This window comes from Eleutherodactylus coqui, chromosome 4 (genome assembly GCF_035609145.1).
Source record: "Eleutherodactylus coqui strain aEleCoq1 chromosome 4, aEleCoq1.hap1, whole genome shotgun sequence".
NCBI lineage: Eukaryota > Metazoa > Chordata > Amphibia > Anura > Eleutherodactylidae > Eleutherodactylus > Eleutherodactylus coqui.
In genome coordinates this window covers 20,611,189-20,672,136 of record NC_089840.1, presented here as the reverse complement: position 1 = coordinate 20,672,136, position 60,948 = coordinate 20,611,189, and the positions used below count along the sequence as shown (strand labels likewise).

Genomic DNA, 60,948 nt, shown 5'->3' with positions numbered 1-60,948 from the left:
AAACGTAGCGTGCTCTACTCTTGTGCACTTTTACGCACAAAAGGTTTCCATAGATGTCTATGGGGAAGCACAATACACTGCGCAATTCCGCGCACGAAAAACCTTGCCCTGCGAGCGCAAAAAGTATAGTAAAATACTCCGATATGTGCACAAAAAAGCCTTGTTCACAGTGCGAAAAAATTGCGCTGAGTTGCACGCAAAAACATAACACTTTTGATGTCATGATCTATAGTTCTAAAAACAAAATCCTGAAACCCTGCAGTTCTCACTCTGACCACTAGGCCTAACAATAGTCTAACACGTCCTGCTCTGTTAGAAAACTTCCCAGGAGTCATCTCATCATCATCACAGGCAGGATTACAATGTAAGGTGACACCTATATATAGCTAACACAGGATTCACCATTCACAATAGGTAATGTCACAGCTCACCTCCTTCCCTCCCTGCACAGAGCATGCCCACAATAATCTTCCTTAGAAGTCAATGAGTACCCTAATGTACAAAATGTTTATGGAGCTGCTGTATAGCATATCTCTAAATTCTATTAATTGCAGTTCAGGCAAGATGGCCGCCCCCATAGTCCTTGATGAGATATTTAGTGATGATCACGATAGATGAGCGCTCCCTTGTAGATCGTTGGTGCAGACAGTAAATGCTGGCCTAATATTATATAAAAATGAGTTCCTTGAAGTATTGCACTTGGTTAACCATGGTGGAAGTCATACAGTACATGGTCATAGGCGCTTCTTGTCATTGGTATTTAACCCCTCCCTCCCCCCTTTGGAATTTGCTGCCCCCACCTATCCGCCCCGCCTCAGGTCCGACTGCTATTCTGTACATTGTTAATAAATACTTATAGATTTAAAACTGTGCCGCAAGAACTTCACCCCTAAAGAGTCTGTGAAGAGCTGACAAGCCGGCCGTGTGGAAATTGTGAACACAGGCCGGTGCCTCCGTGGCAAATGTCCAAATGGCGGCTTGTTAGGGGCATTCGGTAATGCTGATTTTCTGTACGGATTCACACAATTTTTCTGACTCGGCATCATCTTTGCTGTTTTCTGAGTTCTCCAACGTAATATAACATCCCGAATCTCTCGGACAGTCATTTAGTTCACACTTGTTGGCCGCAGTGTCAGGACTGAGTGTCAGCGCCGCCGAGTCAGCGCCAGAGCCTTGTGAACCTGTCAAAACAGCAGCAGAAACGTTATTTTCCTCAGTGACCCCCGGAAATAAAGTGTAATACTGAAAGAGTGGGGAAGGCAGACACAGGGGCGAAGTTATTACTGGGGTTGCACCAAGAACAGACGTTACGCCTCTCACTTCACTTTTCCAAAGTGTCTAAAAAAGTCGGTGTAATTTGCTACTTGGCCACGATTTAGTGACCTTTATGACATTCAACTTTTTTAAAAAGTTGCGGAATTTGGTGGTCCAAAGTTACTCTACCTCATACAGACATACAGGGGGATATTATGAGCTGCTTCATAGGCCCCCTGCCGGCACATGCCTTGTCATTCAGTAGAGGCACATCTCGCCCCGTCCATGCTCCTACACAGAAATCTGGACCGGCTACAAGCTGGAGTAGATTTCTGGTATAGTTTATGCCAATTATACATAAATGTGTCAATCTGCGGCAGCCACAAAGTATCGTGTCCCCCTTTAGGGAAAGTGGCGCGAAGTGGCAAAGAGCACAAAAAGTCATACAACTTTTGCACAGGATAGCCTTGCTTTCAGTTTATAAATCTCCCCCACAATATTAAAAGACGCAACAAATGTATCAACTTTGTGCAACATTGTTGATAAATTTGTTACATTCTGAACTGAAGGGAAGAGCAGCTGCCAGAAAAGTGGCATCAAAAATGTTGATACGTTTCCCCCATAGAATCAATAGCTATCAATTTATTGTACCAAAAGTAGTTGGACACCCCCCCAAAAATCAGAAGTACTATTTATTTCCATATGGTAATACTTAGCGCGGTTCATTGGCTCTAATGACATTAGATACTCTCTATGACGTACTCTCTACTAATATCTGATAAACATCAGCTTGTAATACCCTCCATTCATCCTGCAAATGCCTGGTAAATTCTCTCAAGAAGATGAATTATCTGGTCTACAAATGGTGCGAGGAGCATAGTCATTGGACAGCTGAGAAATGGAAGAATGTTCTATGAAGGGATGACTCACAGTACTCCATCTTCACATCAGATAGACAGACCTGGGTGCCTTTTGTCTGAGTGTGTTGTGACAGCAGTTAAGTATGGTGGAGGTTCTGTTATGGTCTGGGGATGTGTTGCGTGGCATGGTCTCGGTCCGTTGGTTGTAGTGACAAGAACCATGAACACGGAGGTGTACGCTGACATTCTAGACAGTAGTGCTGCCGACAATGTGATAATACTCTGGGAATGGTCAGCCATACTGCCAACAAAACAATGCGGCTCATCACAAATTCAATGCTGTTTTACTTTGGTTTGAGGATATGGATGTTCCATGATTGGACCGGCTGCACATCTTTGAGACGTACTGGAATGTTAGGTCAGCAAATATGAACAGTGTCCAGAGATCTCTCCCAAGATCTATTTTTACCCAGGACTGTAACAAGGGGGAGCCCTCTACGTCTAGAGGAAGGAAGGTTTCTACCCTGACATAGGAGGGGGTTCTTTACTGTAAGAGCAGTGAGACTACGGAACTCTCTGCCTGAAGATGTGGTGATGGCAAATTCGAAAAAAGAATTTAATAGAGGCCTGGGCGCCTTTCTTGAGCGATACGATAATATATGTTATAATCATTAATAATTTCAGAAGGGGCGGTGATCCGGGGATTATTCCGATTGTTAGATTGGAGTCAGGAAGGACTGTTTTTCCCTTAAATACGGAAAATTAGCTTCTATCTCATTGGGGTTTCTTGTCTTCTTCTGAATCAACATTGGGGGGTAATAGGTTGAACTGGATGGACATATGTCTTTTTTCGGCTATGTTACTATGTCCATCATCTTTCAGAGATCATAGCAGACATTTGCAGGATGAATGGAGGGAAATACCAGCTGAAGTGTATCAGACATTAGTAGAAAGTATCTTATGTGATTAGGGCCAAAGGAACCTCACAAAGTATTAACATATGGAAATAAATACGAGTTCTGATTCTTGCTCAGGTGTCCAAATACTTCTGGTAGGACAGGGCATGTTTGTGGCAGAATCGGGTAAAAGTGGTAGTGCAGACTTTGTAATTCTGATGCTGTTTCTATACAATCCTAAATGAGTGGCACACAAGTCTCGGTTTCTTGCCATCCTGAATCTCTATAACACCATGTAACTTTAAGTACAGAATAACCATCTTAGGAGTTAACACAAGTATTACTCTACAGTAAAAGACTCTTAAAACTGACATTTTTCAGCACCTCTAATCCCACGAATCTTCCTAATGCTCCTCGCCTGTCCTTATATTAACTTTCGTGGGATTACCTGAAACTCCTATGAAGCTCTGACCTATAAAGTCTAATCCTGTATGTATTTTCAAAGTCAAGAGCTGCTTTGGAACCTGCTGGGAAGGAGCACCTGAAGATAATGGCCGGTGCGCACGCTTCGGAGATCTGTGTGAACACATATTTGGGAGCTTCTTTTATCCTTTTATCAGTCTTAACCAAATACTGAAACATTTCAGTGCAAACTAATGAAATGAATCCATTTCTGTATATGCAAATCAGATATATACCCCGCTTCCCTGAAAATAAGACATACCCTGAAAATAAGACATAGCATGATTTTCCACAATTTTTGAGGATGCAAATTGATTTTTCAAACTTTTTGAGGATGCAAAATGATTTTTCAGACTTTTTGAGGATGCTTGAAATATAAGCCCTACTCCAAAATTAAGTCCTGCTAACAGTTAATTAAAAAAGGTCAATTTAAATAGTGTCCAGGCAGCTATACATGCGAAAAAGTTAAACCTTTGTGAACAAAAATTAATATAAGACACTGTCTTATTTTCGGGGGAAACACGGTAGTATTGGAGGTGGGCAATGTCATTCACTACACTACTAGACAATAGGAGACCCTACATGTCTGTTAATTTAGGGGTTTTCCCCCAATTTACAATTACTTCACAACCACTCTGCCCTTTCTGGTTGCTGCTGACCTGAGCAAAGGTCATCATTCCCTGGAAACCCCCTTTAATGGATCAGATAATGCACTGAAAAACTTTTTTTTAAATTTCTAAGTGGAGTGAAATCGAAAAAAAATGCAATTGTCCCTTTTTTTGTGGGGTCTTGTTTTTACGGCGCACACACTGGGGCAAAAAGGGTCAGTACGAAATCTATATAGTTCTTTATGTTGCGCTACTTTACAAAAATTAAATATCTTTAAAAATACATTTTGCCGCCGACCTCCGACCGCCATGATGGCTTCATTTTTTCTATGAAGGCTTGCTTTTGCGTGACAACCTGTGTACACGTACAGCGCACATCTGGTGTCTGTATACATACATACACTGCGGGTGTCAGCCGTCTTTGACAACTGACACCCGACAGCAGCAGCCACAATCAGCATGTACACTAATCACAGCTATTAACCCTTTAAATGCCACTGTCATTTCATCTTCGGAGGTCCTGAACAGCCCCCTTTGCAGTGCAATTGCAGAGTGCCGTACGGTTGTCATTGCAGCCTGCGGCCTTCTGAAAGCCCCCAAGGGTTCCTAGGGCTGCCATGACTGATTGCCTATCAAGATGTGTATGTGGTAAGCTTTGATAAACGGTCTGTCAGAACTCAATATGATGCAATACTAAAGTATTGCATTATACTGTATGCGCAATCAAACAAAACATTAAATAAAAAGTGTTCCAAAAGTTGTATGTACCCCAAAATAGTAATAAAAGCTACAGGTCCCCGTGCAAAAACAAGCCCGCACACAACCTGACTGACAAAAAGACTAAAAAAGTTATAGGGATGGCAACAAAAAGCTAATGATTTCTTAAAGGGTACTTCATTTTTTTAAGTCATACTACAATAAAAAAAAATTACATAAATTTGGTATCACGGTAATCGTACTAACCCACGGAATACAGACAACACCGAACCTTGTAGAGACAAAGGCTCACCAAAAAATTGCGCAGTTGAATTTTTTTCCATTTCTCCCCACTTAGAAACTTTCACAATACATTATATGGTCTGTTAAATGGTGGAATTAAAAAAAAAAGTCGTCCCGCAAAAAACAAGCCCTTGTGTACCTTTGTAACCGGAAAAATTAAAAAAATCATGATTTTTTTGAAAGTGGGGGAAAAAAAAGAAAAAAAAGGAAGAAAGGCCGCAGCAGGAAGGGGTTAAAGTTCATCTCTAGTAATGACTTTCGCTCATCTGTAGGACAGAATGGTTGTGCTTGAGGTAACGCGATATACAATAACTCACAGTCACAATCTTGCAAGTTCTCGATGGCGATCAGGAGTCTCATCCGTTCCTCGGGGTTTGTGATATTGAGCTCGCAGAGATGACTCTCCTTTATGTCCTTTAGATCCTCAAGATTCTCATATCCATTCAGTAGAAGGCTTGACATATATTCCTGGGAGACATGACAGCGCGGTAAAAAGACGCAAGAGAAATTATGTAAATACTGACGGTATCCGGTATACTGTGCAGATGAGAACGGTACAATCACACATCGGTCAGCTTTTTGGCAACCTCACAATAACAAGGGGGGCGGTACTCGTCATTGAATTGGCTAAAAAGTGGCACAAGACGAGTAGAGGTTAAGAGATTTTCTAGTTTTATGTAAATAAAGCAGAATCACTACATACATAAAAAAAACGTTTTCTAATAATACATCGAAGCCCGGCTGTATGCCTCCTCCATAATGGAAAAATGAGGTACACTTGGGAGGTACCTTTAAGGTTCCATCCCTCCTCTTTGACCCCTCCCTATTTTCTTACCCTCCATTCCCCCACCCCCCTGTAAAGTTGTTAATTGCATGTATACTAATGTACACTAGTCTATACATGCATGTATGGATCTGCTTTGTATACTTTGGAAATGCCAATAAAAGTCTATTGTTTAAAAAAATATATATTATACACCGCATGGCCCCTTTTTTACAGCCCCTGGCACTCTGGTGGTTGGAGATTCCCCATATGGAAATTAGAGCCGTGCCCCCAGAGTGCAGCATGAAATTACGTGAAGTAACCCATGGGGGAAATGGGAAATGACATTACTTAACATTGGCTGTAATCGTATCACTGAGCACCAACCCCGCTGTCCGACCAAGCAGGGAGAAGTGATGTAGTCAGTGGCTCCAGCCCAGCCGCATGGTCTATTAGGGGTCCGAGGTGGTCTGAAATCCACCTCCATTCTCTGTCTCACCCCAGCTTCCTGCCTGGTGTGCCCGGCAGCTGAATATACAGATGTAACAGTCGTTAACATGACCGGCGCAGCGTGATAACTTCATTTACAGCATTGTAGCCGAGTTATCATAATGCGTTAAAGGTCAAGCTGACACTTGCTACATCTGTAAGTAGAAGTGCAGCACAAGCTTTGTGTATGGAGAGCCAATCCCAATTACACTAAGGAGAAGCGGATTATAAACTACAGGCCACAAGTATCAGGTAACTTCTGCACATATAGTGAATGACCGTTTATTAGAGCCATCCTTTCATGATTGGCGCTTCCCTGTATGGACATTAGAGCCGTGACCCCGGAGTGCAGCATAAAATCACGTGACAAGTTTTCCGTGGATCAGTTTCAGCGTGAATCCACATTAGATGGGAAAATCCAGTGATCTGAGCGACTTCCAACGAGATCCGGTCATTGGTGCTGGACTAGCCGGGCCGGGTTCTCACTGCGAACTGCATTGGGTATACAGAGAATGGTGTGATCAAGGAAAAACATCCTGTAGAAATAACTCATCACTGAAAGGGGTCAGAGGAGGATGTCAGGAATCGTTCTGATGAACAGATGCTGCACAGTCAGCTGGTGCCCCAACTAACATTTCTGAATGCCAGGTAGTTATTCCTTAGCACAGATGAGCTATAACAGCAGACGACCAGTTCCGGGGCCCTTGCTGTCTATGAGAAACAGAAAGCTGAGACTTCAGGGGGCAAAAGAGTGCAAAATTGTATCACTGAGCAGCGGAAATATATCACCTGGTCCTTCTCTGACCCTTTCGCTGGATGTTTTCCCTCGATCCTGTCATTTTCTGTATTCTCTGCAAACTGTTAAATGAGAAAGCCCCCGGCAGTTGGCAGTGACATCCCGACCCCGGCTAGTCTAGCATCGATGACCGAACCTCGTTGGAATCACTCAGATCCCTGGATTTTCCCATCTAATGTGGATTCACACTGAAACTGATCCACGGAAAACTTGACACGTGATTTTATGCCGCACTCCGGGGGCACAGGGAGAATTACCATACAGGGAAGCGCCAATCATGAAAGGGGCGATATCTCTAATAAAGGGGCCATTCAGTATATATGTGGCAGGATTAGATGTGGGATGACATTAAAGGGGTTTTGTCATAGAAAAAAATTGTATTTGCCTATTCCTGCTCAGGCAGCCTTCTTACCGCATCTTCTTCTAGCTCCTGCAGTCCCCCAGGTCACCTCACCTCCAGCCGGCCAAATCCTCTGCTTCTGGTGACGAAGTGTCCATACTCGGCAGTATCCTTCCGGCAGGGCAATGTACACTACGCCACTAGTGACGTAACGTTGACTGCCTAGAAGGAATGGCGAGCTATTGCAGAGACTGCGCATGCGTGTTCTCGTGCTGAAACAGAATATGAACACTCACGGCTAGAGAGCGCGGATGTGCAATCTCGCCAATAGCTCGGCAAGAAGAAGAATGCGGAGAATAGGCGCTCCAAAACGATAAGAAGAGGATCCGACCGGCTGGAGGTGACGTGAGCTGGGAGCCAGGAGAAGATCGGGGAGGAGAAGATGTGGCAAGACGGCTGTCTGGGGAGGAATAGGTAATTATTGATTTTTTTTTTCTAATGACAGAACCGCTTTAATAGAGGAATTTCCATCAAGTACCAGTAGCCACCACTAGGCCACCGCCTATGAAACGCTCCACTTCCTACCTGTAAGTTGAATCTCTCCAGAAGCTCTTGCAGTGTTTTCGGCCTCGGGCGCTTACTTCTCTTCCTTACTATTCTCCTGGGCGCTTCCTCCTCAGATATGATGTCTACATATATAAATTTAAAATTCCCAACTTTGTTGTTCAGCATGCCAGTCCAGATGCCCATTGGTGTTTTGTAGATGATATCTATGATGTCACCTTTCTGGAAAACAATGATAAAGCGTGTCATTTCACGGTGAACTATGGGTGCACAACCAGAGGCGCAACGTGAAGCTCCCGGGCCCCGATGCAAAACTTGTAACAGGGCCCCCAACTATAATGCTTTACTTCTAGTACTGGGCTCCCTATATGGAGAAGAGAGGCCTTATGGGCCCCCTAAGGCTCCTGGGCCCGGGTGCAACTGCATCCCCTGCACCCCCTATAGTTACGCCCCTGGGCGGTTGTCATCTGGCGCTTTACCTTGATTTTCAGCGAATCTGTGTCATATGGGCTGGGGGTGAAGTCAGTATGGACTTTTGCTCGACCACAAAACGGACCGGTATAAGGAATTTCATCATCAAGTCTAAAGCTATCCCTGTTACTGGTTCCATCAGAGCAGCTGGTGACGCCACCTAGAGGGAAGAATTGTAGTTAGTTATATACATTTTTGTTACAAAGTGAAACATTTTTACTCTTTTTGCTAGAATTGTGTTTCCACTGCATGAACTACATTCATAGAGGACAGACCGGTGATTTCACACTAGCACTGGAGGCAAAAGAAGAACCAGTATAATAACCTTAAACTGATCCCACAAAAAACATTGTTTCTACTTAAATGCAGCCGAAAATTATAAACATTTTTTTGTATTGAATGACCATTTTTTTTAGTTTTTTTCCTCCCCTCTTTTAAGAATTCATAACTCCTTTATTTATCTATCGACGTCCCTGTAAGAGGGCTTGTCTTTTGAGAGACGCGTTATATTTTTCAATGTACCAATTAATGTGCCGTATAATGTACTGAAAAACTTTAAAAAACTTCTAAGTGGAGAGAAATGGGAAAAAAAGGAAATTCCTCCATCTTTCGGTATGTCTTGTTTCATCGCTCCGGGGATTTAAATGTTGCTGTCGGGATTGACAGCGGCATTTAAGAGGTTAACAGCTCAGATGAGCCACGTGGTTTATCAGAGCTTTGCTGCCGGGTGTCGGCTTTAAGAAACAGCCGGCAACTGCAAAGTATGGAGGGAGATCTCCCTTCACAGATGTCCTGCAGCTGCAGGCTGTCAGAAGGCGCATTGATAATCGTTAAGGGGTTAGAAAATGTTTCAATCCCCAGATATTCCAGCTAATGTTAGAATAGTGCCACCTGCTGTTCATAATTTTTGTCCACCTCGGTAAATTGTCAAGGTGATCAGATAAGCTCAGTCTTGCACATGGTCACTCTACGTCTGAGTGCGATTCTCTCTTCCCCTATTCTCTCTATAGACTTCTATGGCTGCATGAGAGAGCCATCCTCCTGCACTTGACAACAGGCAGTGGACAGCAAATTAGAAGGAAGAGAGCCCCCTAGTGGCCAGCACTTCAGAGGAATTTTTCAGCACAGAAAATCATTTACGTTTTGTAAAGCGCTTTGCTCGTTTGTTAATTATCACATTGGCTATCACATACGCACGAGTTCGTTGAAAGTGTGATGAGCATGTAAATGTCAAGTTAAAATTAGTTTCAGCTGTATGGATACTTTTGTACCACCCCATCCAATAATTATTTATGTCCCATCAGTCAGATCACTTTGGCCATCGCCACTCAGAAAATTATTTTCTACTTGAATTGATATTAAACGATATTTGTAAGTGAACATCTTATGTTACTACATGTACTAATTACTTAATTTAAGCGATTTTCCCAGGCAAATACTATTGATGACCTATACTTCAGTCCAGCACTCAAGATCCCTGCCGATCAGCTGATTGAGCGCCTGCTGTCAACACCACAACACACAGGAGTATGGAACAGAAGCAGATAGCTCCGACTCTTGCATAGTGTCTGGAACTCGTAATTGCAGGCACAGTTTCCATTAAAACCAATGACAGATGTGCCTGCAATTACAAGCACCAGCCACTGCACAGGGGGTCGGAGCTAACTGCTTCTTCTCTGTACTCCTGTTTGTTGTATCCCTGACAACAGGCACATGATCAGCTGATCGGCCGAGGACCCCAGCCGATCAACTATTGATAGGGCATCAATAGTATTTGCTTGAAAAAGCTCTCTAACTGGTCCAATTTTAATGCACACTTACTGGATGAACTCTGACCGCTGTTCAGGCTATAGAGACTTTCAACAGATTCGCTGGGTCTGAGAGTGGCTTTTTCTGTGGCGAGTCCTCCTGCCTGATCAGGGTCTCGATAAGTAAAAGTCCCGTCAACCTCTTCACTCTGAATAAGAAAAGGAAGTGATAAGTAATAAGGGACAGTTACAGTTGTCACAAACTTTGATGGCATCTATAAACTTTACCGGGTGCCAAGCGTTCAATATAGAGATGAGCGAACGCGTTCGTCCGAGCTTGATATTCGTGCGAATATTAGGGTGTTCGGGATGTTCGTTATTCGTAACGAACACCATGCGGTGTTCTGGTTACTTTCACTTACTTCCCTGAGACGTTTGCGCGCTTTTCTGGCCAATTGAAAGACAGGGAAGGCATTACAACTTCCCCCTGTGACGTTCAAGCCCTATACCACCCCCCTGCTGTGAGTGGCTGGCGAGATCAGGTGTTCGCCTAATATAAAAGTCGGCCCCTCCCGCGGCTCGCCTCAGATGCCTGGTGAGTTAGATGAGGGACAGTGCTGTTTATACCGGAGCTGCTGTAGGGAAAGAATTGGTAGTTAGTGTAGGCTTCAAGACCCCCCAAAGGTCCTTATTAGGGCCACTGATAGCTGTGTGTTGGCTGCTGTTAGCAGTGGCATTTTTTTTTTTCTCAAAATCGGCTCTGCAGAGCGTTGCACCTGGCATTAGGGACAGAAGTGCTGCATAGGCAGGGAGAGTGTTAGGAGTGAGTGTAGCCTTCAAGAACCTCAACGGTCCTTTCTAGGGCCATATTTATCCGTGTGCAGTTCTGTTCAGGCTGCTGTTAGCTGTGCTGCATTTTTTTTGGGCTTCTCAAAATCGCCTCTGCAGAGCATTCCACCCTCCATTGATACTGCAGGGAAAGAATTGTATAGGCAGGGCCACAACACAGTTATTATTCATTGAATATACGCAGTGCTGCCTTTTGCTTGTAAAACAAGTGAAAATAATTCTATTTGTCCTGCCTCTGTCCGTCCTAACGCCTGTGGACACGTGTGAGCTGCGTGAAAAACATTGCTAAATCATACGCACCCAGCTACGCTTTACTGCTGGCTTCGCCATTTGCTTTCCTTAATTGGGAAAAAAAATACCTGCTCTGCCAGAGTTATAATAACTCTGCTACCCTCACGTTCTGTGACACATAAGCAGGGACACAGCACAGTTATTAAACTTCTCATGTTCATTGAATATACGCAGTGCTGCCTTTTGGTGGGAAAAAACTGAAAACAAATCTATTTGTCCAGCCTCTGTCCGTCCTAAGGGCTGTGGACACGTGTGAGCTGCGTGAAAAACATTGCTAAATCAGACGCACCCAGCTACGCTTTACTGCTGGCTTCGCCATTTGCTTTCCTTAATTGGGAAAAAAAATACCTGCTCTGCCAGAGTTATCATAACTCTGCTACCCTCACGTTCTGTGACACATTAGCAGGGACACAGCACAGTTATTAAACTTAGATTATTCATTCACTAAAGGCAGTGGGGCCGTTCGTTTTCCAAAAAGTGCAAAAATTATATTTGGCCTGCAGTCTTGCGCCAATTTATTTCCTGCCTGTGAAATCAAATCACTGGTAATACAGCATGCTGAGGGGTAGGGGTAGGCCTAGAGGACGTGGACGCGGCCGAGGACGCGGAGGGCCAAGTCAGGGTGTGGGCACAGGCCGAGCTCCTGATCCCGGTGTGTCGCAGCCGACTGCTGCGCGATTAGGAGAGAGGCACGTTTCTGGCGTCCCCACATTCATCGCCCAATTAATGGGTCCACGCGGGAGACGGTTATTAGAAAATGAGCAGTGTGAGCAGGTCCTGTCCTGGATGGCAGAAAGTGCTTCGAGCAACCTATCGTCAACACGCAGTTCTGCGCCGTCCACTGCTGCAAATCCGAATCCTCTGTCTGCTGCTCCTCCTTCCTCCCAGCCTCCTCACTCCACTACAATGACACCTGCTCAGGAGCGGGAACACTCCCAGGAACTGTTCTCGGGCCCCTGCTCAGATTGGGCAGCAGCGGTTCCTCTCCCACCAGAGGAGTTTATAGTCACTGATGCCCAACCATTCGAAAGTTCCCGGGGTCCGGGGGATGAGGCTGGGGACTTCCGCCAACTGTCTCAACAACTTTCTGTGGGTGAGGAGGACGATGACGATCAGACACAGTTGTCTTGCAGTGAGGTAGTAGTAAGGGCAGTAAGTCCGAGGGAGCAGCGCACAGAGGATTCGGAGGAAGAGCAGCAGGACGATGAGGTGACTGACCCCACCTGGTGTGCAACGCTTACTCAGGAGGACAGGTCTTCAGAGGGGGAGTCAAGGGCATCAGCAGGGCAGGTTGCAAGAGGCAGTGCGGTGGCCAGGGCCAGGGGTAGAGGCAGGGCCAGACCGAATAATCCACCAAGTGTTTCCCAAAGCGCCCCCTCGCGCCATGCCACCCTGCAGAGGCCGAGGTGCTCTAAGGTCTGGCAGTTTTTCACCGAGACGCCTGACGACCGACGAACAGTGGTGTGCAACCTTTGTTGCGCAAAGCTCAGCCGGGGAGCCAACACCAACAGCCTCACCACCACCACCATGCGCAGGCATATGATGGCCAAGCACCCCACAAGGTGGGACGAAGGCCGTTCAGCGCCTCCGGTTTGCACCCCTGCCTCTCCCCCTGTGCCCCAACCTGCCACTGAGATGCAACCCCCCTCTCAGGACACAGGCACTACCGCCTCATGGCCTGCACCCACACCCTCATCTCCGCTGTCCTCGGCCCCATCCAGCAGTGTAGTTCAGCGCACCGTCCAGCCGTCGCTTGCGCAAGTGTTCGAGCGCAAGCGCAAGTACGCCGCCACGCACCCGCACGCTCAAACGTTAACCGTCCGCATCGCAAAATTCATCAGCCTTGAGATGCTGCCGTATAGGGTTGTGGAAACGGAGTCCTTCAAAAGTATCATGGAGGCGGCGGCCCCGCGCTACTCAGTTCCCAGTCGCCACTACTTTTCCCGATGTGCCGTCCCAGCCCTGCACGACCACGTCTCCCGCAACATTGTACGCGCCCTCACCAACGCGGTTACTGCCACGGTCCACTTAACTACGGACACGTGGACAAGCACAGGCGGGCAGGGCCACTACATCTCCCTGACGGCACATTGGGTGAATTTAGTGGAGGCTGGGACAGAGTCAGAGCCTGGGACCGCTCACGTCCTACCCACCCCCAGAATTGCGGGCCCCAGCTCGGTGCTGGTATCTGCGGAGGTGTATGCTTCCTCCACTAAAGCACCCTCCTCCTCCTCCTCCTCCTCTGTCTCGCAATCAAGATGTGTTAGCAGCAGCATGTCGCCAGCAGTCGGTGTCGCGCGGTGTGGCAGCACAGCGGTGGGCAAGCGTCAGCAGGCCGTGCTGAAACTACTCAGCTTAGGCGATAAGAGGCACACGGCCCACGAACTGCTGCAGGGTCTGACACAGCAGACCGACCGCTGGCTTGCGCCGCTGAGCCTCCAACCGGGCATGGTCGTGTGTGACAACGGCCGTAACCTGGTGGCGGCTCTGCAGCTCGGCAGCCTCACGCACGTGCCATGCCTGGCCCACGTCTTTAATTTGGTGGTTCAGCGCTTTCTGAAAAGCTACCCACGCTTGTCAGACCTGCTCGTAAAGGCGCGCCGGCTCTGCGCACATTTCCGCAAGTCCCACACGGACGCTGCCACCCTGCGCACCCTGCAACATCACTTTAAGCTGCCAGTGCACCGACTGCTGTGCGACGTGCCCACACGGTGGAACTCTACGCTCCACATGTTGGCCAGGCTCTATGAACAACGGAGAGCTATAGTCGAATACCAACTCCAACATGGGCGGCGCAGTGGGAGTCAGCCTCCTCAATTCCTTTCAGAAGAGTGGGCCTGGTTGGCAGACATCTGCCATGTCCTTGGTAATTTTGAGGAGTCTACCCAGGTGGTGAGCGGCGATGCTACAATCATTAGCGTCACCATTCCTCTGCTATGCATCTTGAGAAATTCCCTGCAAACCATAAAGGCAGCTGCTTTGCGCTCGGAAACGGGGGCGGGGGAAGACAGTATGCCGCTGGATAGTCAGGGCACCCTCCTGTCTATTTCTCAGCGCGTACAGGAGGAGGAGGAGCATGAGGAGGATGAGGAGGAGGGGGAAGAGACAGCTTGGGCCGCTGCTGACGGTACACCGGCTGATTGCCTGTCATCCTTTCAGCGTGTATGGCCTGAGGAGGAGGAGGAGGAGGAGGATCCTGAAAGTGATCTTCCTAGTGAGGACAGCCATGTGTTGCGTACTGGTACCCTGGCACACATGGCTGACTTCATGTTAGGATGCCTTTCTCGTGACCCTCGCGTTGCACGCATTCTGGCCACGACGGATTACTGGGTGTACACACTGCTCGATCCACGGTATAAGGAGAACCTGCCCACTCTGATTCCCGAAGAGGAAAGGGGTTCGAGAGTGTTGCTATACCACAGGACCCTTGCGGACAAGCTGATGGTAAAATTCCCAGCCGACAGCGCTAGTGGCAGAAGGCGCAGTACCGAGGGCAAGGTAGCAGGGGATGTGCGTAGATCGAGCAGCATGTACATCCCAGGCAGTGCAACAGTCTTTAAGGGCCTGGCCAGCTTTATGGCTCCCCACCAAGACTGTGTCACCGCTCCACAGTCACGGCTGAGTCGGCGGGAGCACTGTAAAAGGATGGTGAGGGAGTACGTAGCGGATCGCACGACCATCCTTGGTGACGCCTCTGCCCCCTACAACTACTGGGTGTCGAAGCTGGACACGTGGCCTGAACTCGCGCTGTATGCCCTGGAGGTGCTTGCTTGTCCTGCGGCTAGCGTCTTGTCGGAGAGGGTGTTTAGTGCGGCTGGGGGAATCATCACAGATAAGCGTAGCCGCTTGTCAACCGACAGTGCCGACAGGCTTACACTCATCAAGATGAACAAAGGCTGGATTTCCCCAGACTTCAGTTCTCCACCAGCGGACAGCAGCGATACGTAAGCAATACGTAGGCTGCACCCGCGGATGGAAGCTACGTTCTCTCTCACCATCCAAAACGGGGACATTTCTGCTTCATCAATCTGTGTCTAATATTCCTCCTCCTCCTCCTCCTGCTCCTCCTCCTGAAACCTCACGTAATCACGCTGAACGGGCAATTTTTCTTAGGGCCACAAGGCTCAGTCAAATAATTTTTCAGAACAATTTTTAAAAGTTTCAATGCGCTTAAAAGCATTGGAACTTTAACTTGAACCAATTTTTCGTTACACTGGGCTGCCTCCAGGCCTAGTTACCACTTAAGCCACATTAACCAAAGCGATTAATGTGTTTCACCTGCCCTCTTGGCTGGCCATGGCCAATTTTTGGGATGTACATTAGTACTGTTGATACAGCAATTTTTGTGGGCCCTCGCCTACAGTGTAATCAAATTAATTTTTAGCCCACCTGCATTACAGCTGACGTAACCTCAGCTGTGTTGGGCAATGCAATGGGATATTTTTATGTACCGCCGGTGGGTTCCAGGGACCCACCCATGCTGTAGGTGCACACGGAGTTTTTAATACATCTGTACACTTCTAAAGAACCCCAGTCTGACTGGGGCATGCAGTGTGGGCCGAAGCCCACCTGTATTACGCACGACATTACTACCTCAGCTGTGTTGGGCAATGCAATGGGATATTTCTATGTACCGCCGGTGGCTTCCTGGCACCCACCCAGGCAGTGGGTCCACAGGGAGTTTAACCTACATGTGTCCACTTGTAAAGAACCCCAGTCTGACTGGGGCATGCAGTGTGGGCCGAAGCCCACCTGTATTAAGCACGACATTACTACCTCAGCTGTGTTGGGCAATGCAATGGGATATTTCTGTGTACCGCCGCTGGCTTCCTGGCACCCACCCAGGCAGTGGGTCCACAGGGAATTATAAATGCATCTGTTTCCACTTATAAAGAAACCCAGTCTGACTGGGGCATGCAGTGTGGGCCGAAACCCACCTGCATTAACCCTTTCCAGTCCACTGTGTGACCTGTGAAGACATTAGGGTTTAAGGCTGTACAGCTCCGTTGTTGGTAGACGTCCGTCGGGGTTCTCTTACTGTATATTGCCAGCCTCTCTGCTGTCGGAGCCTATCCTACGTGTCAGCTCATGCAGTACTGGCTTTAGCCAGCATATAGCGCCGTTGTATAACGGCAGAAAAAGAGTAAGCCCCCTAGGAAAACCATATACAAATTGGATTGGAAAGGGTTAAGCACAACATTACTACCTCAGCTGTGTTGGGCAATGCAATGGGATATTTCTATGTACCGCCGGTGGCTTCCTGGCACCCACCCATGCTGTAGGTGCACACGGAGTTTTTACTACATCTGTCCACTTGTAAAGAACCCCAGTCTGACTGGGGCATGCAGTGTGGGCCGAAGCCCACCTGCATTAAGCACGACATTACTACCTCAGCTGTGTTGGGCAATGCAATGGGATATTTCTGTGTACCACCGGTGGGTTCCAGGGAGCCACCCATGCTGTGGGTCGACAGGGACTTCACAATAGGGAGTTGTACCTGCCTGTGTCTATGAATTAAAAAGCCCGGTCTGACTGGGGCATGCAGACACCTTGACAGAATGAATAGTGTGTGGCACATAGGTTCCCCATTGCTATGCCCACGTGTGCAGCTCCTGATGGCGGTGGCACAGGATTCTATTTCTCATTGCTTCTGTACAGCATTGTGGGCTATCGCTCCGCCACTTTTAAAGAGGGTCGCTGCCTAGCCGTGCCAACCTCTGCAGTGTGTGCCTGCGGTCCCTCGTCATGGCAGACGCAATTCTAAATAGACATGAGCGTGGTGTGGCATGAGGGCAGCTGAAGGCTGCCCAGGGACACTTTGGTGTGCGCTGTGGGGGGGAGGGGGGGCGGTTGGTCAGCATGTAAGCCAGGAGAAGTGTCAGTGGAGTGTCATGCAGGCAGTGATTGTGCTTTGTTGGAGGTAGTGTGGTGCTTAGCAAAGGTATGCCATGCTAATGAGGGCTTTTCAGAAGTAAAAGTTGTTGGGAGGGGGGGGGGCCCACTCTTGCCGGTATTGTGGCTTAATAGTGGGACCTGTGAACTTGAGATGCAGCCCAACATGTAGCCCCTCGCCTGCCCTATCCGTCACTGTGTCATTCCCATCACTTTCTTGAATTGCCCAGATTTTCACACATGAAAACCTTAGCGAGCATCGGCGAAATACAAAAATGTTCTGGTCGCCCATTGACTTCAATGGGGTTCGTTGTTCGAAACGAACCCTCGAGCATCACGGGAATTTCGTTCCGAATAACGAACACCCGAACATTTTGGTGTTCGCTCATCTCTAGTTCAATATAGTATAGTATAAAACACAGCAAGAAGCTGCATACAAGATGTAGCAAAGTTTAAAGCGACCCTCTAAGGCTGGACAAACAAAGATGGCCGAACCAGCTTCACTATGTATTAGTATGCATGATTAGAAAAACTCTACACCTGCAATAATTGACATGAGTCGTGCCGGCCAGTCAGTCAGCATGTAGGGTTGACTATACACAGGGTACATCAGGTAGTCAGAAAAGTGGTTCGGCCATGTTTGTTTGTCCAGGCCAGAAGGTCGCTTTAACCTGAGACTTAACAGGTTGTGATAACTTTCTGTGCCACAGTTTATTTGCCCTTTCAATTGCCTTACAATGAGTTTTGTTGTGTTAACCCCTTAGTGACTGCCAATACACTAATGGGCTTTAAACCTACACATACATCTTTTAAGGTAGTGGCTTGACTGCCTACTGACAGCCAGGCTCCTGCTCTAACTGCCAAGAGTGGAGAATCCTGAGATCCTGGAAGTTTAACCCCTTAAATGCCACAATCAATAGCAACAGCAGCATGTAAGAAGATAATAAGGAAAGGAGGCTCCTCCTGCCACCCACTGCAACCCCACAATGTGATCGCAAGGTATCAATAGGTTCCCATGGAAGCCGGAAGCTTGGCATTTCGGCCATGTAATTCAGCTTATGGCACACTGCCTCTGGCAGAGTCTAATAGGCTGCCTTCATAGGCATTGTAGAATGAACTACCTAAGTAATACATTGTACTATCCTATCGATCAAATGATTGTAACTTCAGGTCCTCTGTGTAAAAAAAGTTCAATATAGTTTAATTTTAAAAATCCTGTTTAAAAAGTACACTTTTCCTCCCGTGCCCCATACACATAGAACAAGTTGGGTTCGTCCTGGGGCGAGAAGCCCAAGACAATACAATTAAAACTTTGTCACTAACATCTAGTGTCTGTAGGTCAGGGGGTCCCTGTGTCTTCTGTCTATAGATGCAGAAAAATTATTTGTCAAGGTCCAGTGGGGGATTCTGGAGGCAACCCTTGCTAAAATAAGCCTAGACCCGAGAATGCTAGCCTGGGTCATGTCACTCTACCATAGTCCCTCGGCACAAGTACGAGTCAATGGGTCCTTGTCTGCCCCCTTCCCGATCAGGAGTGGGACCAGGCAAGGCTGACTCCTCTCACCTTATCTTTATATTGTGGTCATGGAATCATTAGCTAATGCTCTGAGGCAAGATAAATCGATTCAAGGGCATGTATGGAGGGTCAGGAGTATAAGTTCTCTCTCCTTGGTGATGATTTATTACTTTATGTCTCTGTCCTCAGAGTTGGGCTTTCCATCATTCTTCGGGAATTCACTAGATATTCCAGAGTTAGTCATTTCAAAGTTAACACTCAAAAATCTAAAATACCGAACATTACTTTACCCCCCAAAGAGGTAGATCACCTCCGGGAACTGTTTCCCTTCAGATGGGGAGAGGTGTCTAATATCTGGGGATTTAGCCACCTGCGAACCTAAATCAAGTCTTTGACATAAACTATACAAGTAAATCTTTCCTCCATAGCTTGGAGTGAGATTTTAGGGGATGGGATGGGGTAAACTCCCACTTGGTAGGATCAGCACATTGAAGATGGACATTTGCCCACGAAAATTGTACCTTTTCCAGACCATTCTTTGAGAGCTGCCTAGACACTACATTCAGAAATTGCAGACAATGATGATCTGGTTTGTTTGGAGAGAGTCTGCACCACTCAGTCATAGACTATTGACTTGGTCTAAAATCCAGGGGGCACAACGGGCTTGCCCAATCTTGATTTATAAGATAAGGTGACCATCTGTAATGATTCTAAAGCACAATGTCCATTAAAGGGCTTTAACCCCTAAAGACATTCATCCCTTATCCACAGAATGGGGGTATAAATGATTGCTGGGGATCTGACCGATAGGACTCCAATTATGCCAAGACCAGTGCATTAGAATGCCCCAGGTGAAAGGATCACCATTCCATTAATTTCTGTGGAGTGGAGAGAGACTGCAAAGCACATTGATCTCCACTTGTCCCATAGAAGTGAAAGCGGTGGTGGAGCATGGGCACTGCCGCCCCATTCACAGGGGGCCACCGGATGCACCAGTCTCGAGTTTGCTAGGGGTCCCAGTGATTATTCCCTGGCAATCAGACACTCATCCTCTGTCCTGGGGATAGGGAATACATTTTTTAGTGGGAAAACCCCTTTTAAGTCTACAAAACTGCCGATATCAGCTGTGTGACAGCATTTTGCCATTTCCATCATCCTTTATATTCTTCACTGGAGTTTGCTCAACGCGTGCCCAGCAAAAGTTACCGACTCTCTTTTCATAAGGGCTAACACAGGACCCTCATTTTCCTGCTCTGTGGAAATTGCAAGAAGTGAGACCCCAGTTGCACACACAATGAAGGCATATCCCAAGGATATGCTATAACTGTAATTTGGCAGAATACGTTCACTCCTAAACAGGTTGATATAAAAATACTAAAATCGGCCCAACATAAAGTCATGAATAGTATTATTCTCCTTACCTCAGAAACAGCTCTAATATACTTTTTCCCCATCTTTTTCCGCATAGTAAGTGATATGGCTTTCATTTTCTTAGTCAGACTTCCAGCATTGTTTGATGCCTTATCGCTATCTGTGACTCCTCCTCCGGCTTCACATAAACTTCCTGTTTCGCCCATCTGTTTGCATGAAGAATACACATTATTTGTGGCTGTTTCAACAGTGTATCTAAACGAACTGTATTTGCAGAATTGTTTAACATTGACTGTAGTCAGCAGACATATAATTTACCATCTTTGTAATATACCTTCATTGTATTGTTCAGTTTGTAGGAAAAGCCACCTATTATCATATGTAATAATCTTCATTATTTCTAGCACCAACATGCTCTGAAGCACTTTGCACATCAGAAGGAGCTTGTGCAGATTCAACCAGACATTACATACATTACAGGGTTATTACAGATAATCTTCCTGATGCTAGACCCTCATAACTCCCATTAAAAGACACTCAGATGGAGAAATTTGATATAAATGGAAACAGAAACTCAAAAAGTTTTGTTTCACAACATCAAAAATGTTTTCCCCATCAGAGGTGTCAATGTGGTCCCCTTTGTCACGCAACACACATGGAGCATGTAGTCAAGTTACTGCCATACATGTTGCAGCAGATCCGACTAACGGATGCAATGACTTCTGGGATGCCGCATACCATGGTGGGTGGTAAGGAGGGGCATATAGACTCTAACACTTCCCCAGAGCAAAAAATTGCAAAGTGTAAGGTCTGGGAAATGTGGGGGCCAAGGAAGACGTTCTCTATGGTCACCACCTGCATAGCCGATCCATCTGTTTGGTAGTTGCCTATTGAGGTCACTTCTGACTTCATTGTGACAATAAGGGGAAAGGGGGCGTCTTGTTGGAAGATGAAACCTGGGATTTCCTGTTCCAGCTGCAGTAGAAGCCATATGTGTAGGACGGCCGGGTACGAAATACACTTTGTTCAAAAATGACGCTACACACCAATAACAGACTGGTAGACGTGAAAATCAAGGACACAAAATGCTCTTCTGTCTTCACAGGTAGCCATTTTGTCCCATATATCCCTACTAAAAATGACGAATTAAACTTTTTGGGCCTCATTTAGTAAAATTATCTAACATCAAGACTATCCTTGTTTTCCATAGCAACCAATCACAGCGCAACTTTTAAGCTTGAGAAATTAACGCTGCACCCTGATTGGTTGCTTTGGACAACAATGATAGTCTTAAGGTAGACAGTTTTGCTAAATGAAAATTTTTGAACTCCTGTTTCTATTGATATCAAATTTCTGTGAATCATTAAATGGGAGTTATGATCAGGAAGATTATCTGTAATAACCGTGCATTATAGGCCTCTCTAAAGAGATATGTTTTTAGGGCTCGCTTAAAGCACTGACTTTTGGGGATTAACCATATTCCCCAAACCATCCAGGATCCTGCCAGACAGTCCTGATTTTCAGCTGCTACTTGTCCCGGCTAGCTCCTCCTCCATTCCCACTATCTGGCCACGCCCCCACATTATCCTGCACATTGTGTCAGTCAGAGTGAATGGACGGCTGAGGGTCGGCAATGGAGTCTGAATCACAGGACTCCCAAGGACTCTTCCAACCTTCCACAAACCCTCCTGCTTACCCAGCACCTTGCATCCTCCCCTGCCTCACTTCTTGATTTCCTGGTTCCGCATCTCCTCCTCCTCCTGTTATACTTCCACCACTTTCTGTTCTCACTCTACTCATATCCCCTCCTATCACTGCTCCTCTCCTAAGGCCGGTGTCATGCGGACGTAAGCCTGTTTACGAGACGTGTATTTGCACAATGGTATTAGACGCAGAGGCCATACTATCTCTGGGGTTAATCGTTACAAGAGTACTTGAATTTTTTAATTGAAATAAAAATATAGCCCCACTATGATCTCTCGTCATTGTACTATTAGATTTTTTACAACACAGCATAGTAAAAAAAAACATCTAAAAAATAGGAGAAAACTTGAAATAAAAAAATATTGCAAAGATGTAAGATCTAAAGTATGTGTAGACTTTTGCAGCCATTGTTTTCTGCTTCGGTGCATCTAAACAAAGAAATGAAGCAACTTTGTGAATAGTCATGATTTGAAAAATGGCTACTAGCGGATGTGGTAACTGGACTGCCCTGCAGTATCAGGTGATGCGTATTTGGCTTCTTTTTCTGTGAGTTATGTCTTTGTACATTTATTCTCCCACCTCTGTAATTTTATTTAGCTCACGTGTTTTGGCCAAAATGCAAGCTAAGACCCACATTTATCAGTGTTTTTTTGCTTGCAGTGAGCTATAGATGCTGGGTGATCCCAGGATGCCCCGCCAGTGTGGCGCACTGTGGTGATACAAGGTAATCCACTGCTTTGCCAGTAGGAGTTCTATTCCTGTATGGTGTGGCACACGTATCTATGGCTGGCATCCTTGGTATCAGTTCATATATGCAGACTATGTTGTCTGCAGTCACCCCTCCCCCATTCTTGAGTTGAGTGGCTGCACATTAGTCTGCACTGAACATTTAGCTCCCTCCTATTGAAATCTGGCTGTCTGCATGCTACTAGGGAATATGGTGATTGAGCCAGCCCTGCAGTATCAGGTGATGCATATTTGGCTTCTTTTTCTGTGAGTTATGTCTTTGTACATTGTTTCGCTCACCTCCGTGATTTGATTTGAAAAATGCTATTGTTTTGTGTCTGCAGCTCCTATGCAGTACTATGCGACTCCATGCTTACCTACTATGAATAGACCCTGTATGTTGTCTGCATGACTGGCCTTAGCTATGTGTCAGCCATGTGGTTGCATAAGGCTCCAGCCACCAGCCTATAGGGAGGGCACCAGGCAGATGCAGGTTAGGGACCATCTCTCTCCTTAGGTCAGCCCAGTCAGATGACTTTCTTACTCAATGCAGCAGCATTTTCCTCCTCCTGGCTCTGTCTCCCCTCCTCTGATGTTCTGAGGCACCACTCTCAGACAACATGTGCCTCTGCAACACAATCACTGTTCTGCTACAGTAGTTATGTTATGAGATTGGTTTGTGCTGTATTCATGGTATGAGCCTAGTTCTTGAGTTGTATTTATGTTATCAGCTTGGTCCTGGGGCTGTATTTATGTTATGAGCCTAGTTCTAAACTACTGGAGATAAAGTAGTTTGCTTTATCTGTTAGTAGGCCGCAGGCGGTTATCTTCGCGTGGAGCCGGCAGTTAATATTGTATTCTGCTGATACCTGTGACGAGAACAATGCAGCTCTGCATACAGCTGGGTGTGTGATTAATCGCAGGATGGGCTCTGCAAACAGCTCATAAAGGCCCACTTACTTGCAAATGAAGATGATAAAGTGTTAATGGCCATCAATAGCCATTAACACTTTATGCAAAAAGATTGCTAAAAATTTCAATATTTCAATCATTTAATAGATTATCTTTGCGTGTAAATGGGCCTTAAGGCCAGCACTGGTTGTCTCTTCCTGTAGTCATGTCATTGCTTCATTTGATATGCCCCCTCTCCTACTGTCAATAGATTAGCAAGAATAACAGGTAGATGGGACAAATTAGTACATAATGAAGGATCAGACTACATGCTGGTTTGTTTTGTAGTCTGCAACCATGGAGACATATTAGTCTGCAGAGGAGCCTTCCGCAGAATACCAAATCAAGAATAGTTGCTTCATTTTTTACTTAGATTCATTGTAACAACGTTTGAAAGAATGTTCATACTTTTTACTAATTGCAGGCAATGATCATCAAAGGTGGGGCTTCACTATAATGAGCCCTGTCAGCGAAGACAGTCTATCTATCTACCTGCCTGTTTACCTCATTAAAAAACATTTAGCGGATTGTATTTTGTGCTTAATTGTTGCATCCCTTCATGTTTTTGTAGTCATTACTGTGTTCGGCAGACAAAAATTCTCAAGAGAAGCCTCAAGGTCAGAAGAGTGAAAAAAATAGAACACAGAAGCTCCCCACTGATCATTTCCACATAGCATAGCGCTTTCATCATCCCTTCCTTTCACACACTGCATAAACCCTGCAAACTACTCAGCGCCATCATGACATAGAGGATATAACGTGGAGCATTGTAATTTGCAAAACTCTTCCTTAGGTCTGATGTGTAATTATTGATGCAGCAAGATAAATGCAGTGAGGTGTCGGTATACACAGACCTCATTCAAATCTTCTGGCTTGGAAACCGAAGGTTTCTTAAATCGTTCGAAGGTCCCAAAGCTGCTGGTGCGCTGCAAAAACAGAAAGGATGGGGATTAAAGGAAAAAAAAGATGCACTTGTCTATTTTTTTCATTGACTTGTCCTTCTCATGCATTTAGAAAGTCTCATACTTGGTTTGCAGGCTCACCAGCATTCAATTTTCTGGCTTGAGGATTGTTCCCAGCACTGATCTGCTGGTCTGTCTCATAATACACACAAGCTCAGCACCCCCTCCCCTCTTCTCTTTTAGAGGCTGTGTAGCATAAACCACGCCCACTTAATACTACACAGCTATCTTTCAATCCTCTCTTGAATAGCTGCTGGTCCCCCTTACTGCTGACAAAAGCAGAAAATTCACCCAGGGTGAAGTACAACCCTCAGTAATAGTAGCTTTCTCTGTCCTCCTGATCTCCTTCACCAATCCCCGACACTGTCATACAGCTCTACATAATAGCTCAGTGAAAAGGCACAACATAGAGATCAAACAAACAGAAATTTTTAATGAAAACCGATTACAAAAAGTCTTAATTTCCCAAAACACATTGATTAAAAGACAGCAAAGGTGTACATAGCCTTTACTAGCAAGACAACAGAAGGTCCATCAGAACTCTTTCTAAGTAGCTTTACATTCTCGGTCATAGAGAAGGTCCTGAGCAGGAAAACCCACTATGTGATGTGCATAGGCCCTAATAGGGAATATGAACAGGAGTCATGTTTTTGCCCACCTGTTTTAAAGTTGATAAAACCTCCAGATAGAACCTTCTAGAATAGAACAAAGATAACATGAAGGGAAATGGTGCCAGTATGTGGGTTAGGAGATAAAACATTCATGGCAACAATTTTTAAGATGTTCTGAAATTGTCATGGCATTTATAGCTTAAATATTTTCCAGAAACTATCAGTGAGGATTGCCCAATAACGCTGATATCATATACAGTGGATATAAAAGGTCTGCACACCCCTGTTAAAATACCATATTTTGTCATGTTAAAATATTCGACAAAAATGAATCATTTCACATTTATTTCCCCTCCGTGTGACCCGTTATTAGTACAATTTTATTGAAAGACAAACTTACATATTTTAGGGTGGAAAAACCTAAATAACAAAACTAAAATAATGTGGTTGCATAAGTGTTCACACCCTCTTATATCTGGGGGTGTGGTTAGTTCAGAATTAGCCAATCACATTTAACCTCATATTAAATAGTAGTCAGCACTCCGCCGCCATTATTTACAGGGATTCTGATTCCCCCATATATAAAGTTCGGCTCTTCTAGGAGATTTTCCTGACATTTTCTTAGTTGGTCCATAAAGATCTTACAGAACATCAAAGGGATTTGATTCTGGGAAGGTGTCAATCAGGAGAAGGGGCCAAGACATTCCCAAGACATTGCATGTGAAGATGGTCAAGCAGTGGATTAAATCTGGCACAACAGAGACATTGCTAGGAACTGGACATCCCTTAAAAGATTCCTGAAAAGACCGGAAGAAACTTGATCCAAGAGGCTGCCGAGAGGCCTACAGCAACATTAAAGGAGCTGCAGGAATTCCTGGCAAGTACTGGTTGTGTAGTGCAGGTGACAACCATCTCCCATATTCTTCATATGACTGGGTTATGGGGTAGAGGGGTGAGATGGAAGTTCTTTCTAACAAAGAAGAACATCCAAGCTCGGATATGTTTGGCTAAAACTTCCATCAGGTCTGCCAGAAGTCTGAGGGAGAACGTGTTATGTCTGATGAGACCGAGGGGGAAACCTTTGGCCATAATTCCAAAAGGTATGTTTGGTACAAAGCCAAGACTGCGCATCACCAGATGACCACCAGACGCACAGTGAAGACTGTGGAGGCAGCATTATGTGGGGGGCTGTTTTTCTGCTACTGGAACTGGGGAAATTATGAACAGTTCCAAATATCAGTCCATTTTGGCAGAAAACCTTCAGGTCTCTGAAGATGAATTTCACCTTTCAGCATGACAACGACCCAAAGCAACAAAAGAATGGCTTTGCCAGAAGATCAACATTTTTGAAATGGCACAGCCCTGACCTGACCTAAATCCCATTGAAGATCTATGGGTGACCTGAAGAGGGCGCTGCACACGGGATGCCCTTGCAATCTGACAGATTTGGAGCGCTTTCGCAAGGAAGAGTGGGCAATGATTGCCAGGTGAAGACGTGCCATGCAGATAGACACTGACCCAAATAGACTAAATGCTGACATAAAGTCAAAGGGTGCATCAACAAAGCATTAGTTGAAGGCTGGGTTCACACGCAGGGCGGAATCCTGCCGTAAATCTTGCGGTTTTTCCGCAGCGAAAAACCGTGAGATATCCGCCAGGAAAGCGCAGCTTCAAAACCCGCAGCACTTACCCCTGGGTTTTGGAGCAGCTTGGCCGCATGCTTTTCCGTTGCGGCCAGCGCTCCCATAGAGAGGGGTGCGGCCGCAGCATAAAAAAAAATAGACACAATGCAGCCGGGGAATCCGCGCCGCAGCGTCGGCTAATGCTGGCTTCGCCGCGACGGACTGGCTGTCCCATGTGGATGAGATTTTTGACCAATCTTGTCCACATGGCTGGCTAACCCTGGGATTAGCAGTTTAGCAAAATTCTGCACGGAATGTCCGCTGTAAATCCGACCCGTGTGAACCCAGCCTTAGGGCTCCTTCCCACGGACGGATTTCAGCCGCATTGCCCGCAGCTATTAGGTTCTATTGAACCTAATAGCTCAATGCTCACGATGCGGAATTCCGCACCATGAAATCACCCGACCTCACCCGCGGCATGTTCTATTTGCCGCGGGTGTACGTGCGGATGGCTTCCATTGCAGTCAATGGAAGCCGTCCGTCACGCTATCTTCCGCTGTAGCACAGCAGAAGATAGTGTGAAACCGCTTCCCCGCCTACCGCCGGCGTGTCACATGACGCTGCAGCGCGTCACGCCGAAGCGTCTTGCGGGACGTAGGACACCGGATCCGGAGGTAAGTATTGGGGTCTCTTGGGGGAGCCGTGACGGGCTCCGCCGTCACAGCCGTGTGCAGCCGGCCTTAGGAAGTGCATATTTATGCAACCACACTGTTTTTGGGTTTTTTTCAGTTTTTCCACCCTAATATATTTCAGTTTGTTTTTCAGTAGAATTGTACTAATAACGGGTCACATCGGAGGTGGAAATAAATGTGAAATGATTCATCTTTGCCGTATGTTTTAGCATGACAAACACCTGCCATTCTAACGGGTGCGCAGACATTTCTGATCTCCGCCGTAGGCCAGGGTGACTCAGTCGGGTCTGCACTTCCTTTTGAGATCTTTTTGATTTTCCGAGCCGTAGCATGTTATATGAAGAAGCTTGTAGGGACTCAATACTTCAATATATATGTTAATTCTCAGATTAATGTGGATCTCCGTGAAAGCTTTTTCTGCAACAAACTCTAAAAATGCATACAGAATGATGACTCTTTTCGACCCCCGACCCTCTCACGACTGACACTTCCCTGTATGGGAATTCCCCCCGTGACCCCGGAGTGCCGCATAAAATCACGTGATAAGTTTTCCGTGGATCAGTTTCAGTGTGAATCCACAATAGATGGAAAATCCAGCGGTCTGAGTGATTCCAACAAGGCTGATCCTTGGTGCTGGACTAGCCGGGCCGGGATGCCACTGCCAGCTGTGTGGGATTTTCTCTTGTAAGAGTGTGGAGAGTCTACAGAGAATGGTGTGATCGAGGAAAAACATCCAGCAAAAGGGGATCCTGGGGATGGAAACAACTTGTCACCAAAAGGGGTCACAGGAGGATGTCAGGAATCATTCTGATGAACAGGCCCTGCACAGTCAAAAACAACCAAATGCAACGCTGGAGCTCCAACCAATGTGTCTGAACACACAACTCATCATTCATTATCACGGAGGGGATATAATAGCAGACAACCAGTTCCTGCACCATTGTGTCTAAGAGGAATAGAAAGGTGAGACTCCAGGGGGCAAAACAGCACAAAAATTGGATCACTGAACAGCGGAAAAACATCTCCTGGTCAGATGGATCCAGATTTCTGTTGCACCGTGCTGATGGGAGGTCTGAATTTGCCACGAGCAGCATAAATCTCTGACCCCTTCCTGTCAGGCTGGTGTGGGAATTGTTTTGTGGTGCACCCTGGCTCCTCCGATAACTGTGGACGAACACCACAATGAATTGCTGAGGTTCTGAAGGCCAAAGGAGGTCCAGTCTGCTTCTACATGGGGGTCTGTGTTAGATCCAATACATTTAATACCTCCCCTGTATAAATAGACCTATGTCCACAAGCACATTTTCTCACCCTTCCCCCACAATGACCGTTTCTTTTAGATTGTACTTTTGGATTGTGAAAGATCTAAGATAGTTCCTTATAAAAACAGCTTAAGTCACCGCCTAAACTTGGCATGAGAAGCAATATTCTGCTACGTTCACATGCAGCAGAATTGGTGCAAAATCAGCATCAAATTTGATGGCAAAAACCAAGTTAAAATCGGCACCAATCCTGCCATGTGTGAACGTTCCCTTAGAAAGCTTCTGCTCGTTAATGGCCTTCTACGATTTTTAGTGTTTGGATTTTAGGAAACCATTACATCCAAATGGAAGGTGGGCATTACTAAAGCGCCGCAGAATATGTTGGCTCTATACAGGGGCGTAAGTAAAGGCTCAGGGGCCCTGGTGCAAAAGGTGAGCTGGGGCCCCCCTCTATCTGTAGTTGTTCCCGTACCCATACCTAAACCATTCTGCACAGAGGCATAACTTGAAACTTCTGGGCCCCAATGCAAAACCTGTAACAGGGCCCACAACTATAATGCTTTATGCATAGTACTGGGCTCCCTATATGGAGAAGAGAGGCCTTATGGGCCCCCTAAGGCTCCTGGGCCCGGGTGCAACCGCATCCCCTGCACCCTCTATAGTTATGCCCCTGGCTCTATATAAACTTGCTAACGTGCGTTTTACACGCAGATGCAAGGTGTTTTTCATTCAAAACCTCTCATCACTTCTGTGTTTCTGTACGATCCTCAGGCACATGCTTCATGCGCGCCAGAGGATCGCAAGTGTTTCCACTCGGCATGTAAGAGCCATGTGATGTCTGTCAATGTCCCATTGAAAACAATGGGTGATGCGTTCCGAGGGAACGCCCCAAAATAGGATATGCAGCGCAGGGGCGTAACTATAGAGGGTGCAGGGGATGCGGTTTCACCCGGGCTCAGGAGCCTTAGGGGGCCCATAAGGCCTCTCTTCTCCATATAGGGAGCCCAGTACTATGAATAAAGCATTATAGTTGGGGGCCCCGTTCCAGGTTTTGCATTGGGGCCCAGGAGCTTCAAGTTACGCCTCTGTACAGCATGGTTTAGGTATGGGTACGGGTACAGATACAAATAGAGGGGGGCCCTAGCTCACGTTTTGCATCAGGGCCCCTGAGCCTTTTAGTTACGCCCCTGATGCAGCGATTTTTAACCTTGCAGCATCGCTATAACGGAAAACATCGCTCATGTGAATAACTACTCTTTTTACAACACACAAAACCCACGCGAGATTCTGGCTCATGTGCATGTAGCCTTATATGTTCTGATCTACTATACCGCAGCTTCTCAACTCCAGTCCTCAATGACCCCCAATACAGAGAGAACACTTGTAATCCCTCCTGCACTGAGAACGTTATATCACTTGTGTAATTCTAAAGAGATCCTTAAAACATAACCTGCTGGGGGACTTGGAGACCCCCCCCCCCCCCCCCCCGTGCTATAAGGCTTCTGACGCCGATTCACAGCTGATTGCACCCTTTCAATTGAAGAGGTCCTGTCTGCTGCAAATTCACTTCAATGCTGCAGATTTTGCCATGATTTTGGATGTGGAATTTGATGCAGATTTTGGTGCGGATTTCCCATTGCTGAATATGGCTGCGTGTGAACGGACCCCAGGTCATCCCTATACGACCATCAATTAAAAATCTCCATGCTGTTCTTTCATTACCAGAGTTTAGTTTGCTGTGAATATTATGGGTAGTCATCAGGGGCTTTGCTCTATGAATTCTAGTGAGGCTTATTACACACTGAAACAGCGCCACTTTTATCTATGGGATGTGATGGGAATTACACCTCAGCCGCACTCACTTTCTGGGAAAAGCTATATCTTTCTAATCTCACAAAACCTCTTGTTGTACCACAATTACAAGTTATCCCCTATCTTCCGGGTGAAACCCCCACCAATCTCGAGAACAGCACCCCCACCCCTTCCCCCACCAAACATAAAGTGAGGTCAAATCCCAGCAATATTACATCACTTTATAAGATAGGAAAACTTCTTTGATGGGGCTGAATCATGATTGCAAGTTAGCCTCTACCCACAGGAAAAAGGATAACTCGCAGATTGGGGAGGGTCACACAGGCACACTAATGTTCCATTCACTTTCAATGGGATTTCGGAGATGACCGAGCAGCACCCCTTCAGGTATTATTGAAATAAATGGAGCCCAGACTGCACATGCTTGGCCAGCGCTCTTTTCATTCTGTGGTCACTGCGGGAAAGAAGCAACTGTTCTGTAGGGGTCTCATTAGCGAGACCCCCATCACTCATGAAGTTATCCCCTATCCTGTTCATAGAGGATAACTTGCAATTGTGGTCCAACCCCTTTAACTGATGGAATCCCCCTCTAAATAATTTTAACCAGGGGCAACCTAAAAGAAGACATTCTTCTTTGTATTTCCTACAATGTCACATTAGCCGATACTAGTCAGACCTGGAGGGGCAGCGATGTCTGAGTGCCAGCACTGCTTAAAGATGACACCCACTGATGCAGAAGGGGCTAATCTTCACTCATTATCTTTACCACTGTCAAGATTGGCATCCATCTCTGTTCCTGCTTGCCTCCAAAAAGACAGAAGTGGCTTTTGATGTGTCAGCAAGCTATCATACTTGGCAAACATCTCAAGACGCGGGCTAAAAAAAAAAAAAGAAAGCTGCATGTTCTGGGATTAGAATCTCAGCACACCCTTATTTTGCAGCAGGCTCTGTTCTAAGACACAGAAAACAGCAGAGTTCTCCATATCAGAGGTCTCGAACAAAGTAAAAAAGGCCACCACCAGATTAGTGTATTTGATGTATCACTTTGATTCATCTAGTTAATGATCAGAGCAGAACACAGCCCTTGGCGCTGTTTTGTTTCTGCAAGCCTCCCTCCAGCTACGTCCTGCCATTAATTCACTGGCATGTGCCAACTCAGCATATCAAGGTCACTCTTGTCTTTCAAGGGGAACCTTTGGAGACATAATAAAACTGACAGAAAGTTCTTTTTTTTTGCATGTTTTATGTTTTCTGAGTTCAACAGTAGCAGTTAATATCTGGAAGCTTATAGACTTTGTGATCCTGATGCTTCAAGAGTTTTTTTTTTATACACTTTTGGAAGATACATTTTGTGAAGATAAAACAGTGACAGATTTATACAATGTAACTAGGAAATATGTAATCTGCAATACGTTGCAAATACATGATGTCTTTTTTCCAAAACAGCACTTTGCTGCCCTCGCAGATTGATGTTATTATGTTGTTGACTTGTATAGTTGACTTTTTTTTATTCCTTACTGGGTAAGTGGAATTAGGCGTTCTGCATAGTGTGTTCTGTAACTGCCATCATGTACAACTATTGGGACACGCATAGAAGTGAGGAAATTTGGTTTTATTCAAATCTTGGCCTCAATGACCGCAGTAACCCCCCCAGGTATACTTTCCACCAAATTCCCATAGATGTGTGGTGGGTTTTGCCTCCATTCGTCAAGGAGAGCTTCAGATAGTGATGTGGTGGATGATGGATGCATTGGGCATGCAAGGATATGGTGTTCTAGTTTGTCCAAAAGATGCTTGATGAGATTGAGATCTGGACTTTGGGCCGGCCAATGAAGCTTGCAGACATTCTGCTCCTCATACCAAGCCTCAACACTGCGTGTTGTATGACATGGTGCTCGGTCATGTTGGTAGAGACACGGACCTGAAGGTAATGCCATATTGTGCGAAATGTCTCTGCAGCCATTGGTGTCGATGGTGGACTTCACTATAACCAGTGGCCCTAGTCCTTCCCAGTACACCTCCCCCCCCACACACACACACCATAACAGGACCTACTCCAGACTTCACTGTTGGGATGATGCAGTCACGTAGGAACCGCTCTCCAATCAACCGACACCCCAAGTGCGACCATCCGATTGGAAGATGGTCGCCAGGAGAGCATGTGCGTCAGCAGTCCATATTTGCTTTGACTCATTTATAGTCCAAGAATGACACTCGAAGCCCCATCGAAGGCGCCTCTGTGCAATCACTGCCATGATGCTGGGCTTGTGTGCAGCCGCTCATCCATGGTAACCCTTCGCATGCACTTCCCCACAGATGGGTCTGGTGCTAATGGATGTCCCAATGGCCGGTGAGACCTCCTGAATGCCTTCACAGCTTCTACAAGGCTTTGTTGTCCACATTCTGCCAGTTTACAAGGTCTCCCTGAGCGTGGCCGCACCGCACACATTGGATGATTTCCATTTCTCAACAACATTGTCAACAGTGGATTCTGGAAGGTCCAAAAGTGTTGCAATGTCTGTACTGATTGGTTGGCGACATCCGACCACCAGACCCCATTGTTAGCTCTACACCTGGAGACATCCCCCCACCAGACCCCATTGTCAGCTCTACACCTGGTGACATTCCTCTATTAGCCCCTGTTGTCAGCTCTGCAACTGGTGACATCCCCCCACCAGACCCCGTTGTCAGCTCTACACCTGGTGACATCCCCCCATCAGTCCCCGTTGTCAGCTCTACACCTGGTGACATCCAACCACCAGACCCCGTTGTTAGCTCTACACCTGGTGACATCCAACCACCAGACCCCGTTGTCAGCTCTACACCTGGTGACATCCCCCCCATCAGCCCCCGTTGTCAGCTCTACACCTGGTGACATCCAACCACCAGACCCCGTTGTCAGCTCTACACCTGGTGACATCCCCCCACCAGACCCCGTTGTCAGCTCTACACCTGGTGACATCCCCCCACCAGACCCCGTTGTCAGCTCTACACCTGGTGACATCCCCCCACCAGACCCCGTTGTCAGCTCTACACCTGGTGACATCCCACCACCAGACCCCGTTGTCAGCTCTACACCTGGTGACATCCCACCACCAGACCCCGTTGTCAGCTCTACACCTGGTGACATCCAACCACCAGACCCCGTTGTTAGCTCTACACCTGGTGACATCCAACCACCAGACCCCGTTGTTAGCTCTACACCTGGTGACATACCCCCACCAGATCCCATTGTCAGCTCTACACCTGATGACATCCCCCCACCAGACCCCGTTGTCAGCTCTACACCTGGTGACATCCCATTACCAGACCCTGTTGTCAGCTCTACACCTGGTGACATCCCCCCACCAGACCCCGTTGTCAGCTCTACACCTGGTGACATCCCATTACCAGACCCCGTTGTCAGCTCTACACCTGGTGACATCCCATTACCAGACCCCGTTGTCAGCTCTACACCTGGTGACATCCCATTACCAGACCCCGTTGTCAGCTCTACACCTGGTGACATCCCCCCACCAGACCCCGTTGTCAGCTCTACACCTGGTGACATCCCATTACCAGACCCTGTTGTCAGCTCTGCACCTGGTGACATCCCATTACAAGATCCCGTTGTCCGCTCTACATTAGGTGAAAGGAAACAATTGCACCACCCAGCTGCATAGAACATGCACATTTACTTTAAAATCCGTTTTCCCATTAGCAACACTTATCTCCTATCCACAGCATAGGGGACATACAGGGCAGGGATTAGGGGTAGGTGAGTATAGGCGACCGCCTAGGGTGAATGGTAGCGACATCATTTATTTTATTTTTTGGTTTGTGTGACATTTAACCTCCTATACGATGAGCTCTTCCATCAGTGATAGAAGCCCTCATTGTTACAGATGTCCCGGAGAGGGGTGAGAATGGTTTGCCTAGGGCACCAAATCACCTTGTCCCAGCCCCGGGGAAAAATGTCTAATCATTGGGGGCAGAAAATCCACAGTGTTTGTGTTCCTTTACATGTCAGCAGCATTTTCTTTAATCTCACTCACTTTAATAGTAAACGTCTCCGCTGCGGAAAATCTGCCGTGTTCCTGCAATGTGTGAACGCACCCTGAATGCATTTTAATCTTTGCTGCTTCATCGGCCACACAAGGACATGTCATTAATTAGGTCTAATAGGTTAAGGTTGAGTTAACATCATTATGGTTTTCATTTTTATGTTCCGTCATGAAAATAGAAGAATGTAAAGCTGGATCCGTCTTATGACAGAAGTGAATGGTGCCAAACGGACCCCACTAACTATAATGGGGTACATCTAGATTCGGTTATGCTGTCTGTCATTGTCCTGGATGAAAGTGCCGGAGGGTCTAAATGCAACATTTGGCACAGATGTGAACCCGGCCTAAGAAATAGACCCTAGTGATGACCGATTGGCTCCAAAGTCATCTCTAAATGGGGTTGCCTTCTACTAGGTATATGGGGTCCTAGCAGAAGGCCCAATATAAGATTCTCTGGTGAGCAACACCAACCCTGTCTGAAACCCACTACCAGACTACACAGAGATTGTTTGTAGTCTGTCGCCATGGAGACACATTGCTAAGAGTAAACACCAAATAGGAGATTTTAAATCACAAATGTTACAGAGGATCGTTCTTGTCCTCGGACAGGTTGCATTCTCTTGCAGCCATGTCCATTAGCTCTAATCGCAGCAGTTTACTGTTTCGGATGTTGCAGGGTCAAAGCTGACTGTGTGTCTAAGCAGTCAGCAGGTGGGTGGCCCTTCCTGCCTGCCTCTGGCACCCCCAGAAATGTGATCTGTAGGTGCTGATGGGCTAGCATGGCAGCCCCAAACCTACTGAAGGCTCCCAAGGCTGCCGTGCATAGATGCCTGATAAGCAGAATCAAAAATTGCTATATACTGCAATACCGTAGTATTGCAGGATATAGTACAAGCGATTTAATAATCACAGGTTCAAGATTGGATGTGACGTCCTGACCAGCAGATGAGCTGTATGTGCCATAGCAGTGTGGCACTCCCATTGATTTCAGTAGCAGTGAAGCCGGCCTGGTAATTCTTCCCCTATCCGCTTATAACAATGTCCGCTGCAATGGACAACGGGCCGGACGATCGGCTGATGGACCCCCATCTATTAACTACTGATGACTAGAGGATAGTGAAAAAACGAGCAGACAACCCCTTTAAGGGTATTTACACATTTTGGCTTTATGTGGCTTTTTCTTGAATTTGCTATAAATCATGTTAAAAAACTCCTCAGTTTGCAGAAATGTAGAATTTCATTCCAGTTTTGCATAACTGCAGTATTTTTAGACACAATTTCGAGCAAACTGCTGCATAAAAAAGCCACAAAAGTAACACATATAATAGATACACCACAATATTTTGTTAACGGCAACATTTAGACTAACTCTTCCCTTTTCTATCATGTTCCTCATACTATAAAACCTGCCACATAGGCATTTACTGTCGGCTTACTGGACAATCCCCTTTCCTATAGGACCTGCAGCGTCACCATCCGCTCTTCTGGAATTCGCGCTCACATCCTGAGCGTCATGATGCCAGGAGTTCAAGAACGTGACGCCGCAGCCTCTCATTGGCTGCAGGGGTCATGTGATTTCCTTTGGGATCATCTGTCAACCCCAGGGAGTGCAGCGGGCTGCAGCGATGGGTCCGGGCGGCTGCGGAGGGGTAAGGATATCCCTGTTTATTATTTCATCTCTACATGACTGCATAATGTAAATATCCGTCATGCGGTCATGGGGGGTGTACGGAGTGCGCTCAGGAGTGAAGCCTGTTCCAGACCTACAGAATATTTTGCCCCATGTTAAAGCCCCATTAAAAGCACTATATTGGTACAAGTGATCGCAAGTTCGAATCCCGAAGTGAGACAATTTTTTTTTAATATTTAAAAATAAAAATTATTACTTTAAAAAAAACAGCTTTTTAATTGTTACCATAAAAAATTTAAACAGTAATAAAAAAAAAATTCCTAATTGGTATCAACATTGTGTATAAGGGCAGCTTCACACGGGCGTAAGCATATTTACACGCACATTTATGCTGTGTATTTATGTGATGGGCGTCATGCGTGCATGCACTGCGCAATTGTGTCAGCGAGGAAACATGCAAGGGCGCACAATTACGTTTTATTCGTTTAGTATGTGCTATTTTTGTGCGTGCAAAAAAGCGTCTGACCGAAGCCATTGTATTCAGCGGGTTCTATTCCCTGCGTATTGCGCTCACAAATCTTGCATGTGTAATACACAGCGCAAATGCGTTTGTGTGAATAAGCACTAAAAGTCCAAATTATTAAAATGTTGCACTATTTATCTCACAGGAAACATCGTGTATTTAAAAAAAAGGAAAAATACAAAATGCAAGAACTGCGTCGCTTTTTGGTCACCACATCTTCCCTAAAAAAAACAATACAAAGTGATCAAAGAAGTTTTTTAAAATTTTTTAAAAGTAGTAAAACAAAAAAATAAACGAAGGCCGGGCTCTGCTAAACTGCCTCCCTCTTTCTGCCCCCTCACCAACTCTTGGCAAGGGGAGGGATGGGGTGGGAGCTAGTGTGCAAAGCTCCTACCCCCTCTCCACCCCTTGTCGGCTGCTATCAATGGGAAGGGGTTGGGCAGGAGTTTAGGAACTAGCTCCCGCCCCCTGCGATTGCAAACAGCTGGCAAGGGCGGAGCGGAGGAGGGAAGGGGGTGGGAGTTTAGCAGGCATGCTGCTAAACTCCCTCCCGCCTCCCTTCCTTGGCAGCTGTCATAGGCTCCCATAGGAGTCTATGGCAGTGGCTGACGTATTCCGCCCAGGAAGATAGTTCCTGAACTATCTTTCCTGGCCAGCGTAAAAGCGCCCGGCTGTCCTAGATAGCACATATGGAGCGCATTACGGCTGGGCGCTTTTACGCGGCAGAACATCGTCCATCTGATCTGATGCATTGGAATCCAATGTATCAGATGGTAGAGTATATTGGCCGGCCATGAAGACGGTGGCCAATATATGCCCGTGTGAATAAGCCCTCATACTCACCCACAGCAAACCAGTGAACATGCCATTTTTACCACACCACGAAAGCCTGAAAAGTGAAAGGCCCTCAAAAAATGACGCAATTGTGCTTTTTATCCATTTCACCTCAATTTTTTAAAGATTATTCAGAACATTATGATAAAACAAGCCGCATAGGTGAACACAGAAATAACAAAAAGCTAAGATTTTTGGAAGGTGGTGAAAAAAATACAAAAAAATACAAATCATTGGTCTTGGAAGAGTTAAACTCCCACTGCTGTCACAAATATGGAAAATCACATAAAGAAAATATTTGTGCTTAAATCTTTAGCAAACCTGCAATAACTAACACTCAGATCTAATTCGCACAGGGGAAGCCGGCGGGAGTGTCAGATGCAGCAGAGCTGAGTTTCTGCAGATGCTACACAGGTTAGTTTGTCATTGGGCACCCCTCATGCTATAATACTATGTGTTATCTGTGCTCTCACACTGGACGGTATTACTTATCCTACACCTACATTGCTGAGTGCGACGGTTGGAAATAGTGAAACAGTGCAAAAACTATACAGGAACGATCATAAAAATCCAGCAGAGCTGAGTTTGTTCTTTGGCACAACACGATGGGGTTGATTTATCAAACACTTGAAGCTGTTCTCTATAGCAACCAGTCAGATTCCATCTTGCATTGTCTAGAGGCCCTGGAGAGAATAGAAGCTGAAACCTGATTGGTTGCAATGGGCAACTGCTCCGCTTTACTCTTGCACTTGTTTTGATAAATCTTCCCACTGGTGGGTTTTACATAGGACTGCCACTAAAGTTATTGTTAAGGTACCAAAAGAGCCGTGCGATAAGTTCAGCTCTGCTGCATCTATAATGTACTGTGCTTTTTGGAATACGTATCTTGGGTCTTACCTTCGGCTTCTGGCTTTTCTCTTTGTCGGAGACATTTGACGTCTTTCTTTTTAGCATCGCGCCTGAAATAGGTACAAGGTACCGGCTTCACGGAGAGCAGAGCGTGGCATGCAAGGATGTGTAGCTGCCCACTACCTCAAGCTTACACAAAGAGGATGTGACAGCACCGCGACCACGCCGTGCCAGCAGCTGTTGTGCAATGACTACCTTCCTGTCAGCCTGATGTTCCGTTCATGAAAGTCGTCACACTTCAGTGTAATTAATAACATTTTTTTGTATTCCTGGTCACAAGATACAATTCTGATCAATGATTAGCTTTGTGGTTAGTATGACATCATGCCCGGGGAGGGACGGCCATTACATAACACCCCGGCGTGCGACTATGGTATTGTTACTGTAGTATTCTACATTGTATTCCTTTATTTTACATATAGAATGAATCTACATACAAACTTAAATGACAAATATATGTCATTACTAATACTGTACTGAAAGAAAGTTACATCCTGTATTATACCCCAGAGCTGCACTCACTGTTCTGCTGGTGGAGTCACTGTGTACATACATTACTTATCCTGTACTGATCCTGAGTTACATCCTGTATTATACCCCAGAGCTGCACTCACTGTTCTGCTGGTGGAGTCACTGTGTACATACATTACTTATCCTGTACTGATCCTGAGTTGCATCCTGTATTATACTGCAGAGCTGCACTCACTGTTCTGCTGGTGGAGTCACTGTGTACATACATTACTTATCCTGTACTGATCCTGAGTTACATCCTGTATTATACTCCAGAGCTGCACTCACTATTCTGCTGGTGCTGTCCCTGTGGACATACATTACTTATCCTGTACTGATCCTGAGTTACATCCTGTATTATACTCCAGAGCTGCACTCACTATTCTGCTGGTGGTGTCCCTGTGGACATACATTACTTATTCTTTACTGATCTCGAGTTACATCCTGTAGATCTTTTATTATAAAAGTAAAAAACACAACAAAGACAAACTGTAACAATAAGAATAACCATATAAATCAATATAAGGCCCTTCCCCCACAGTCCGTGATCCATAAACAAAGTAAATGTCCATATCCGGGTTTCGTCCCCGCCGTACACACCCACACACATACACACTCAGCATATAACACAATATACAACTATATACCTAAAATATAAAACTAAGGAAACTACAACTACATAAACCCTGTAAACTATAACTACATAAACCCTGTAAACTATAACTACATAAACCCTGTAAACTATAACTCCAGGTCCAGCCGTACCGCACTGCACCCACACAACACAAATGTAAGCAATAACATAAACAGCAGAAATAACTGAAATAGCAACATAAATAAGCAAATTCAAACAGAAAGACCGAGCCAACTGGCATAAAACTAACTAAAAAATTTTTTTTTTTTTTTTTTTTTGGGTCCCCAGTGCAGCTTGGGGGCCAAGCCTGCTCCATCAGTCCGTGCCCAGAGTTCTTAGTTCAGGACGTGCCCAGCCACACCAGGGTTTTTTTTTTTTTTTTTTTTTTAAATAAATACCACACAGTGCCCGCCGCAGCCTGGGGGCCATGCCCGCTCCACCAGTCCGTGCCCAGAGTTCATTGTTCGAGACGTGCCAGGCTACGGCTCAAGGCGTGAATCCCACTCCCCCCAACTCCCCCACCCAACCTACCTACCACCCAAAACGTGAATATATACAATATATACAAAACCATAATACACTCCAATATCAACATACATAATATATACTATACACATAACCCGAAAGCCTAAGGTCGGCTCTCCTGCAGCCCTACTTCATTTCATTTTGCCCAAATCAAAACAAAAAGCTTCATGGTGCACTCACAGCCCCCCACCAGGATTGGAGGTGATAAGCCGGACACAGACATCACAATGTACTATCCCTTGAATTTAAAAACAGGTCTCCCTATTCTCTCCCTAATTTGCCCTAGACTGTCCTTAGTCTGCCCCTCAGTCTGACCCTTCATGGAAACCTGTCCCTGCCCTATCCCTCCTCTCTCCCTATCCTGTCCCTTCTCTCTCCCTACTCTTCCCCTAGAAAATTAAGAAAACACTGTCCCTAACGAAATACAAGCCCTCTCCATAGGAGAGAAGCCTTAGATGTGCCCAGCCTCTCATACTCCAAAGAACGCACCTTCACCAGGTCACCCAGGATGTTCCTACATACCGTATCCACGGGGAGGACTTTCAGCTCCGTCGAGATTAAACACCGTGCACTCCAGATGTGGAACCTGACCACTAGGCTAACTAGGAATAAAGTGCAGCGGTCCCTGCCACCAAGGCCTCTGAACGCTCCATAAGCCCACTCCGCATAGGAGAGGTGTGCCAGCTGACGCCAGCCTATGGAGACCCCTACCCGTTGGTATACCTCTGTATTAAAGGGGCACTGAAGCAGGAAATGCTCCATGCTTTCCAGCACATCGCTGCACTCCTGACGGGGGCAACCGCTGTCAATCAGAGGCCTGCTCTTCAAGTTACCCCTTACATACAGTCTCCCGTGAAAGCAGCGCCAAGCCAAGTCCCAAAACTTCACGGGGACCCGGGTTGAATTCAGTAAACGTAACCCTCCCTCCAGGTCCCGACTTGGGCAGTCCTTGAGCGCCAGGGGCTTCTGGAAACGGGTCAACAGGACTCTTTCGTCGAGGAGCCTCCTCGTCAGAGTCCTGATCTCCCACATCCCCAGACCCCACCGGCGTATCACCTTCAGAACCAAGGTAGCGTAAGCCGGGAGATATCCATGCTGCGTGCGAAGGTCCTTCACTCACCCTCCTGTCTCCCATTCCTGTAAGAAGGGCCGAAACCATCCCCGGCAGGAGTAGACCCACAGAGGAGCCCTTTCTTGCCAGAGGTTGCCTATGTTGATCTTAAAAAAGGTGTCTACAAGAAACACCACGGGGTTGACCATAGATAACCCCCCTAGTCTCCTCGTGCGGTATGTAACATCTCTCCTGATCAGGTTCAACCTATTCCCCCACAACATTAGGAAGAACAGGTTGTAGACCCGGGTCCAGAGAGGTTCTGGCAAAATGCATACGCTGCCCAGGTAGATGAATAAAGGGAGCAGGTATGTTTTGATCAGGCTAACTCTTTCCCGAAGGGTCAAAGACCAACCCTTCCACTGGTTTACCTTCTGAGTGGCACCATCCAGCCTGTCTACCCAATTTTGCATGGGGTAATCCCCCTGGCCAAATTTGATGCCAAGAACTTTTGCTGAAGTCTGGGGCACCGGAAGAGTGTCCGGGAGATCAAACACAGGACCCCCCCTTCCTAACCAGAGACTTTTGCACTTATCCCAGTTGACTCTGGACCCGGATGCCTCTGAGTAGGCATCCACCTCCGACACCACAAACTCCGCCTCCTCCCTTGAGGATACGAAGAGCGTGACATCATCGGCGTATGCCACTGCCCTCAGGGTAGCCTCCGGCACCGCCCGGTCCATCCCGACCCCTGCTATAGGTCCACGATCAACCCTCCTAAGAAAGGGATCTATCGCAAACACATACAACAGGGGACTTAGAGGACAGCCCTGACGGACACCGGAACCCACCTCAAAAGGGCGGCCAAGCCAACCGTTCACCAGCGGGAAAGTCTCAGCCCCTGCATACAATGTTCGCAGCCAATCAACAAACCCCACTGGCAGGCCATATCTCAGAAGGACTGACCAGAGGTACTCGTGATTAACCCGATCAAACGCTTTGGCCTGATCCAAGGACAGCAAGTACCCCTCCCAGTGACCAGCCCTACCCTGCTCCACTGCCTCCCGGACACCAAGAACAGCGCTAAAGGTGCTACGGCCTGGAACAGAGCAATGCTGGGCCCCCGAGAGGAGCTGGGGTGCAAACTTGACCAACCGATTAAACAGCACTTTTGCCAGAACCTTCCTGTCCGTATTGAGAAGTGCTATGGGACGCCAGTTCTCAATACGGCTCGAGTCTTTACCCTTTGACAGAAGGATCAAAGCTGACCTCCTCATTGACTTTGGCAGAGTGCCCGAGGAAAGACACTCATTTAATACCTCCATCAAGAGGGGACTCAAGAGGTGCTTGAAGGTCTTATAATACTCGGATGTTAGTCCATCCGGTCCTGGCGATTTTTTGAGCCGGAGCCCATCAATCGCCAGTTTAACTTCCTCTATTCTGATCTCTCCTGTCAAAACATCAAGAGAGGTGTCTACCCCCGGCTCAGGGACAGTTTCAGCCAGGAAAGCCGACATCACTTCCGAATCTAGATCCCTCTTTCCCAAGAGTTGCGAGTAGTAGGATCTGACGACCTCCAGAATCCCTGATCTGGATCGATTCAGGGATCCTGTACTATCGATCAGTCCAGTGACCACTTTACTATTCACTGACATCCTACAGTTTCTGTAAGGGTCGGGCGAGCGGTACTTCCCGAAATCCCTCTCAAAAACCAAGGATGCGTGTCTATCGTACTGGCACTTCTTGAGCAAAGATTTTACTCTGGAGATCTCCTCGCGGCTACCTCCAGTCGAAACGAGATGTTCGAGTTTCCTCCTCAGGCCGTTGTACAGGCGGTACCTGTCCAGGCATCTGAGGTTGGAGAGCTCTCGGAAGAACCTTGCTGCCCTCCTCTTGAACATCTCCCACCACTCTGACTTACTGCTACAGAGATCCAGTAATGGTACCTGGCTCTGCAGAAAATCCTCAAAGGACTGTCTTATCTCTGCTTCCTCCAGGAGTGATGAATTCAGTCTCCAAAAACCTCTGCCCATCCGGGGGGTCTCTGCAACATTCAGAGAAAACAATATTAGACAGTGATCGGAGAATTCCACCTCAACAACGGACACTGGTGAAGAGATGGCTTCCTCCTTCAAATAAAACCTGTCTATTCTAGACCTGCTCTGACCTCTATAATAGGTGAACCCCTCGTGGCCTGGGGTGTGCCGGATGTGGACATCCACCAGGCGAGCCTCGCTAGCTATACTATTAAGTGCGACGCTGTCAAAAGTCAACCGCCTGTCTCCAGAGCCTCCCCTATCGCGGGCTCTTGTGACTGCATTAAAGTCACCTCCAAAGACAACTTGGCGGCTGGTAAAAAGGTAGGGCTTGATCCTCATAAAGAGACTCTTCCTGTCCTTTTTTGACTGGGGACCATAGATGTTGACAAGTCTTAATTCTTGTCCCTTCATGAGGACATCTAAGATCAGGCACCTTCCCATTTCTAATTCAATAACTCGTCGGCATTCAACCGCTGCGGTAAAAAGTACCGCCACTCCACTATACGGCTCGGCCGCAAGAGACCAGTAGGAAGGGCCTGACCTCCACTCCCTTTTTGCCTTATGTATGGCTGCCAAATCAGACAGCCTGGTCTCCTGCAAAAATAAAATGTCGGCTTCAACGCGGCCGAGAAAATCAAAGGCCGCAAATCTAGCCATATCAGACTTAATGCTGGCAACGTTAATTGATGCCAGAGTCAGCGGAGTGGGTGCCGCCATCATGAGTGATTAAATTAGACGGCTTTCTTCCTCACACCCGCTTCCTCGGGGTCAGAGGAAAGCCCCTTGCTTCTTTTTTTGGACACAGATGTGTCCATAGCAGGGGATCCCCTGACCCCGTCGTCGTTGTTTCCAGGTTCCAGAGTAGCCTCCACCCCGGAAGGAACTATGCCTTCACGAGGTGGAGACTCAGCGCCCCCTGTTGACCCTTCCTTTGCCCTAGGAACCTTGCCCTCCGCCTCCCCCTCAGAAGAGGAGGAAGAGATGTCTCGGAGGGCTCGGAACCTATTGGAGAGTCCAACTGGAGGTGAGCAGGCTTTTCCTTCCAGTACTTGGCCCGGGGTGGGAGAAGATCTTGAATCCCCCCTTCGTTTCCTCCTCGTGGCACCTAGCTTACGCCGTTTCTCTAGCCACCTCTTGCCTTCCTCATCCACACTTTCGCAGTGAGAGGAATCTGCAGAGTTGGTCTCCTCCCTCTGGATCCTCCTGTCCTCCTCATCTAAATCGCTGTCCCTCAAAGCCTCAGCCGCGAGATTTGCTTCTGGAACAGGGGCCACCATCGACCCACCTGCTGTGGGTGCTCCTGTCAGCTCCCTGCTCCGTCTGCGTTTCTCCTGACGCTTCTGCTCCGCAGGCGTCTTTTGCCGGTTCTTCCCTGGCTCCTGAGCTCCTCCACCTCTGCTGGTCCCCTCACCCCCGGAGGCCACATCATGACCCCCATCCGTAGGTGCTGAGACCGCATTGGCAAAGGAGCGCGGACAGCGACTAAATGGGTGACCGAGGTCACCACACAGGTTACACCTAATCTCCGCACAGGAGGCGGCTAGATGACCCAGACCCCCACACAGGGCGCACTTCAAGGTCTTACAAGCGGCGCTCAAGTGTGAGGGGTCGCCGCACCTGTGGCAGAGCTTCGGCTGCCCCTGGTAAAAGGCCAAGATACGATCCCTGCCGAGGAAGGCTGCAGAAGGTATGTGTGCCACTGAGTTACCTGAACGTTTCAGCTGGACCATGAACGTCCAGGCCCCAGACCATATGCCGTGCTCATCCCTGTTCTTTTTTGGCATCTCCGTCACCTCTCCGTACCTACTGAGCCACGTCATGATGTCAAAGCAAGAAAGTGACTCGTTACGAGTCAAAACGGTCACCTTCTTGATACCGTTCTGGCGAGACCACCTGGATGGCAAAGTCTCGCCAGCCGGGCTCGTTTTTCACCAGCTCGTAATTCCCCCAGAAGATTTCTAAGCCCTCTGGGCGAACGAAACTGATGTCAAACTCAGACGTGCCGTAAGGATGGATCAGGGCAAAGATGTCAACTGCCCTGAAGCCCATCTTCAGCAGAAGCTCCACTACCCTTGCCCTCGGGGGGCATGTATCATTGCCTCTCCAACGAAGACGGACCACATTCCTACGACCTGCGTCCTGCCCGGGTGTCGGTAGGGACCATACGGTCTCCCCCCTTTGCTCTCGGAAGGCACCCAAGCCATGTCTCTCTTTCCAGAGAGATAGATCCACCTCTCTTCCTCCAACTGTGATTGTACTCTCCCCCTTCCGTAAAGCCTCCAGGAGACGCTGTTGCAAAGCGCCCTCCCTAGAGCCTGGAGACAAGGAGGACCCCTCCCCTCCAGCGGCGACACTGGCATAACTCCTGCCAGTTGTTGTCGCCGCTGGAGGGGCGACTGGAACCTGTGACCCCCCCGGCCTATCCACCTTATCCCCTGGGCCTCCAGATCCCCGGCTGCCAGGGGGGCCCGAGGTGCCCGAAGGCCCAGAACCTGCAGAGAATTGTTTACTCTCGGCGTTGTCCCTCACATCCACCACACGCTCTCGCACATCCATACCCGGATCTACCACTTTTATCCTTGTATCATGTGGTCCATGGGTCCTGGCCTCTCCGGAGGTAGATGGTAAAGCCTCCGGACTTTTGCTTGTGTTTTTACTTTTTCCTTTTTTCTTTTTTGCCTCCGCATCACTGGAGGCGCGGGATCCGGCCTGACTTACTCCCAGATTATGGGAGACCCCTGATTTTAGGTCCGCAGCCCCCTCCGCATCACAGGCAGCACTTGCTGTGTTAGTGGCACCGCTGCCACCCTCCTTGCTGTTACCGCGACCTGCATCTGTACTGGCCTTTACTGCGCCTTTCTTACTGACCTCCTTGCTCCTGTTACCAACTAACACAGGGACAGGGGGTCTGACCAGCTGGGCCCTTTTCTCCCCAACTCCCTGCTCCAGGCCCACCACAGAGTCCGAGCCAGGGGGGTTTTTGGGGTCAGAACTCTGATCCGACTTTGCAGCCAGGTCAGTCCTCACGGGAACTTTGACAAACACAAGCTTTTCCTGCAGCTTAACAGGTTTCTTTTTCTTTATCTCTACATCCTCCTCCGGCATCTCATTGCCAAACATGAAGCCCCCAATATGCAGAGAGGCTTCTGGCTGTGGGGTCTTCTGCACTTGTAGCCTTCCTGCGTTTCCCTCCACCTCTGATTCCCCTGAGGTAGATGGCAGTCCAATTTCCTCAGGCAACAGCTCTCTGGAACTTGTAGTGCCACTGGGTGTTGGTACTAGCTCTTGTGAGCATACGGGCTGTTCCTCCAGGGTCTCCTGCACATCCTCAAACAATTCCTCATCTGAGGCTTCATCATTGCTTGACTCGCTTTGCTCCTGGCCACTGCACCTTGCCGCCATCTTTGCAAACCGGTCATCATTTATTATTTTTTCCTTAAAGGGACCGCTCTCCTCCAGTATTTTCTCCCTCACCGCTTCCCACGTTCTAATGCAGTCCTTGCATTTCTTTATTGCCCTTCTGGCTTCTGCCTTTCTGTCCTTAGAAGCATTTTGCTCCATGATCAGCTTGGCATCGCGCACCTTTCCCTTTTTGCATGACCAACATTTTTCCAGCAAAGTTATAGTCATTAATACTCTTAGCCAGCCTGGAGGCCAGCTCAATCACTGATTCCTCCTTCTTTCTTTCGCTCCACTTACCCATGCTTGCCAGGGTCTGCGGCTCACCTGCTCTCCTGCGGGTCTGGCTGCGGGTCACAATCTCACTCCCTGCGCTATCAGAAGCCGCCGTGCTGACAAATGGTGCCACGCTGCTGCAGCCACGACCAGGTCCAAGTCTCTTCTTACCTCCAGCAGAAGCTCCTGTTTTCCTGCGTGCTGCTGGCTTCTCCGGCACCAGTGGCAAACTTTCTTTCGGCATTGCTGATGCCAGCAATGCCTTCACTTCCCTCCCTCCCCCCGAGTGGCCCCAGGGGGAAGAGGTGCGGGACTCCATATCCAACAAAGCCCAGAAAAGTGCACCTTCTCTGGGATCCAAATTCAGCAAAACCTCCTTCTCTGACCACACCCTGGAAGTTGCAGAGCTTCACCAGCACACACCTACTCCAGAGCTGCACTCACTATTCTGCTGGTGGAGTCCCTGTGGACATACATTACGTATCCTGTACTGATCCTGAGTTACATCCTGTATTATACTCCAGAGCTGCACTCACTATTCTGCTGGTGGAGTCACTGTGTACATACATTACTTATCCTGTACTGACCCTGCGTTACATCCTGTATTATACTGCAGAGCTGCACTCACTATTCTGCTGGTGGAGTCACTGTGCACCGGGCAGGGAGCTGCGGGGGAGAGCAGGGCGGAACGGAGGGGAGATCTCCCTCTCCCCCCCCCCCCCGCTCCCTCCTGCTGACTGCCGCTCCTCATCGCTCCCCTGCGCCGGCACCCGAACCTTCCGTCTCGAGCGGGGAGATACTCGCTAAAGGCAATGCTTGCTCGAGCAATTGCCTTTAGCGAGTATACTCGCTCACCTCTATAAATGGGTTACTCTCGTGATATGCTTTCTGGTAAGCATTATCTTCATATCATGTATAGCTTTATAAATTATAGTAATCAGATGCCTAAACCAGGGCTTGCTTATCTGTTGGGGTGGGCATGAATCTGTCAACAAGCTTATCATCTATTTCCAGTAATAATCTGCAGAATTGTGAATACAGCTCTGGAATACTGTGTAGGCTGTGACAAAAAGTAATGCAATGTATCTACAGCGTTTCTTTTCCCTGTTGTCAAACTGTAACTTTTGCTATTTGTTACTATTATTAGTATTATTGTATATAATGTTACTGTTTCCACTTCATGTTTCTTTTTTCTCTTTTTAACTAAATAAGGTAATTCTCACATCTGGGCTGCAGGAACCCACCCTAAGGGCTCCTTTCCACTGGCGAGGTAATCGCACGTTTTCAGTGCGATGCCAGGGTGCGAGCTCTCGCAGGGAAGTCCCACACATGTTGTTCTATGCCAACCTTTCCACTAGCGATGTTTAAGGGCAAGCTGCGATGCGAGGATTACAAATCGCAGCAGGAGGATTGTTTCAGCGTTTTGCGTTTTTCTCTCGCACATACAGTGCAATGGCAAAACAGATTCTCGCATCGCAACGCAAAAGCTTGCAATTTTGCAGCAATGCGATTTTAACATTGCGATTTTCTCGCAGCGATTATCGCTATCGCCAGTGGAAAGGAGCCCTTAGGGTGACTACCCACTACAGTTTTTTTTCACTGCAAAATTTGCAGCGTTTCTTTTTTCTGCAGGGGTCTATGGGACTTGTAATGTTAAAATCGCGATCGCGCAAAATCGCAATTTACCGCGAAATCGCGATTTTAACATTACAAGTCCCATAGACCCCTGCAGAAAAAAAACGCAGCGAATTTCGCAGTGAAAAAAAGCTGTAGTGGGTTGTCACCCTAAGGGTGGCTTCACACGAGCGTGCGTTTGTGCGTACATAGGTGCATACATAGGTGCGCACCCCTGTATGCGCAAAAACAGGTGTATACAGGTGTGCGCATTGACTTCAATGGAGCCGCGGCTGCTGCTGGTGGCTCCATTAAAGGCAATGGTCTGCTGGCACCCCTAATTGTTTTTTTAGGGAAGAGCTTTAAATATAAACTCTTTCCTGAAAAACAACCATTTTAGTGTAAAAAAAAGAAAAATTATATATATATATATATATACATACATACTTACCCGTCCATCGCTGCCGTGTCCGCTGCAGGGCTGAAGAACACATCTGCCACATACGACAAAGGAATTCTTCATCCACGCTGGGAATAAAGAATTCCCTACCACAGCTGTCACAGATGACAGCTGCACTAGAGGATCCAGCTCCTGGCACCCCGTAATTGTTTTTCAGTGAAGGGCTTTAAATATAAGCACTTTCCTGAAAAACAAGCCAAAGTAGTGTAATACAGGGACGTGTGAACACACCCTAGGGAATGCATTGCTTGTAATAGATGCATGTTTTTGTGTGCGCGTATGAACACCGAAAAATACACTTGTGTGAAGCCACCCTAAGAGCTTCTTCAAATTGGGGCGATTTAGTCCCGTTATGTGACCGTGATTATAAGAGGACAAAACCATTGCTTTCAATGGTTTCGTTTTCACTAACGGTATTCTCGCCTGTTAATAGTACAGGCAAGAAAAGATAGGACTGAGGACCACATGCAGGAGTTAATACTAGATGCGGGAGAGATAGGGCAGGACCGATCTTCCCGCTGTTTTATTCACACTCACACGCTGTAGCGGTGAGCATAGTTGCACATACGGCCGTGTGTTTTTGCCCTAATATGAGAAATAAAGTTTAAACCTGTCCCAACAAGTTTCAGATCTCTTACAAGTGTTCTTCCACAGTATCATTTCTGGTGTGCCTGTGGTTTACTTGAGGTTTTTTTTTTCTAGAAACCAAGTACAGTATTTGAAGAATCTGCAGAATTTTATGTCAAATGCAGAAGACGTATTATTTCCTATCCAGTGCGGAGCTATGTACAAAGTGGAGGCTAATTAACCCCTGTGTCACCTCTTTAATAGGCAGCCTATTAAAATAAATAAAATACAGTATAATGCCATATGATCAAGTTCCATGCGGGGCTAATAAAAAAAAAGGAAAAAGTAAAATAAAGATTTTTTTTAATTCTAAAAATAAACACTATTAAAAGTTAAAGACAAAAACCTTTTCCAAGTCATCGCATCTAAAAAAAATAATCAGTATTGCTATAGCTGTAAAGGCTCAATTTATTAAACATCACATTGTTAATCCTGCGTGATTAACTCTGTCCGAAAAAAAAATACGCAATGGCAGAATTGCGCTGTTTTGATCACTATGCCTTCAAGAAAAAATGGAATAAAAAGCCATAAAAAAGTTGTATGTTCCCCAAAATGGTACTAAAATAAACTCCAGATCGCCCCGCAAGAAAGGAGCCCTAGCAGCCCTATCAATGGAAAAATAAAAACGTTTAGGGGGTCAAAAGATGGAGGCAGAAAGCAGTTATTTTCTTACTTTAAAAGGTATTGGATTTTTTTAAAGTATTTCGAAATAGAAAAAAACTATTGAAATTTGTTATCGCTGTACTCGTGCTGACCCACAGAATAAGGGCTTATTTACATGAGTGCTCATCATACGCTTCCAACTAAGCAGTCCCCCCTTCCCTCTGCCTCACTGGATCTCTGCCTCTCTCCTCCACTCCAGCATTTGCAATGGGAGGGGGCGGGATGGGGCGGAGCTAAGCTCCGATCTGTCCCTCCCACTCCCATTGCTGGTTATGGACAAGGGGCAGCAGCTTAGCTCTGCCCCCTCCCACTGCAAACCGTTCGGAGGGGAGGAGAGAGGCAGAGAGCCAGTGAGGGGGAGAGAAGGGAGGACTGCTCAGATGGAAGCGTATATCGGCCGGCCATCAAAACGCCAGTGTAAGCGAGTAAAGACAATGGGGCTTACTGATTACTCAAACTACAACAGTTCTCTGGCACAAATTACGCCGGAATACTGTTTTGCTTGCTTTATGACACATTTACCTTATGTCTCTACACACATTCGGAGACTTTATCTGATTTGGCCTAAATTGCACCAAAAGTTTGGCATTTTTGGTGTATACTAAGCGACCTAAAATGTGGTGTAAGCTCAGGCTACCTGCACACAGCCAAGCGTGATACCAGGCTGTGAGATAAAGAGCCTCCCAGCACTTCGGTGAGGTTGGGATTAGAGATGAGCGAGTAGTGCCTTAGCCGAGTATCTCCCCGCTCGTCTATAAAGATTCGGGGCCGGCGCGGGTGACAGGTGAGTTGCGGGGGGAGCGGGGGGAAAAGAGGGAGAGAGAGATCTCCCCTCTGTTCCTCCCTGCTCTCCCCCGCCCCCCGCCAGCCCCCGAATCTTTAGAGACGAGCGGGGAGATACTCGGCTAAGACACTACTCCCTCGAGTAATGTGCCTTAGCGAGTATACTCACTCATCTCTAGTTGGGATCCTTTCAGCCGCGTTAGAGGATCGGCAAACGTTTTCCATAGTTTTCAATGGGAAACCTTGCGCCGTGCAATGTGTTTTCCTGTCCCATTGAAAACAATGGGTGATGCATTCCGAGGGAACGCCTAAAGACAGGACCAGCAGCAAATGGGGTGAATGGGGCTCATATTCCTGCGAGATTTGTGCATCTCGCAACGCACGAATCTCATGTGATTTTCACGGCTATGTGAAAGCGGCCTCAGGGTCCTCTCACACATAGATGCGGCAAAGTGCAGTGAATTTTCCTTCTGGTCTTGTTTGCAGTGTGCTTTAGTGCACCCTATCACGGTGATGGGTGGTGAGGTGCGCTAAACGGACAAAGATAGAGCAGACAGCGCTCGAAAATTGAGGCACTGGGAAGCTTCAGCCGACGCCGCAATCGAACGCATGTCTGTGGGGCCCCATTGATTCCAATAGGAGCATTATACTGCCGTTACCGCGCCGTTCAAAATGTGTGGTAATCACGGTAAAAAGCGCCTGTGTGAGAGAGGCCTTAGGGCTAACACCCACGGACGGATTATTGCTGTGGAACTCGCGGTCAGACACCTGCCGCAAATTCCGCAGAAATGTCCGTCCATAGACATGCTGTGATAAATGATTCTCCTCTGCCCATGAGCGGAAATCAACCTTACGGGGGAGAATCGCAACATGTTCTATTCTATGCGGAAAATCGCACGGACGGCTTGCATTGCAGCCAATGGAAGCCGTCCGTCCCGCGATATTTCCACTGTAAGCACAGCGGAAATACCGTGAGAATCTGCGTCACTGCCCAGGAATGGTTTTTTGAAGGTGGGAACACCGGCACTGCAGAACGTGACCCGGACGCGGGAGCATCAGGAAAGCGTTAATCTAAATGTCTTCACAAACGTGACAAACTGGCTGTTTCTTTCTCCCCAAACAGGAAATCTGACGGAGAAAACAAATATCCAAAAAGCAGGAATAGAAAGCAGAAAGTAACCGACTTCTGTAAAGTCGTCTCAGTAATATTTTCATCAAAGCTAAAAGAAGGAGATTATTTTCTTTCATCTTTGAGAATGTTCTCATTTCATGCATGGAACGTGCGCGCTGCGCGAACGCCGGCGGTTTAATGCGCCTCTTCCCAAACATGTGGGTATCTACTTATCTCCGGCGTTCGCACTAAATCTTTCATATCCAGACACCTTAATGCCCCCTGACTGCAGATGGTATCTCCCACTGAGCAGTTGTCATTATCAGTAATCTCTCCGCTGGATTTAGATGTATCCATACAAACTCTACAAACTGGGCTTTATTTGCCTACTATTTGTCAAAAAAGTTGCAACTCTTTATGCCCCAATTCTGTAGTTCGGGCCAGGTTGGCCAAAGTCAGTTTACCTGCAAACAAAATAAAAGTTTTCCATATCTCTACTTGAAGTCATTGCCCATTTGGGCTCCTTCGCACGGTTCACAGTGGCGTTCAGGGTGTTTGTTGGCTATTTTGGTGGCATTTTTAATGGTGAGAGTAGCCAATTTTTATTTCCCATTTCACTTTATCATGTTTAACCCCAAAGGGCTTAAACACATGAATGTGCCTCAAGCTGGATTCTGACGACCGTATATCGGCTCGCTTTTCACGCCGAGCCGATATATTGTGTCCTCATCTGCAGGGGGGGAGGATGGAAGAGCCAGGAGCAGGAACTGAGCTCCCGCCCTCTCTCTGCCTCCTCTCCACCCGCTCTCCGCCCCTCTGCACTATTTGCAATGAAAGGAGGCGGGGGGGGGGGGGTAAGTTCCGAGAATTAGCTCCGTCCTGCCTCTCCCTATTGCAAATAGTGCAGAGGGGCGGAGAGGGGGCGGAGAGGAGGCAGAGAGGGGGCGGGAGCTCAGTTCCTGCTCCTGGCTCTTCCATCCTCCCCCCTGCAGATGAGGAAGACGTATATCGGCTCGGTGTTAAAACCGAGCCGATATACAGTCGACTGAATCACAGCCTCAAAACGGGACGAAACTAAACCATTGATTTCGAAGTGGAGAAAAGTGGAAGAAAGGAAAACTAATGTTGCCATCTTTGTGGGGATCTTGTTTTTATGGTGTAAACACTGCGGCAGAAATGACATGATAATGTGTCTAGGGGTCAGTGCGATTGTGACAACACCAAGTTTATTTTTTATTTTTGACTGCCATAACTTTTTTATCTTTTTGCCCGTGGCGCTGGGTGAGGACTCATTTTTTGCGATCCATGCAGTTTCTATTAGTATCATTTCAGAGTTTAGACGACTTTCTAATCGCTTTTTTATAAAAAGAAAAAATTTCTTGGAGACGGGGTGACTAAAACTGTGTGTTTTGTATTTTTCTCCTGAAGGCATTCACCACATCAGATGGATAAGGCTTTGATAGATCCGACTTTTATGGACCCGACATAAACAACTATGATTTGGTTCTGATTTTTTTTTTATTATGAATATGGGAAAAGGATTTTTTGCTTTCATTACCCTTTATTTTTTACAATGACGAAAAACTTTTTTTCTAACTTTTTTCCCCCTTTTTTTCAGTCCCCAGAGGAGACTTGAGCTTGTTTGATACAATATTTCGGTATGGTATTTCTACCAGGACAGGCCACAGAAACATCTTAATAAGATGCAATGTATGGCAGTCATGAGGGTTTTCAGAAGGCCCTTGGATGCCATGATAACTAAATGGCAACTTGCAATCTTATTGGTGGTGGTGGGGGGTGTAATCAGGACCCCTGAACACAGACAAGGCATTAAAAGGGTTAACTGCCGCTATTGAGGTGAGCACTGATCGCAGCTGTTGCAGCCAGGCATCAGCTGTCTAAGACAGCTCATACTGGCTGTGTATGGAGGGGGCTTGGCTCCTGAACCCGCTCCAAGCGGACATACATATACGTATTGTGACATTAAGGGGTTAAAGGCGTCACACCAAAATCAACTTTTATGAGCTATCCACAGAGTAGGTCATACAAGTCAGATAAGTGGGGGTCTCGCCCTCTCCTCCTCACTGTGGCTCATTGCACACCCCTTTCGCCCCCATAGTGCAACTCCATTCATCTTCGAAGGGGCTGCCAGAGATAGCTGAGTGCTTGTACTCGGATATTTCTGTCAGCCCAACGGAATTGAATTGAATGGCACCGCGCATGCTTGACCATCACTCCATTAAACCTTCTCCTCGCTGTGGGGGGCAGCACACCCACAGTAAGGAGAAGAGGAGGACACAAGACCCCTATTCTTGTGATTGGTTGAGGTCTTAGCGGTAAGGCTCCACTGATCAGACTTTTGTCACCCATCCAATAGGTAGGTGATAAAGGTCAATGTTGGTAAAGCTCTTTAAGTGAACATGGCCTAATTAGGAGCCACAGCTACACATGCCTTATTTTTAAGGGGGGCAAAAAGACTGAGTGTTAAAATTCAATCCTTCTTTTCCCCCAAGATCAGGAAAAGTCAGGAGGCTCCCACACATGTGAGAGATGTCCAGTGGGTATGGATGACTTTTGACTAATGTGTATGGAGACTTTATAGCGGTTGGTCAACTAATATATACAAAGTACAAAACATTGTGTTATGGGTATATTGGCTGCTTACTAATGTATACTGTACATCAATTCCTTTCTCTGAAGCCGTGCTCCCTCACCATTCAAGCAGCCGCTCTGTCCTACAAATGGCCAACATAGAGGCATGTGATGCAATGCCACCTATTGGTGCCTCCCCTGTCCCACGCTCTGCATCTGTGACAGTTTCCTGTCCATTCGGACGTACATCCAGGTGCAGAGCACGGGACGTGAGGGGCGCTGATAGATGGAGTCGCATCACCTTCATGGGTGGACATTTGTAAGACACAGGGGCTGTGCCGTTCTGCAAGAAGGCTTGGCTGGGGATGGCTTCAGAAAATAGAAACTGCAGCAAACCTAGTGAACAGTACACATTAGTAATAGTATTCAGTGAACCACATAAGTTAAATGCTGTTTCGGGTCAAACTTTCCTGAAAGTTTTGGTGTGAAACTTGGGCGGTTTGTTTTTCCACTGAACCCCCCAAAATTTTCTTCTCCCAGTCATTAGCACCATTGCCTTGCAGTGCTTCGCTTGTAGCTTTCTAGGTTCAAACCCGACCAAGGACAATATCTGTCTGGTTAAGTTGAATCGAGAACCCCAGTGATGCAAGGCAACAGTGCTAACCCCTGAGCCACACTGCTTCTTCTGCTTTATTCCGCTTCCTCTTTCTCCCTCAAATCAGGAGAAGAAACACTAAATACAAACTCCATGCAGATGTTGTCCTTGGTCAGACCTGGGCCTAGGAGGCTAGGACCCCAACACTACAAGGCAATGGAGCTAACCACTGAGCAGGATGAGGAGGAGATCATTTTAGTAGGTTTGGCCGAAACAAACCACTTGAGGTCCAAGTTTGCGTTCAACCAAACTTTTAGCAAAGTTCGACTCGAAACAGAGTTTGACGGGATGTGCCGTGTGTGCAGGCCGACAATGTGCGAACAAAACCAAACTGTGTGTCTTGTCTTCAGAATGACACAACATGCAGTCACAGCATTGGGAGTTACAATGTATCGGGTTATATCGGTGCTGTATGAACTTGGCGGTGTTACTTAGGCTCAGTAGAGGGAAGAAGAGTTATGTCCCCCCCACAATATATTGCTCATGCGTTCCCACACTCCTTGCTCTAGTCCTGTCCAAGAAACAATGGCTGCCTATAGGATACAGCATGTGGAAAGCTTTCGTTCATTCACTTTGACCACATCATCATGTAAAAAAATGGTAAAAGTCAGCTTTTTCCTATCGTCACCATATTTAAACACATCATCTGGTAAAAGGTTATCCGAGTTAAAATCTATACTTCTGAGAATTAATCTGGTCTGACTAAGGCCTCATGTCCACGGGGAAAATCAGATCCGCTGCAGATTCTCAATGGAGAATCTGCAGCGGGTCCCTCCTGCCCCGCGGACATGAGCGCCGAAAATAGCAATTTAAAAGCATTTACCTATCCGGCGCGGGCGGGGAAGGTCAGCTGTTCCTCACGGCCGGATCTTCATTTTCGGCCGGCGGATGAATTCCTGACGCCGGCGGCACGTCGCCGGCACGTCGTCGACGTGCCGCGCGCATGCGCCGGGCACATCCGCCGAGCCGAAGCAAGGGAGATGCGGCCGTGAGTAAGAGGAGACCTTCCCGGTCCGCTACGGATGGTAAATACTTTAAATTCCTATTTTAGGTCTCCCGCGGATCTGGACGGCTTCCATAGGCTTCAATAGAAGCCCGCGGGAGCCGTCCCCGCGGGAGACCCGCATGAAAATGGAGCATGGTCCAGATTTTTCCATGCTCCATTTTTTTTAAAATCCCTTTTATTGACGATCCGCGGGTATTTATCTACCCGCGGGTGGTCAATGCATCCCTATGGGATGCGGATCCGCATGCGGGAGATCCGCTGCGGATCTTAAATCATATTTTGCCCGTGGACATGAGCCCTAAAAGTGAACCGAAACCGAGCGCCGTGCGCCGTATGTGAAGACATCGTTTTTTATTTATTAGCCAAATTTCAGAAGATATATAAGAATTAAAAGGTCTTCTTTCCACCTAACAGATCTATTTGGAAGCAGCAGCCATTGACCCCTTGCAGAAGTGCTCAGGATGGGATACCAGCGCTCACGTCTCCCAACCATCCTGGATTCAGCGGGGGCCGTCCCAGCATTTAAGGGGGCAGGAGACGTACCGCAAGGGCAGCAGGGAGTGCAGTAACTTTCACTCCCCCAACTGCTCGGTTCGCTTAACGACGGTCACCAACCTACTTCTAAATAGTTCAATCACATGACATCTGGCACATAATTGCTGTGGCCAGTCACTTGGATTGGCCGCTGTGATCGTGTGATTAGGGTACCCGGTAGTGTGCGGGGTACTAGAGCAGCACAAACTGAGTGCAGGGAAGGGAAAGAGGTAAGTATAAGCAATCTTTTAGTTTATTACATAAAAGGGGGCATTTTGAAATGAAGACATTATTTCATGAGGGGGTTATTAATTCTAAGGGGTCTTACAGGGCATTATTACTGAGGTTTTTTTTAACCCTTTCCAATCCACTGTCTGACATCTTCAGATATTCTGATTGAAGGCTGTACAGCTCTGATGTCGGAAGACGTCCGGCAGGGTATTCTTACTGAATGAAACAAAGGGTCAGAATAGCGCTCCACAAAGTAACTTATTGCAAATAACTAAAGTTAGCGGGACTTACCCGGCACGTAGTGGGGTTCCTTGGCAGGGCACCCCACTAGTACCTCCATGTCCTGGTAAACTTGTAATAATAGGAAGATATTCCTTTACGATCCTTTTCCTTAATCCTTGAATCAGGAGAGCTGCTTCGTGTACTTGTGTCCCCCAAATGGAGGACCCAATAAAAGGTAGCTAAGAAAAATCAGGGAAAAAACACCCAGTGCTTCTGAGAATGGACCATAGGAGAAGAATCCTATGGTCCATCCTCGGAAGCACTGGGTGTTTTTTCCCTGATTTTTCGCAGGGTATTCTTACTCTAAATAACTGGCCACTCTGTTGTCGGGGGCCTCTCCAGCATGTTCCATGCAGCAGTACTGGCTCTAGCCAGCAGATGGCACCATTGTATAAGGGCAGAAAGAGAAAAACCCCTAGGAAACCCTGAATCCAAAATTGGATTGCATAGGGTTAATACAAAAGGGGGTATTAATATTGAAGGGGGGCATGCAAAAGCATTATTACTTTAGTTAGATTTTTTGGCAGAAGATAGGACCCCCCCCCCCCCAGGAATTCCACCATTGTTTGGGGGGGGCTTTTGTTTTCACAACATTCAATAAAAAATAACGTGCTACCTTTCTTATCTGGATCAGCGCGACTGCCGCAATATCAAATTTAATGAAAACAATTGGATCTGCATCTCCTTACTCTAAGATCGATCGCATCTTTATATGTGCAGTAACAGAGCTGTGTGAGGTCTTGTTTATTGTGGGAAGAACTACAGTTTTTATTGATATCAGTGTGAGGTACCTGTGACTCTTGGATTGCTTTTTAGTGCATTTTTTGTTAAAGGGCGAATAAAGGAAAACATATTTTTATGGCGTTTACTATGTGAGATAAATAACATAATATTGGCATTGTCTGGGTCGTTATGAATGCGACAATAACTATTATGTGCTGATTTGTTTCAGAGGACGCAGGGACCTATAGTGGGATTTAAACACAGAACAATACTGTGTACTGTTTTATGTTTAAAATCTTTTTTTCTAAACTTTGGGTGGGAAAGTAGGGGGTGTGTCTTATACACGGGGGCATCTTATACACAGAAAAATATGGTACTTACTCTTCCCTCCTGGTCTTCAGAGAGTCGCTGCCCCTCTTCTCAGCGCTGTTGTGGTCAGCAGTGTGTGCACCCGCAGCAGCATCTTCTCCCCTCTCCTCTTGCGAAACCAAAGAGGAGAGGTCAGTGCAGGAGAGAGGAAGATCCCGAGTGCACACACTGCTGTCAGTGTGTGCATCCGGCCACAGTGCAGTTGAGTGATTACCAGCCGGTGAGCTGCAGTACCCCAGCTGGTAATCACTTTAATGGTAACCACATGTCCCAAAAGTGGGACAAATGGCTGTCCTGCCTGGGACCCTAGGGAAAGCGGTACTGTCCCGCCTAAATCAGTATGTTTGGTCCCCTTAGTTAAAGTTGTTTCTACATACAGGAAGGAAAGTGATGCAGGTGCAGAGCATGGGACACGAGGGGCGCTGATAGAAGGAGTCACATCAGCTTCATCGTGGGCACTTGTAAGACACAGAGGCTGTGCCGTTCTGCAAGGACTGGATGGGGAGGGGGCATGGCTTTAGAAAAAAGAAACTGCAGCAGAGCTAGTGAACAGTATACATGAGTAAGAGTGTTGAGTGAAACAGTTAAATGCTGAAAGTTCGATTTGGCGTGAAGCTTGGGTGGTTTGCTTCAGCTGAACCCACTAAAATTCCTCTTCTCAGTCATTAGCACCATTGCCTTGCAGTGCTTGGCTTGTAGCTTCCTAGGTTCAAATCCGACCAAGGACAATAGCTGTCTGGTTAAATCTGAACGGAGGACCCCAACAATACAAGGCAACAGTGCTAACCCCTGAGCCACACTGCTTTTTCTGCTTTATTCCACTTCCTCTAACTTCCCTGAAGCAGGAAAAGAAGAAACACAAAATACAAACTCCATGCAGATGTTGTCCTTGGTCAGACTTGAGTCTAGGAGGCTAGAACCGCATCACTACAAGGCAATTGTGCTAACCATGGGGGGGGGGGGGGGGGGATCATTTTAGTAGGTTTGGCCGAAACAAACCGCTTCAGATTCAGGTTTGCGTTGAACTAAACTTTTAGCAAAGTTTGACAGGGGATGTGCTGTGTGCAGGCCGACAGTGTGGGAACAAAACCAAACTCTGTGTCTTGTCTTCAGAATGACACAACATGCAGTCACAGCATTGGGAGTCACAATGTATCGGGTTATATCAGTGCTGTATGAACTTGGCGGTGTTACTTAGGCTCAGTAGAGGGAAGAAGAGTTATGTCCCCCCCACACAATATATTGCTCATGAGCTTCCACACTCCTTGCTCTAGTCCTGTCCAAGAAACAATGGCTGCCTATAGGATACAGCATGTGGAAAGCTTTTGTTCATTCACTTTGACCACATCATCATGTAAAAAAATGGTAAAAGTCAGCTTTTTCCTATCGTCACCATATTTAAACACATCATCTGGTAAAAGGTTATCCGAGTTAAAATCTATACTTCTGAGAATTAATCTGGTCTGACTAAAAGTGAACCGAAAACGAACGCCGTGCGCCGTATGTGAAGACATCGTTTTTTATTTATTAGCCAAATTTCAGAAAATATATAAGAATTACAAGGTCTTCTTTCCACCTAACAGATTTATTTGGAAGCAGCACCCATTGACTCCTTGCAGAAATGCTCAGGATGGGATACCAGCGCTCACGTCTCCCAACCATCCTGGATTCAGCGGGGGCCGTCCCAACATTCAAGGGGGCAGGAGATGTACCGCAAGGGCAGCAGGGAGTGCAGTAACTTTCACTACCCCAACTGCTCAGTTCGCTTCACGACGGTCACCAACCTACTTCTAAATAGTTCAATCACATGACATCTGGCACACAATTGCTGTGGGCTACCTGGTAGCAAGCGGGGAACTAGAGCAGCACAAACAAAGTGGCAGGGAAAGGAGAGAGATCCCGAGAGAAGACCTGAAAGTGGGACAAATGGCTGTCCCGCCTGGGACCCTAGGGAAAGCGGAACTGTCCCGCCAAAAACGGTACGTTTGGTCACCTTAGTTAAAGTACTTTGAGCTCTAAATGACCATTAATTAGGCCTGATTTTTACAAATTAAGTAATGATTCATATTTCCTTAGACTTAAGTATCCGTATATTGTAATGAGATAAACCAGGAGGGCCGTATATTACTTCAGACTTATAAAGACGTAACCCGGTTACAGGAGCAGCTGTGGAAACAGAAAGTAGTAGACATATGAAATACTTGAGGGTTTCTCGGCAGCCGAACCTTCGTTGGCCAAACTTCCTGTTCCAAAGCACTTATCGCTTAGAGAGGAAATCAATGTATCATCAAACCCCCCCCCCCCCCCCCCCCTCGCGCGTCATCATTTCTCATGAAGTTCTAGAGGCCTTCAGAGTTTCCCTCTCGCACCGCACAGTCACTACCTTAGATTAGATGGGAATTATATTTGGTCAT

The 60,948-nt window shown here is 46.9% G+C and overlaps 1 protein-coding gene across 1 annotated transcript; it reads right to left on the bottom strand.

Annotated features, from left to right (window-relative positions):
* Positions 1-819: 819 nt before the first annotated feature.
* On the bottom strand, positions 820-38,651 carry SAMSN1 (SAM domain, SH3 domain and nuclear localization signals 1). Its single transcript, XM_066599119.1, has 8 exons — positions 38,439-38,651; positions 24,405-24,476; positions 20,220-20,375; positions 10,324-10,459; positions 8,511-8,662; positions 8,053-8,253; positions 5,397-5,547; positions 820-1,181 (listed from the first exon to the last, which is right to left on the bottom strand). Exons 1-8 carry the CDS (start codon positions 38,493-38,495, stop codon positions 982-984), a joined length of 1,125 nt encoding a protein of 374 aa, XP_066455216.1. The 5' UTR covers positions 38,496-38,651; the 3' UTR covers positions 820-981.
* Positions 38,652-60,948: the final 22,297 nt, after the last annotated feature.

What these genes read in the sequence shown, in the direction of transcription:
- SAMSN1 (XM_066599119.1), bottom strand. Translation starts at nt 38,495, where the DNA reads ATGCTAAAAAGAAAGACGTCAAATGTCTCCGACAAAGAGAAAAGCCAG. An exon ending in CAGATTCGCTGAAAATCAAG is followed by an intron (nt 8,254 to 8,510) that starts GTAAAGCGCCAG and finishes ATTGTTTTCCAG; the next exon opens with AAAGGTGACATCATAGATAT. An exon ending in TGGAGAGATTCAACTTACAG is followed by an intron (nt 5,548 to 8,052) that starts GTAGGAAGTGGA and finishes CATGTCTCCCAG; the next exon opens with GAATATATGTCAAGCCTTCT.